We start from the raw sequence: 72,089 nt of genomic DNA on the forward strand, positions 1-72,089 counted from the left end.
TGTACTCCTACTAGATTTTTAACGAGTAGCTTTCCATACTTAACCAGGTATACTAGAAAAAGGCAATTAACAAGTAAGTTTCCATATTTGTTTTTTCTTCTTTTTTGCCCTTGCCAATTCAAGTCCCTAATGAATTAGAAGAGTAAATTTAATAAGCCAATAGGAAAATTAAAACTGGAAATTCCAATGCTAGTTATTCAAGGAAACCAAAAGAAACAGGAAAACAATTCCCAATTTCCAGTCACCTAAGGAAACCAAATTCTCATCCTATAAATTCTCTTGCAAAGCCTCAAGGTTGCTCACTTTTCATTCAACAATTAAACCAATCTCCATTACTCCGTAGATTCGTAATGGCCCCACGTAAAGCCAAACCAGCCACACTTAATTTCGAGAAACACCAATTCAGAATGGCGATGCTCTCACAGACAATAAAAGCATTAGCATTCAAGAAACAACAGACAAGAAAATTATTCCAAAAGGGTGATGAAGTTGAAGTGGCAAGTCAAGAATATGGCTTCATAGGTTCTTACTACACCGCAACTATTGTTTCTTTCGATTGCACTAATTCTCAGTACAGAGTCAAGTACAATACTCTGTTGACTGATGATAGGTCTGCGCCACTAGAGGAGACTGTCACTGCCGCCGAGGTCCGCCCTATGCCACCTTATCAAAATGAAACTACGCCAGAAAGCGACTTTCGCATGTACGATATGGTTGATGTATTTGACAACGATGGCTGGTGGATTGGATTTGTATATTGGAAAATTGGAACAAAGTGCTATGTCTACTTTCCTACAACTGGGGATAAAATTGCATATCCTTCTCATGTTTTGAGATTTCATCAAGAATGGTCTAATGGCAAGTGGAATTCTTCCAATAAAAGGGAGGATGTTGACTTATATTGATTTTGGTTTCAAGAAATTAACGTTTCTATTTTGAACAAATTTTTGATTTACTGTAGTATAATATGAATGTGGCTTAATCACTCTCCTTGTGCGATATTGAAAAAATTCCAGTTTAGTCGCATAGTTGTTATGTATGTGAGTTGGTAAAGATTTTGATATGCTGTGAGCCTGTGTCAAGCATATATTGAGGAAATAGTTAATGAAATATTTATGGTGAAAAACGAGAACATATAATTTGTTATTGTTTTAGCCTGATGAATTGTCGTGTTAAGCGTTTCCAAATTGTCCTTAATTCTGAATTTTAGGGTAACTACTGTTATGCTAAATAAGATGCAGTAATTTTTTTTCAAAACAAGGATCTAACATTCTTACCTGCACCTAATTAATTTATCATAATTAAGTGATTTAATAAGGTCAAATATGCATTAGTTAACCATGGATCGCAAAAGTCTATAGGTAAACATATGGCATGCATCTCGTGGTTTGGTGTAAATATCACATAAATAGTAATATCCACTCACTTTGCAAAACTAATCCCCCTCCCTTCATCCATGCAAAAAATACAAAACTAACAGAACTACCACCTCCTCAGAGATTATTATTATTATTATTATTATTATTATTATTATTATTATTATTATTATTATTATTATTATCTTACTCTTTAGAATTTAATCCTAACGATCCTCTAAATACGTTAAACCATAAAGGTTTGCATGAACTTTTCATCCTATTTTCCCTTGTTGCGCCGAGTCTCTCGCTCTCCCATTCCCACTCCCACTTTCACTTCCGCTTACTTCTATATATATTCATGATCCATGAAGATGTCAGGCAAATAAAATATATTGCGTAATTGAAATAGAAAACTTTAAAAAAAAAAATCAAAAAGAAAAAAAAACTAAAAGGATAGGGGCTGAGTAAAATAATCTGTGGTTCTTTATTAGATTTCCTCTGTTTGTCAATCTCATCACAGAGCCATGGCAAAGTTTTCCAAGAATTCCATGGTTCTGTGCTTTTGGTTAGTCATTGTTTTTGTAATCTCTTGTGCAAATGGTGTTAGGCTTAAGAAATTTGATCACCCCACTAAAGGTGATGGCACTCTTAACTTCTTGGTTCTTGGTGACTGGGGAAGAAGGGGTACCTTTAATCAATCTCACGTAGCTCACAAGGTACCATTTTTCTTATCTTTGTCTTTCATCAATTTAATTTGGATTTTCTCACGTTTAATTATGCGGCCAACTTATCTAAAAGTTTAATCTATTATAAAGAGCTCACTTTTATTTACTAGATTATATCTTCAATGTTTCCTCATGTGTCGGCTTGATCTTTTTATGGGCTTAAGTACATGGAAATTTAGAGGGTGGTGGTCAGCGGTAGAGCTAGAAGGTTAAGTATGAGTTATGCCAAATTCAATAGCTTTAGTCAAAATCCTATATTTGTATTGAGAGATCTATTAAATATATACGAAAATTAAATTTGGAACATAGTTGCTGACATTTGATATCACTACCCTAGAAGTTAGAATCCTTAAAGTTCAAAGCCTGACTCCACCTTTGGTGGGTGAAATTTGAATGCATGACTTTTATCTGCTATGGTACTATTTTCCATTAAATTGTTAGATAAGTTGGTCACACAATTTAACATTTCATTTGATTGATAATTTTTTTATATATAATGAGCTTGTTTCACTATAAAGGGATCTAGGCAAAACTGAATAAACTTCTTTTGGATGCAGATGGGAAGAATAGGAGAGGAGCTAAACATTGATTTTGTAGTATCAACTGGTGATAATTTCTATGATAACGGATTGACAGGGGTGCACGATCCAAATTTTGTAGAGTCATTTACTAATATATATACAGCAAAGAGCTTACAGAAACAATGGTATAGTGGTAAGTTCCCAAATATTATAGAGATAATACATAAATTACCCATCAAACTTGTCCGGAAAAATCATTTACACACCTTAACTTTACGGGCGACCTATGTCCCCCTATTCTTGTTTGGGGTGAATTTAAGACCACCCTAAATGGTGACGTGGCAAAGAGAGTAGCTTCACTCTCCCAATCTCGGATGTAAGAGGGAAAATTTTTTACTGTGTGGGTCCCTTTTTCGTTTACTTCTTTTTTTCTTATTTTTTTCTCTTTTTGTTTTCTCTCTCCACCTTTTCTTCTTCCTCTCACAATTGCAAAAATCATTTTTTTTAACAAAATATTTTTTTGTAAAAACTGATTTTTTTTTTGTAAAAACAGAATTTTTTTTCAGTTTTTAATAAATATTTTCGTTTTTTAAAACTGAAAAAATATTTTCAAACAAATTATTTTCGCTTTTGAAAAAAGTTTTTTTTCTTCATCTTTTCAGTTTTTAAAGATTTTTTTTTTTGCAAAAAATGGAAAAACAAAACTTGTAAAAACTAATTTTTTTTTTGTAAAAACAGAAAAAATCGTTTTTTTAACAAAATATCTTTGTTTTTTAAAAACTGAAAAAATTATTTTCAACAAAATTATTTTCGTTTTTTGAAAAATATTAATTTTTTTTCTAGTTTTTTAAAAAATTTTATTTTTTTGTAAAAACTGGAAAAACAAATTTGTAAAAACTATTTTTTTATTGAAAAAACTGAAAAAAAATCGTTTTTAACAAAATATCTTTGTTTTTTAAAAACTGAAAAAATTATTTTCAACAAAATATTTTCGTTTTTGAAAAATATTATTTTTATTTTTTCAGTTTTTTAAAAGAATTTTATTTTGTAAAAACTGGAAAAACAAATTTGTAAAAACTATTTTTTTTTTGTAAAAACAGAAAAAAATCGTTTTTGAGCAGATATTGACACGTGACGCGTGTGTACTACACACCCCACCACAAGACTGACTAAGTGTCACCAATTGGGTATTAAATTCACCCCAAACAAGAATAGGGGGGACATAGGTCGCCCGTAAAGTTAAGGTGTGTAAATGATTTTTCCGGACAAGTTTGGTGGGTAATTTATGTATTATCTCAATATTATACTACAAATTAAATAAACACACTGCGATTTTATGACATTTTAATATGTCTGAAATTTGTCTTAAAATTGTAATTTTCTGCAGTATTAGGCAATCATGATTACAGAGGAAATGTAGAAGCGCAACTCAGTCCTTACCTTAGGAAAATTGATAGAAGATGGCTTTGTTTAAGGTCTTTCATAGTTAATGCAGGTGCATATAATCTCTTCTTTTCTCAGTCTTAAAGTTTCTATTTTTAACAAAAATAAAAATGTTTTCTCCTTTTTGTTCTTTGAAGAAATTGCTGAAATATTCATGGTGGATACAACTCCATTCGTGCAAGATTATTTCACGAATCCTAAGGATCATACCTATGATTGGCGAGGTGTGATCCCTCCAAACAAATACACTGCAAACATATTAAAAGTAAGTTGAATTTAGGCTTTTCTTATCTTTTCTACTACGTAGTATTTTTCATTTTAAGACTTCTCAAAATAATATTATAAATATTAAATTATTTGTTTATAATTAGGATCTTGAAAAAGCGTTGAGTGAATCGACAGCAAGATGGAAAATAGTAGTAGGTCATCATGCCATTAGAAGTGTTGGGCATCATGGTGACACTCAAGTACTTGTGGATCGCCTTCTTCCTATGCTTAGGGTACGTAACTTTTCTTAATTATATCAATTACAAATTTAATTTCTTGCCGAGTTTTTAACTTTGATTTCTCTCGTTAAATTGTCAGGTATACAATGTTGATTTTTACATGAATGGACACGATCACTGCCTTGAACATATTAGCGACACCGAAAGGTAAGAGTAAAGTTCAAATCTTGCAAGTAAAGTTCAATACTTTGATATTCAACACGTTTCTTTTCTCTGATTATTTTGGTTGAAATTGCAGTCCTATTCAATTTTTAACAAGTGGGGCAGGGTCAAAGGCATGGAGAGGAGATGTAAAAGGATTTAATAGAGAAGACGTGAACTTTTTCCACGATGGACAAGGCTTTATGTCTGTACAGTTAACACCAACAGAGGCTGAGATCAAGTACTATGATGTTTTTGGTAGAGTGCTACATAGATGGAATAGGTCCAAGTTGCTTCACTCAGCTATTTAGTTTTTCTTTTAGTTTTAAAACAACAAAGCTATTATTGGCTGTAAATACTGAAGTTATTAGATGTAGAAGAGAACAGATTTCACAAAACCAATTTAGTTTTGTGACAGTAGTTTTCTCCGACGTTTAGGACTCCTTTGGTTTGATGTATTAGAGGAAATAATCATGATATAAAATTTGATATTGCTTTATCCTGCATTTAATTTGATATTACGATATTGTTTTGTACCTACTATAGTATAAGTATGAAATAAAATAGATTAAACACCAAAACAACACACCCTTATATATTTCCCTCAAATATACCGAAATTTTATTAAATTTAAAAATTAAACCCATGATTTGAATTATAGCTGATATATCCTACTTTTAGTATAAAAAACAACGTCCAATAAAAATAACTAATGCATTACAAGTTCTTGAACTACAATCCGTACGTAATGTATTCATTTTGCTATAACAAGACGTGCCAATTTTTCTTCCACGGTGTCAATATCAAGTGCATAAAATTATCACTATTTTAAGACAAACATAGGTAATAAGCAAAGCAACCAAAGTAAAAACAATAGTTTAGGAGGATAATATTGAACTTAACAGATCCACTGCATAGATGAAAAACCAAACAAGCTAAGTCAATCAAAAAAGAGTACAGCAAAATGACAGTCTCAAGAACAACCTAGGAATGTAATTCAGTTCAATTCTCAATCTGCTGGAACAGCAAAAGATATTTAATATTTTAAAATATCGGCCATGAAAACATCCGTCAAGACATTCTTTGACTGCAGAGAAGTCTTCAACAGCAATAGAGCCTGTCAAAAAACAAGGAAATAATCCATTTTCAGTAGTCTATCGGGAACAAGAAAGACGTTATTCAAGAATATGCCCGACTTTAACTCTTTTCCTTCATATTGAAGAAAAAGCTAGGATCCCAAATAATCAATATTTCATTTCAGTTTGCAACTCTCATTGATGAATCAATTTGTGGTATTCCAAATTCAACATCAGATCACTAATGGAATCCAATTAAGTTAAGATTGTTCAGAAGATAAATTCAGTGTGCATGTTTGTGTTTATAATATTTATATGGAATGAAAAAGATAAGGATCGGATTTACAGAGTGAGACATCATATTTAAGTATAAAGGCATAGAGTACGAATAAATATATATACCTCATCCATTCCAAGAGTGACAACTTTCTCTTTAAGAACCCCAACATCCTTAACGCTGAATTCATTCAGCAAGAGTGATGCTTGAAATAGTAGACATTGGCTTCACAACCAAGTTATCCAATACCATATAAGTCACAACCCCCTTTACCAAGCCTCCACCGAATGCTACCACATCTTCTGCAGTGGGTGTTACATATTCCAGTTTTGTGCTCATAGTTCGCCTACAAGAAAGACAATTCATTCGAGGATCATCAGTCATGTAACATGGCGATTAGAGCACGTATAAAACTGTTTATTAACAGGGGAGTCAGTGAGCAACAACAGAGGGCCTGAAGTAGCATAGGCTGCTGACTTAGGCTTCAAGAGTGTGTCCTTTTCCTGATTTGGTTGAATGTACATATTATCCAGATTGTCAAGGCTTTCATACAAGTTACCCAAGCAGCCAACCATCCCTTTGGTTATCAGTAGCCTAATGACACTACTTATTGGCAATGCCAGAATGTGAAATAGGAAATCAATACACTCTTTCCCGGCCTCTGCGAACATTACTCTTTTGGTTTTAGAGTCGATCAATAGCTTCATTGTCACTTTGGACTCTGCCATATTTGTGAATCAATTTGAGGATAATTAAGAGGTGAAACTCAAAATAAGGAACGATAAGTTTGCCATCTATATACACTATGTAGAGCAGTTGCTGCATTTATAGTGGCACCGGGAATTAGAGAAAGAGTGCAATATATTTATGGCGGATTTACTTCCAAGATGGTAAATGGAAAGGCATGCTAGCTAGCGATTGACTGGTTGGTTTTCTCAGTCTTTGTTCTTTAACCGAGAAGTGCGTGGCTATACAATTTATTGCACCCTTCACTATTCTAATCATACGGCAGCCATCTTGAGTTGAAATGGCCTATTTGTCATAATTAATCTCCTATTTATTAGTAGCTACTTAGATAGGACTTTAACATAGTGGGAGTTGAGATGATTTTATGTTACAAACCTTAACTTGAAAGAGCATTAGTAAAATTTACCCGGAAAACAATATTTGGCAAAGAACTTATACAATATATCAATAATTGGCAACAGAATATGTAACGAAAAATAATATCAACAATCCCGTTATAACATGTGATAACAATTCAACGTAGGAAACTCCATTTTTGACAACAAATCCTCGAGTGATAGCATATCAAATACAACTGAAAACTCATTAAAGAACATGACGAAGTTCAAAGAAAGATTATTTTTGATAAAAAAATAATTGAGCATCATCAAGAGAATAACATGGCAAAGACCTCGTGCAAACATGTGCATATCGTCACCCTTATTTAGCCACATGAGAAACCCGAGATAATACCACCTTTATTTGGCCCCATGCGCATAATAATAATTACAATCGTACGTCAAAGACCTCGTGCAAACACCCAATCAATCCGTCGGATATGTCCACATATGCCATAATTATCATAAGTAATATGCCAAATTTTCATCAAAGTAAGCCTGTAATTTCTCAACAAGACGCACAAGGACATGACAATAATAAATTGCATATCGGGGTTCAACATATAAAGCATGACTACGACTAAATCAATTTAGCAATCAAGTTCATGTAGTCACAAAGTGATTAAACATGTTTCATATAAATCATATCATCAAATTAAGGCATATTAATAGTCTAAGGTCTGATCCGGTCATAACCACAAATAGCACCCCTATACACGCTCGTCACCTCGCGTGCACGTCACTATCACATAACAAAAATAGGCAAATAAGGCCAAATCCTAGGGGATGTTTGTCACGACACAAAATTCAACTAGTCGTGATGGCACCTAACCCAACCGGCTAGGTAAGCCAATTAACAACTAACCAAATTCCAATGAAATTAATAAGACAATTAAATAAAAGAAAATATTTGAATCTGATACGTTCCCCAAGGACTGGTAGTACAAATCATGAGCTTCTAAGATTAGAATTTACAAAGCTGGCACGAAATAAATACATCATATGTTCGAAATATACATAAACAGATTTTTTTCGAATCTAAGGCTACCATGAACAAGAGGCACTACAACCGGAATGTAGGTACGTCTTCAATTCCAGCTCCCATCGAACACAACAACATCGACATCCAACAGCTGCACGCAAGTTGCAGAAGTGTAGTATGAGTACAACCGACCCCATATTCTCAGTAAGTAACAAACCTAACCTTAGATTGAATGTAGTGACGAGCTGGAGCAAAGGTCGGATCCGACACCAATAGCCAACAACAGTTCATAACAACACAATGCAAGTAATAAAAGAAGTATCTCAGAATTAGAATGCTCAGCTCATTCACAGTTCCAGAAAAATAGGCATGCTTTTCAAGTATCTCGGTGAAAATCCAAATCTTTTACCGAAATTGCAAAAACAATATGAGTAAGCTTGAAACTGTGATTTTTCCAAAAATCCTTTCAACAATAAATAAGATGTTTCATTTTCAGATAGCGTGAGGAAAGTATATCTCTATGCCTGTATGTCAAGATACAGGTAAAATCATGAATGTTACCAAAATCATGGATCGCAAAAGTCTAATCAAGTAATTTAATAAGGTCTAACATTCTTACAACCGCATATCCAATAAAAATAACTAATGCATTACAAATTCTTGAATTACAGTCCGCACGTAATGTATTTTACAACCGCTTAACCAAACAACTCACGTGTGATTTCATTCTGCTGTAACAACTACCAATATTGCTTTCACAGTGTCAATATCTAGTGCATAAAATCATCACTATTTAATGTTAAAACTGTCGCAGTTCAATGAAACGAACTTCTCTGTATATCTCTGAACTAAGATAGCTGAGCCTATAATAATAATGATAATAATTATTACTATTATTATTATTATTAATGATTAATTAATATATTAAGAACATGAAACCTCCGACTTAAAAGTTAAATTACTAAAATATCCTAGTTATCATTGTTATTTACTTAAATACCCTATTGGCTTGACTTATTAAAACCTAATTACCTAATTAACAAAAACCAAACGCCTACAAACCAACACAACGCTTCATACACAATGCTAAAGGTCACAAACCTTCAGACTACAAATAGACGCAAACCTTTACACTCTGTTTGAAGAGCCCCTACTTCTAACGTTGCTTTGGCCTCTTATGTTGTGAAATTAGGAGCAATGTATGAACCGTAATTGCTAGAAAAGAATTGGGGAAGAGAGTTTAGAGAGAGAAATATCAGATGAAGAAAGAATACTTCATTTTCTGTTAAGAGGTCGTTTGTACATTGTATGTGCAAATATATAAAAACACTAATGACTATTTTTCACTAACTATCTAACTAACTCACTTAACTAACTTCAATAATCTAGAACATTCTAGAACATTCCTACACATTCATAGACCTACTATGTTACTGCATTCTCATTACTCCCTTTCAAGCTAGGTGGTGCAAAAATGTTTAGCACTCCTAGCTTGCCTACAAGATGTTCATGCTGTGGCCTTGCTAACCTTTTTGTTAAGATGTCTGCTTCCTGATCTCTGGTGCCCACATGCTTTGTCTTGATCAATCCTTCCTGAATCTTCTGTCTGATGAAATGGGAGTCTATTTCTATATATTTTGTTCTTTCATGGAATACATGGCTGGCTGCAATCTGCAGTGCTGCTTTACTATCACTGTATATATCGATTGGTAGTTCCACATTAGTCCCAAGCTCCTTCAGAAGCTGCTAACCAAACTACCTCTAAGGTTGCACTAGCCATACTTCTGTATTCAGCTTCAGCTGAACTTTTGGAAACTGTATTCTGCTTCATCGATTTCCAAGAAAGTAATGACTCTCCATACTTCACTATAAAATCTGATACTGATTTCCTTGTGTTGGGGCAAGATGCCCAATCTGCATCACAGTACACACTCAATGTGTTGCTGCTGTTGCTGCTCAATAGAATACTCATGCCTGGTTCTCTTTTAACATACCTTACTACTCTCAAGGCTGCTTCCCAATGAGACCTCTTGGGACTCGGCAGAAATTGGCTAAGTGTTTGCACTGAAAAGGCTATATCAGGTCTGGTGAGTTTCAAGTATAGTAGCTTACCAATAAGCCTTTGGTATTGCCCTATGTCATCCATCAACATATCATCTTCCACCCCTGTCAATTTGTCATGTTCTAGTATTGTCAGCTTTACATTTGCCTCCAAGGAAGTCCAAGTTGGTTTAGCTCCTGTTAGCCCCAAGTAAGATATTATTTCCAAGGCATATTTCCTTTGATTGATTAATATACCTCTCCTTGACCTACTGAATTCCATTCCAAGGAAATATTTCAGTTCTCCTAAATCTTTAATTTTGAAAGTCTGATGCAACGAATTTTTGGTGGCTTCAATTAGCTGTAGATTACTTCCTGTCACTAGCATGTCATCCACATAGACTAGGATCACTACAACATCCGAATCCTACTTTTTAATAAATAATGAGTGATCTAAACTGCTCTGATGAAAACCAGAAGATAGGACGGCTTCTGTTAGTTTCAAATTCCATTGCCTGCTAGCTTGTTTAAGTCCATAGAGGGATTTTACAAGTCTCCATACCATACCAGACTCCCCCTGACTTGTAAAACCTTGTGGCAACTTCATATAGACTTCATCGTGAAGATCCCCTTGTAAGAATGCATTGTATACATCTAATTGGTGAACAAACCAATTATGCACGGCAACAAGTGAAAGAACAGTCCTGACAGTGGCAATTTTAACCACTAGTGAGAAGGTCTCATTATAATCTAAGCCTCCTGTCTGATTATATCCTTTAGCTACTAATCTAGCTTTAAATCTCTCCACTTCACCATTGGCCTTGAGCTTCACCTTGTATACCTATTTGCACCCTATAGCCCTCTTACCTGCTGGTAACTTTACCAATTCCGAAATATTATTTTCATGTAATGCTTGAATTTCTGCTTGCATTGCTTCTACCCACCTTTGATCTTGAGAAGCCTGCTAAATGTTCTTAGGCTCTATGATTGCTGAAAAAACTCCAAGATACAGCTGATGAGATGATGAAAATTTGTCATATGTGATAGACTCTTCAATAGGATATAGAACTAAGCTAGTAGAGGATTTGTTCCTGTTGGTAACATAGTCAATCATCCATACAGGTTCCTTGGATCCTATTTGAGATCTTCTTAAAGGAACATTGGTGTCAGCACAACTTGGCAGTGGAGGTGTCTCTTCTGTGGGTGCTTCTGAATCAGGTGACTCAATCTCAGGTGCATCTTCAGGCATGTGAGCAGTCTGAAAATCATGACCAGCTGTAGTATCAACTGTGGTATTGGTGTTTGAGTTCAATGCAGGTGGACATGATGTAGCAGTGGTTGTGGGCACATTGACATCATGGTCTGGTGTTGTTGTAGGCATTTGCATGCTGTGATCAACATTGGTGAGAAAAAGGATCCATTGTCTGACTTGCCTCTACTGACTGCAATTGAAATGAGAATACATCCTGCCTAAAAGTAACATCCATGTTTATAAAAAACACATTTTTTGACATATCATACAGAATGTATCCTTTAGTTGCATTGGAATATCCCATAAACACTGACTTTATTACCCGGTTGCAAGTTTATCTGCTTTTGGCATTGTAGCAGCATAACATAGACATCCTATAGTTCTCAAGTGAGTGATATAAGGTCTCTTGTTAAAGAAAACCTCATAGGGTGATTTCCCTTGAAGGACTATGTTAGCCCAAGTAAAGGTTAGTTTTGAAAACTGACAAAGGAACTCAGACATGAACCAGGTCCATCCAGTGGTCCATCCCTCAGGTTCACAAAAACGGGCAGATTCAAGCATGTGGGATGCACGTGAAGGAGATAACCTTAACTTGGTGTATTTAATATCTCCTGATCGAAAAGGTTGCATAATTGATAAGGAGAAGGAGTCCTTAATCAAAGAGAACACAAATCAAGATAGGGAAGGAGTTAGAAGTTGAAATCAACTAGAACTCTTCCACCAAGGAAGAGTTGCATCAGAACTCTAGTTATTTCTTCATCTACTAACTCTATAAATTGCAGGAGGTTCTCACATTAAAGTGTTGCACAAAATGCAGAAGTTAAACGTGAATTTGGGAGCAAAATAGCAAGGCTTTTTGCAAGCAGTTCGTGTGTGATTCAAGTGTGCAAACCAGAAGCTACATGAACCAGATTGAAGAACCAGCTCCATAAAGAGTTTTATGTGTCTTTCTTTATTTCTAGTTCAATTGTAGTAGGTATTTCATATTGTACCTTTCAGCTTTATCTAGAAGCAATTGTAATAGGTATTTTGAGTATTCAAGTTAGAGTTAACTTGAAGTTGTCGCAGCAGTTAGAGGCTGGTTGCTACAACGGGATTAGAGTTAATCCTTAGGTTTACAAAGAGATTTGTAAATGCAGTTTTGGCTCAATGATTTTAGTGGAAGTTTGGGAAAATCCTACTGAGTAGTAGGTCGTGGTTTTTTTCACCTTTTAAGCCAGATGTTTTCCACGTAAAAATCTTTGTGTTCTTTATTTTATGTACTTTTAATTCCGCAAACAGCAGTCGTTAGTACACCTAGAAGAACCAGGTCCTTCCAGAAGCAGTTTAAGCAAAAATTGGGTACCACAGAAATCACCCCCCTCTTGTGTGGCATTGACGTTTAGAACATCAAAAATTTCAACAAATCATGATAATCGCATTTTAAGGACTCACGGTCATGCTAGACACCAATGTATAGATACTCGTCACCATGCCTATACACCGTACTCGACAATTAGCAAGTAGCAAACAAGACTCAACTCCTATTCCCTCAAGCTAAGGTTAGGCCAAACACTTACCTCAACTTCCACGGCCAAATCAATCCTCGACAACCGCTTTCCCTATTGAATTCGGCTCCAACTCAATCAAATCTATACAATAAGGACTTTATAATATCAATATATGCTAAACAAATCAAACCCAATGCCTAATTATAGATTTCCAAGCTTTCTTCCCAAAAATTCCAAAATCGCCCCCGGGCCCGCTTGGTCAAAACATGAGGTTCGGACCAAAATCAAATCCCCCATTTACCCACGAGCCCGACTATATAATTTGTTTTCAAATTCGACCCCAAAACAAGGTCTAAATCAAGAAAATATAGAAAACCTTAACTCTACCCATTTCCCCCAATTTCTACCCTAAATCACATGATTTGAGCTTAGGAATTTGATAAATAGTGATGGAAAATGAAGAAAACAAGTTAAACAATACTTACTCAAGAAGCTTTGGTGAAGAGATGCTCTAAAAATCGCCTAGAAGCTTTGGAGAAGAAAGGGTTCGTGTATTTGGTGAAAATTTCCCGTCACTGTTCTGTTTTGGGCATTTTAAATAACTGGGCGAATTTGCCCTTCGCGTTCGCGGAATCAAGGTCGCGTTCGCGAAGGGTTGGCTTAACAGACTATCGCATTTGCGATGAGAAGGACGCAAACGCGAAGAGAAGGACTGGGGGGGGGGGGGGGTCCAGGGGATTGGTCTACGCGAACGCGTTGACCTATACGCGAACGCGATGAGGTAAGGCTGGGACCCTACGCGAACGCGGTCCGGCCATCGCGAACGCGGAGAAAGAAAGAGGGCTGGGCCCTCAGAGTTCAAAGACTCTATGCGAATGCGAAGGGAGAATTTGAACGCGAAGAAGGACTCGCTCGAGGCTTCGCGAACGCGAACAAGGCGTCGCGAAAGCGAAGAAGGAAAGACCTGAGCACCTGATGCAGATTTTCTGCAACTTTTCTAAGTTCAAAATCATCCCGGAACACCTCCGAAACACTCCCGAGCGCTCGGGGCTTCCTAACCAAACACATACATTAACTCAACAACATCCTACGAACTCAACTGTGCGATCAAATCGCCAAAATAACATCAGAAACGAGGAATCAAACCTCAAAATCACAAATTTTTCTTCAAACTTCATAATTTTTCAATTTTTGAGATTTAAGTCCGAAACACGTCACATGACGTCCGATTTCAACCAAATTTCACAGAAACATCTTATAACACATATAAAACCTGTACCGGGCGCCGGAACCAAAATACGGGCCCGATACCAACACGTTCTAGTCAATTTTCATTTCAAATTTCCTTAACAATTTCAGAAAAACAATTTCTTTTAAAAATCAATTTCTCGGGCTCGGTACCTCGGATTTCGATTCCGGGCATACGCCCGAGTCCCATATTTTCCTACGGACCCACCGGGACCGCCAAATCACGGGTCCGGGTCCGTTTACCCAAAATGTTGACCGAAGTCAAATTTATTCATTTTAGCACCAAAATTTAACATTTTTCACATACACATATAAGCTTTCCGGCTGCGCGCCCGGACTGCGCACGTAAATCGAGGCAACTAAAAATGAGGTTTTCAAGGCCTCGGAAGCACGAAAGGAGAGAGAAAACTGGTAATGACCCTTTGGGTCGTCACAATAAGATACAACCACATTTCATATTTTAATAATATAGGTACATATATTGTCTGACTTAACTAAACTGATTATTTTCACATATTTAATTCAAGTTTATGTTATGTAATAACATCGTTCTCAGCATTTAATTAATTGAATGCTATAGTTTTACAATCAATTGCTATATAACAATTTTCATCTAAATAATTGAGAAAACATCTACGTGCAAAGCACGTATGTAGAGACTAGTTATTATAAATGCACGAATACCATGTCAAATGACTAAAATAACCCTAAAATATTAACTTAATATAGGTTATTTTGATAAAAGAAAACACTATTAATAGAGTTATAATTATATTGTCTCTGGAGTTTTGTGCCTAAACAAATACAATCCTCTTGAGAATAGAAAAGCACATCTATTCGTAAGAGAATTTCAGCAATTGGCCGAAAAGAAGAAAAACCTACTATAAATAACACTAATGCTCCCGGTGCTCATCAGTTTTGTAACACTGATACGAATTTGCATGGATTAATCTAATCCCAATCAAGTTCTAATTTTATGACAAAAATAACCTTATAATATTAAGGATAATAACTCATAATAAAAGAATATAATCGGAATTCTAGATTTTAGCCTTATAATCCTATTAGTTTTAGGACATAATACTACACATTAGGAATCCTACATGATTACTTTCGGGATATATACTTCTTAAAAATTACTTTCGGGCCATCTAATTCATATAAGATTGAACAAGTAAATATCTTTAGTCATGCAATCCTATTACTTTCAGGATATATACTTCTTAAAAAATCCTATTACTAATTTAATTTGAAAACGTATTATAATGTCCTATTACTAATTTAATTTGAGAATGTATTATATGTCCAAGTTCATTTAGAAAAAGGAGAGCTTGTATTATTATAAAAACATAAATACAATATTAATATACCAAAATATCCCTAAATTATTAAAAGAAAGAACTCATAGGAAGATGACATAAATGCAATAACCTATTTTTTGGACTAAAATACCTTCTATGCTAATTTTTAATATTTAAGATTTTAAAATTAATAAAATGTTGTCTGTTAGATTTTTGTTAAAAATATGTAGGAAGGTTTAATAAAATCAATTTCATAATAATTCTTCGTATTGGCAATACATTACCGCTCCATGATGTTCAATACCAAGAAAAATAAAAGTAATATTAAATGGATTGCATAAACAGTTAAAATTGAAAAGAAAAAAAATACCCCCACGATAATATATTTTTATATTATATTTGAATTATTTTCCTACTCAAATAATATTTTTTTAATCAATTATTCGTGTAATAATAAAAATAACCCAATTATTAAATAACAACTAAGAAAATATTTAAGAATATAAATGTGTGAGAAAAAAAATAGTTGTTAAGAGTCAATACCACTAATGATTCTACAAACATAAAGATCTAAAAGTGAAATGTCATATCAATCTTTTACTCTTTGAAAATAAAATTTATGGTGGATAAAATTATAATTAAGATAAAATATTTAAAACAAGAGATGAACTAATATTAAGATCTGAATCAACATAAATAAATTATTTTTTATGTTAAAACTAAAAAATTAAATCTTTTAATTAATTATTTAGCAAGAGAATCCAATTCAATTATTTTTGAAATTCATCATATGAGTAAAATTCTTATTCATGTTTAAAAAAGAATCTTAGGAGTGCATAAATTTATTCTATAAAAAGAGCGTTAGAACACAAAGTAAAAAGATTAGTATATTATTAAGAACCAAAATGCTATACAAGTGTACGAGGAAGCACAATCAAAGCTAAATCCTAAACAAGAACAAGCTTTCAAGACTATATTATAAAGAGTCGACTCTGCTATAACGGGATTATTCTTTGTAGATGCCTCCGGCAGAACCGAAATAATATTTCTATGTCATGCATTAGTTGCAAATATCATATCAAGAGGCATGACAATATTAGTAATTGCCGCGCCCCCTTTTTCCTCGCGGAGTCCGGGTTTCGACATTCATTGGGAACAACTCATTTCCTTTTGGGAATTGGGTATTTAAATTTCAAGAGTCGCCACCTAACGGATTAAGGTGCGTTAGGGCACCTAGAGCAAATAACTCATAAAACTGGTTTGCATTACCGGAGACTTGGTAAGGGCTCGAAATAACCTTGAGGGGAAGGTGTTAGGCACCCCTCGCGGTCCACAACGGTGGATCCCGGCTGAACTCGAATTATGTGAATTAGTCATTAAAGAAACAAAGCACATAAACACATAAAGTTTATTTAAACGGGGTAAAGGGGGTCCTAGGTTTGTTGGCCTATAGGATCACATCTGTACAATACCCGGTAAGTCTTCCTCAAATAGAGGGGTTACGCGTGGCATTAGCGCACATGTCATCATATCCTTTACTACCCAATTACCCTCCCCTTGGTCATAGCCTAAAGCATTCTAGCAACCTTAAGATGTATCCTATGCGTGCATTACCCGTCCCTTTACTTATATAGTCCCGGAGGTATTTGGACTTCTAGTTAAGGTGGATCTAGGCTCTCCTACAGTAATTAAAAGGAGAAAATTCTAGGCGACAAACAAAATACGTAGGATTGGACCAAAGATAGAACAGTTAAAAGGCTCACATTTTACCTCCACAAATAGAGCAAGCAAGTGCACGTCTCAAACAACAAATTTCAGATGTTTCAGAGAGGTCCTAGAACATGATATCTAGGTGAGCATGACAAGCAGAGAATATGCAGCCTTGAGTTAAGGCAAAGCGTTAATGACCTAATCAGTTTGCCTACTGATTTTAGAATCTGTTGAATCTGGGCAGTTCACAAATAAGCACAGCATAGTTTCCATTTTTATAAGATTTTAATTACCTACAGGCTTGCCTAGGCGAAGATAGCCTATAAACATGCTGTCTAAAATGTAATCAGGATCAATTTAAAACAAACAGTTTTGAACTTATTAAGTCCTATAGGCATGCTGCTCTAGGTGCTGAACATTACAGAGCTGGTTTTCATACATTTAATCCTAGAACATGATATCTAGGTGTTAGGATTGCTTTTAAACAGGATAATTACTGATTTATGCGATGTAGATATGGTTTGGAAGCGAATGCAATAACATTCCTAAAGCAGGATCTCTAATGCACATAACGAATGGACGTCTTTGTTAAGCAGGATTATAGCAGTAATTTAATAACAGAATTTCTAGGTGATCATGATTATGCAGAAGCAGAATTTCATAACAAATGAGGTGATGAGCCTATAATATATTTTCTAGTATGCCAAACAATCCTAAAGCATGGTTCCTAAAGCAAGTAAACATAATAAACCTAAGGCATGATTTCTAATGCAAGTAAACATAAGAAATCTAAAGCATGATTTCTACCCGATTTCCCTCACAAAAATCATATAAGAATCCCCTTCCTTTTTACTAATTCCCCAATATCTGTTTACAAGGATTATTATTACAGACCATAAATGAATTACATAATGAACAAAGCTATACTATAGGGAGCCTGAAATAGGCCAAAGTGAACCTGGAAATACCAGGCCTTCAAACAGTCCCAGATGCCATAGTCTCATGATGTCCAATAAGGGTATCCTGGTGCGTCAAAGTTCCCAAGGGCCTCAGGGACCCCGGGCAATGCTCACACCAAGATTCTTTTAAATAGAAGAGTAGTTATGTGCAGTGTGGAAGGACCAGCCCCAGTGTGCCAGAGTTCAGAGGAATCTCGTGGATTCCTAGGCAGTACACACACTGGAGGGGCAGAACTTAAGTAATCTAAGAGTAGAAGTGAGAGTGCTTGACATAGTTGATCTTTTTTTGAAAACAGTATAGAGGTAAAGTCTTTAGGAGTGAAAATACTTTAGGAGTAATAGTTTGGGGAAACATATTAGGAGTGAAAAACATGTTGAAAACCTTTTGAGGGAAAGGAAGGTTCAGCAAACAACAGCATAGTCACAAAAGCATCACATCGCCCAGTTTCAACTTCACTTTGTCAATCAGTTCTAGATGTACAAATAGTTACACAAAAGGGAGCAGGGGTTGGGAACACAAGACACTTGAAACAGGAGCACATAAGAAGAAGGGTGAAGGCAGTTATGTTAGTTAATAGAGACACAGAGCAGGCAGAAATACTGATTTAAGGTCTAAATTACAATCATACTTAGTGATAAGCATGCTATTTAAGAACACACAAGACTTAAGCATTGCAATAGACATGCTGGCTAAACACAGTGAGACATAATTTTGGATTCAGAGGCAATCATGCTGAAGAATACAGGAAGAACCACAAAGATTCAATCACACAAAGTAGCCATACTAGCTGGGGTCCATAAGTAGTCATGCTAATTGAAATGCAGAAAAGTCATGGATTCAACAGAAGTAAAGCAACAGACAAGAAAGCACATAGGTTTAAGCTTCATGACCTGATGAATGGCATTAGGAATGGAAAAATACCAGTTAAAGATAGCAAAACAGAAGGTGAAAGTGTGCAGAACTCAATGATCTAGCCTTGGCTTTCAGCCGGCTAGACAATGTAGTGAACACAAGTAGCAGAAAGGTTTTTGGTGAGAGCAAAGTTTGTGTTTGTGTGTGTTTCTGAACTGTTGTTCGTTGTTTGAAGAAGTCAGAATGAGAGTTTATATAGCACTTAGTAAGGTAGGACAAATAAGGTAAAGAATAAATCAGAGTTCATAAAATAGGGTAATCAAATCAATCAATCAATTAATTGGGGACTTAACTCGATCAATTCCCACAAAAGAATCCGGAAAGGGGCCCCCTTAAATTGGGGAGAATCCCTTAACGATTCAGATTGGGATTCAAATAAGGTAAACAAATCAATCATATATGCATAAGGTGTGAAAATCACTTAATCAATCAATTAGAGTTGAACACAAATAAATTAGGACAGGATCACGGAAGTATCACTTGAATTAAGGAGAATCTCATACAGAATCAATTAACAGACAGGACTGAAGTTTGATAAGGTAAGCAATTCGGTCATATTGATCAAGGCCTAGAAATCAGGCCAGTAACATGATTAAGGAAAGTATTACTATATATATATATATATATATATATATATATATATATATATATATATATATATATATAAGGAAAGAACAGGAAAAAATCTTTCAGAGAGATACTAGTTTAAAAGAATATGATTCCCAACCCTAATTAGGCAAATAACTCAATTAACTACTTCAGTTGACAGAACTAAAGCAAATGGTCAAGAACAGTGAGATAAATAGTCGAGTATTTGAGAACCCTAAGCATATCGAAACACAGAGATGACACTCAAGCACAAAAATCAGTCTTACAGTAAAGAAGAAAACCAAAATTGCTTCAAAACTTTTTTTTTCAAAAAAAAAAACCCTTATTAGGAATCAAAACCCTAGCTTTAGGGAAAAGTAAAATCGGTAGATAATAATAGTAAAAATGGAAGAAACTTAAAGAGAAAGTATTAAACAAACTCAAAACACTTCAGATCTAAAAAGATCTGAACTGATTTAGCCAAAATAGCTAGGTTTGTACAAAAATAAACAGAGGTGAGAAAAGGTCCGATTTTAAACCGGAGATTTGAAGCCATGAAAACACAAAAAACGATAATACTCACAGACATGGGGTGAATACAGATGGATTAATCGAGAACATAAGGGGTTTGGACCAAATCTGGCTCAAGCTTCTTGAGATTATTCCCAAGCAATACAAGAAACGGAACACCAGTAGAGATAGGAGGCCAAATAAGGCCGGGAATCGACGAAGAAACCCATGGATCGAAGGGGTTTCGATGACGGCGGGGCTAGGGTTTGAGAGGCTTCAGAGAGAACGGAGAAGAAGAGGAATTTAGGGGCGGCGGGTTGTAACAAAATGACTAGGGTTTGGGATAATTAAAAAAGGAAGTATCATCCTGGACCGTTGATCTCTGAGATCAACGGCCAGGATTTGATCTGGGTCGGGTGGACTTTAAAAAAACGGGTATGGGCTAGTTAATTGGGCTGGGGGGTTTTGAATTGAATTGGGATTGAAATTGGGCTGTTTTAATTAGGCTAGGTCCGAAAATAAAAAGTGCCATTTATTAAATACCCAAACATTGATAAAAATATTTTATAAAATAATTAACAGATTTAAAAAATAATTTTCATGCATAGAAATGCTTTAAAATAATTACTCGATATTTTAAAAATACAGTGAGCTATTTTCTGGTAAAATAATGTAATAATGCATGCATGGGCTATAATTGCAAAGTTATTGCAATTGTAACCCAAAAAATATGAATGTAATTATAAAAAATACAATTAAAATATTTGAACACACATATGACCAGAAATGATGAATTTAGATGATTAAATCAACGTATAATAATATGAGGGATAATTTTGAACGTCTATGTAATTAAAAAATACAGAAATAAATGGACTCAGGGCCTTGAAAATTGTAGAAAAATTATAAAAATACTTGTGCATGTTTGCAAATGCATGTACAATATTTTGAAAGTGTTTATGCAAAATTTAAAATATATGAGGGAAAAATTGGGTATCAACAGCTGCCCCTCTTTACCCGGGAAGGATGAAAGAGTTTTCGGGTAAAGAAATGATGATCAATTTTGACCGAATGGGTGTTTGAAAAAATAGAGGCCGAACCCTGGTCTTTAAGCTGCCTACATATCCCTGGTTTTACAGGAATCATGCCATGTGTAGTTCTGGATCCAACGGTGAATGAAGCCGATGGAAAAAGTTCTTTTGTGAAGGGAAATATCTGATGGAGTTATGATTTGTGAGTTTGGAGTGTGACGGATGTATTATAGGGCAGATATCTGAATGGTTACAGAGTAAGGTGGGTAATCGATGGGAATCAGTTATATTGGCAATGTAAAAAATGGTACGAGCGGAAACCAGAGCGAAGGCTGCTCCTGTTTGAAGAACGGTTACCTCTTGGATTACCTGCAAAATTTAAAACACAATGCATGCGAGTATATAGATAATGCAAATTCCCTTTAGACCATGAAAGATTGTCTTTGGATGGTTGAGGATGACGTCCTTAGACCATGATGTCCTGGGCTATGAATTGTTCGATAGGGGATTCGCAGGCCATGAAATGATGTTCTCGGGCCATGAAAATGGTGCCTCCGAACCATGACTCCTTTGAATAATGATATGCAAATTTGAGAGAACCTCAGGCCATAGCATGGTGTCTTCCGGCTATGAGGATGATGCCTTTAAACAATGACGCCTTTGGACAAGTCGGCGATATTTCAGCCTATGAGATGCAATAATATGATGCTAAAAACAACAAGACAAGGCTTAGTCTTGTGAGGTTGAGGGCAGAGCTTAGCCCGAAAGAGGAGCAAATAGATAGTGCCGGAGAGACAGTGCTTAGTCTCGGCAAATAAAGGCGATGATTGGCCTTATGCAAATAGGAGGCAGAGCTTAGCCTCATGCAAATGGAGACAGAGCTTAGTCTCATGCAAGATTCGGAATAGGGCTTAGTCCCATGCAAATGGAAGGCATAGCTTAGCCTTATGCAAAATGGAGGTAGGGCTTAGCCTCATGCAGGATTCGGGACAGGTCTTAGTCCCATGCAAATGGAAGGCAGGGCTTAGCCTTATGCAAAATGGAGGCAGGGCTTATCCTTATGCAAAATGGAGGCAGGGCTTAGCCTCATGCAGGATTCGGGACAGGGCTTAGTCCCATGCAAATGGAAGGCAGAGCTTAGCCTTATGCAGATATGGAGGCAGGGCTTAGCCTCATGCAGGATGGAGGCAGGGCTTAGCCTCATGCAGGATTCGGGACAGGGCTTAGTACCATGCAAATGGAAGGCAGAGCTTAGCCTTATGCAGATATGGAGGCAGGGCTTAACCTCATGCAGGATTCGGGATAGGGCTTAGTCCCATGCAAATGGAAGGCGGAGCTTAGCCTTATGCAGATATGGAGGCAGGGCTTAGCCTCATGCAGATATGGAGGCAAGGCTAAGCCTCATGCAGATGGAGACAGAGCTTAGTCTCATGCAAGATTCGGGACAGGGCTTAGTCCCATACAAATGGAAGGCAGTGCTTAGCCTTATGCAAAATGGAGGCAGGACTTAGCCTCATGCAAATGGAGACAGAGCTTCGTCTCATGCAAGATTCGGGACAGGGCTTAGTCCCATGCAAATGGAAGGCAGAGCTTAGCCTTATGCAGATATGGAGGCAGGGCTTAGGCTCGTGCAGATGGAGACAGATCTTAGTCTCATGCAAAATTCGGGAGAGGGCTTAGTCCCATGCAAATGGAAGGCAGTGCTTAGCCTTATGCAAAATGGAAGGCAGAGTTTAGCCTTATGCAAAATGGAGACAGAGCTTAGTCTCATGCAAGATTCGGGACAGGGCTTAGTCCCATGCAAATGGAAGGCAAAGNGCTCAATTTCAGGCAAATTCAAAGGAGTCCCGCTTGACTAATGTAAAGAGAATATTGAGATACTTGAAAGGCACCACTTACCTTTGCCTTCGGTATCCAAAAGGTAGTAATTTTAATCTAGTGGGATATGCTGACGCTGATTATGCAGGTTTCTTTGTGGATAGGAAGAGCACCTCAAGTATGGCACACTTCCTTGGTTCATGTCTTGTGTCATGGGCTATCAAAAAGCAAAATTCAATGGCCTTATCTACTGCTGAAGCTAAGTATGTTGTTGCTGCTTCATGATTGTGCTAAATTGTTGTGGATCAAACAACCAATATTGAACTTTGGAATTGATGTTGGTTGCATCCCTATTTTCTGTGATAACACTAGTGCTATTAGTATGACTAAGAATCCGGTTCATCATAAGAGAACTAAGCACATAGATGTTAGACACCATTTTTTGAGGGACAACTATGAGAAAGGCTTGATCACTATGGAATTTTGTGCTACTGACAAGCAAATTGCTGACATCTTCACAAAAGCCTTAAGTAGAGATCACTTTGAGAGGAACAAGATGGAATTAGGGATGATTAAGATCACCTAAAAGGACCAGTTCAAGGTTAAACGGAAAAAAAGGATTGAAAAACAAAAATTGGTTAGAAAGTCTGTAAATTGTGTATAATTAGATTAAATCTTGTTCAGTCTCATACTTTCCATAGTATACTCTTGTGCCATGTGTTAAAATGACTCATTAATCTCTAATGATATTTTCTCTATTTTGGCAAATTTAGACTCACACAAGAGAATTATCAGTGAAGAACCTGGTTCATCAAGGTAACACGGTATGTTTTCTACACTCTGCATAATTTAAAATAACTTTATTTGGATCATGAGCTTTAGTGTCCCAACCGAATGGAAGTCCTACCAAATACCAAACTCCTTTTGGACTTATCCGTTACAAGTGAACCAGTCCTATTCAAAAGAGTCCCAACCGAATGGAAGTACCTAGATTCTAGGGATACACTCCAATGTCTCTTCAAAGCTGAATTTCAGTTTGATTAAAACTTCTAAGAGTCTGAAAAGCTGAAGTTACCCCATCAATTATTCCTTTGTATATTGATCAGCTTTAGTGTATTCCTTACTTCATCTCTCTCAAGCGGTTAAAAACTCTCATTCTTCTTTCATCTTCCAAACACAATCTAATTCTCTTCTCTTCCATACCCTAGCCCAGATATGTCGAACACCTCTGAAAATCCTTCATCACCACCACAGGAAACCAATTCTACACCTTCTACCACTCCTTCAATCACACTAATCTCTAAGAAAAGTAGAGTAAAGATGAGGACTTGTAAGATTGTCGCTGAAGGAGAGCATATCAAGAAAATAAACAAGCAATTGAAAGCAGGTTGGGAAGAAGAATTCCAGAAATTTGAAGATTCATTTAAGTGTGCTACTAAGGGGGAAGAAAGTAGGTCTTCTGAAACTGAACAGGTATCTTCTGATTCTAAAATTACTCTTGAGACAATTTCTGAAGTTTCTGCAAATTTGGAGAATAGATTTGTACTGGTAGGATCTATAGAAGGTGTTGAGACTACAGAATCTGGAGAAGTTGATGGTAAAAATAAAAAGGGAAAAGAAAAAAGAGAGCAAGGGTGCTAGGAGTACTGTGAGGGGAAAGAGTACAAGAGTGGTTGATTCTTCACCCACTCATATTGGTCTAACAAAAGAAACTGGTGCAATGGTTGTTTGGGGAGAGAAATTTACTGAAATAGAAGAGAGTGTGAGCAAAACAAGGGGAAGTGGGAAGCTGCTGAGGGGTAGGTTCAACTTGAGAAATATAGATGAACCTGTTCCATCTGAATAGGAAACCCTCTTGGACCTACTGATAGGGTTATCAATGGCACCAAAACTCATGCCATTCCCTATGGTTTCATTCTCACAACTGTGCTTGCACATTTCAAGGTACCTATGAAGAAGTGGGGTTAATACTCTGCTTGCTTGCGGTTATGAAGTCAATGTCATTCTTAATGAACCTGGTTCATCTAAAAAGACACCTATCAATAGCAAAGTCAGAGCTCTAGTACAGGAGAGTGAGGCAAAGGATATTGAAATAGCAAGGCTGAAGACACGATTGGTTGAGACACAATCTGAGAGAGACGTTCTCAGAACTGAACTTGCAAGGGAAAAGGAGAAGAATGATGGAATTCTTCAAGACATGCTGAAATTTCTCCAAGCAAATAACCCAGCCCCTACCTCTTCCAAGCCTTAAATCCTAGCCTAGTGTAGATCAACCAGTGACCCAATTCGGGACGTTGTATCTTTTGCTCATGTTTTCAGTATTTTTATTTCTTCTTATGCTTTGTGGTAGAATCTTATCAATCATCAATGAAATTCACTGCCTTTTGCTCTAACTGTTTGTTTATATTTCTTTGATGATTAAAATTCTTAGCTTGATCTATGATGATTAATCCATGTTTGCATTTGAAGTAGCCCCAGTGGCCATGAGTAAGTTTTAAAATCTGGTTATCTCACATTTTTTATGCAACTTTCAATGATGCCAAAAGGGGAAAAAAGGTTGTGCTTTACACTTTGAACAGTAATGTTTATAACATAATGTACCTGGTCCTTGATGATAAGTGATATAAAGGAAAAATGTTTCTAACATTGTGTTGATGTTTGAGCTGAGTTCTGGCAGGGCCTAAGTGTATGAAAAGCACAGTGTTTGTCATTATCAAAAAGGGGGAATTTGTTGGCCCAAGTAAAGGTTAGTTTTGAAGACTGACAAAGGAACTCAGACATGAACCAGGTCCATCCAGTGGTCCATCCCTCAGGTTCACAAAAACGGGCAGATTCAAGCTTGTGGGATGCACGTGAAGGAGATAAGCTTAACTTGGTGTATTTAATATCTCCTGATCGAAAAGGTTGCATAATCGATAAGGAGAAGGAGTCCTTAATCAAAGAGAACACAAGTCAAGATAGGGAAGGAGTTAGAAGTTGAAATCAACTAGAACTCTTCCACCATGGAAGAGTTGCATCAGAACTCTAGTTATTTCTTCATCTACTAACTCTATAAATTGCAGGATGTTCTCACATTAAAGTGTTGCACAAAAACGCAGAAGTTAAACGTGAATTGGGAGCAAAATAGCAAGGCTTTTTGCAAGCAGTTCGTGTGTGATTCAAGTGTGCAAACCTGAAGTTACATGAACCAGATTGAAGAACCAGCTCCATAAAGAGTTTTATGTGTCTTTCTTTATTTCTAGTTCAATTGTAGTAGGTGTTTCATATTGTACCTTTCAGCTTTATCTAGAAGCAATTGTAATAGGTATATTGAGTATTCAAGTTAGAGTTAACTTGAAGTTGTCGTAGCAGTTAGAGGCTGGTTGCCACAACGAGATTAGAGTTAATCCTTAGGTTTACAAAGAGTTTTGTAAATGCTGTTTTGGCTTAGTGATTTTAGTGGAAGTTTGAGAAAATCCTACTGAGTAGTAGGTCGTGGTTTTTTCACCTTTTGAGCCAGGTGTTTTCCACGTAAAAATCTCTGTGTTCTTTATTTTATGTACTTTTAATTCCGCAAACAGCAGTCGTTAGTACACCTAGAAGAACCAGGTCCTTCCAGAAGCAGTTTAAGCGAAAAATTGAGTACCACACAAATCACCCCCCCTCTTGTGTGGTATTGACGTTTAGAACATCAGACTACATATGGTAGTCTGTTTATCACATAAGCAGCAACTAAAATACAATGACCCCAAAACTTGAGAGGAATGTACCCTTGAAACTTCATTGCCCTGGCAACTTCAAGTATATGTCTGTGCTTCCTTTCTGCCACCCCATTCTGTTGGGGTGTGTATACACATGTCCTTTGTTGTATAATTCCTATTGTTCCACATAGGTCTTGCATTCCTGAGTCACAAACTCCCCTCCATTATCTGATCTAATTGTTTTAATCACAACATTAAATTGAATTCCAACCATTCTAACAAAGTTCCTTAAAACTATGATGACATCTGACTTAGGCTTTAACAAAAAAATCCATGTCACACGAGAGTAGTCATCCAAAATAGTGAGAAAGTATTTATTTCCATCAAAAATTGGTGTAGTATAGGGTCCCCATACATCCAAATATAACAGTTCAAATACCTTTTGGATCTACTAGTACTCAAAGAGAAAGGTGATCTGTGATGCTTAGCTAGTGGTCATACTTCACATTTACTTACTACATATTGACAAGTGTCTAAATTGTATCCTAAGAGCTGCTTCATAGGTCCTCCTGAAGCATGTCCCGGTCTCTTGTGCCAGATGATTGCCTCCACTCTATTCCTCTTGTGCTGTTAATCCTCTTGCATTCTCCTTTTCTTTCAGTTCTGCTGCATTATTTGTTTGTGAAACCAGCAAATAGAGTCCATTCCTTTCTTTGCCAATCCCCTTCACCTCCCCAATGAAGAGGTCCTGGAACAAACAAAAATTAGGGTAGAATACAACCAAGCATCTAAGATCTCTTGTGACTTTGGAAACAGACATGAGGTTATACTGAAAATCTGGTATAAACAGGACATTTTTTACCTCCCTTGTTCTTGTTATTCTGCAGTTACCGATATGTGTAACATGTGCTATTTGGTAAATTAACCTTCTTAGTTTCCTTAACATCAACTGCTTTAATATCTCTTAATAATCTCAGATCTGCAACCATATGATTGGTTGCACCTGTATCTATTATCCAATGAGCCTTTGCTACATCAACAAGAAATGAGAATGCAGTATTACCTGCCATGTTAGTCACATTCTCATGTGCTTGTTCACGATTGGTATTGAGGTTCAGCATCTTCATTATTTGGTCATATTGCTCTACAGTCAACTGTGGTGCTCTGGCCATTTCTCCTTTGTTACATCCATCAAGTTGCCAAGTTGTAAGGCCTCGTGAAAATTTGTACTCAAAACCTAGTAGCTCGTAGTGCGCAGTTCCGAGTATTCGGACCCTTTGTACTGATCTAAGCATTTAAAAATCAAGAATCAAAGTTTTCCAGAAAAGTGCTATTATGTGGTCCAGAATACGGTCGCAAATCAAGTATGTGGACCGCATTTCTGTCGCAAAGTGAGTCAGGATGTTAGTCAAAATTGAAGTCAAAATGCAGTCCATTATGCGATCGGATAACTGGTATGCGGACCGCATTTCTGCCGCAAACCCAAACAGAATGATCAGATTTTGGGAGCACTTTTGCGGTCCATTCTGCGGGCCACATTTCCGCTTTACGATCGCAAATGAGATCGCATACCTGACTCGGGGCTCCTATTTTTCTAAATTTTAAACCTGACCCCTTCTTCAATAAAACACCCCAACCCCTCATTTTAACATATTTTCTGAACAAAACTAGAGAGAGGGAAGAGAGGGTTCTTGAGAGAGAAAGTTTTATCTTCATCAATTTGATTCTTCAAAGTCACCCGGGCCAGGAAATTTCAAGCAATTGTCTTCATCTCCGTTCTTGCATGTAAGATACCCAGCCCTTTTTCATTGGTTTTCAGATTTAAACAAAAAGGGGATTCTCATGCATTGATTCTTGAAAATAAAAGTTGAAAATAAACATGCATCCTCTTTAATACCTAAAATCTAGTAAAAAGAATTGGGTAGGAGTATAGATTTGCAAAAGGAGCGGTTGATAACCTAAATAAGTTCGGGTAGTAATTGTGAACTTCAATTCTAAGATATATTTGCTAACTTGTGAACTAGATTGTCGGTACTAGGCTGTTGGTGAGCCGAAGTAGAAGTAAAAAAGGGAAATTCGATTCCAGGTATGTATGGCTAACTTTAACCTTTGTAAAGTCACCCTGTTTGGTGTACGAGTAATTGTTATGTGTTTCTTATGTGGACTATTTGTGAATTCTGTTTGCTTCACGGGTGTTAGGGCAAAATGGCCTCTTTAATGAATTCTTGTGACTAAATTGCCTTGAACATTGTTGGTTAACGTTCCGATGTGACGGTATTAATAAATGGCAACAAACCAAGTGTGGGTGAATGTGTTTTTGTGGTAAGGGCTGTGAAATAAATGATGGAAAGAAGTCGTGTTTGATGCAATTGAAACAACTGTGGTAACATCATGTGTGGCTTGTCGTGGGCAATTATCATTGTGACTTAAATTGTATGCGGGTTGTTGTATATGATGGAAATGGTATTGATGGTTACGAAGATTCTTTGTGATTTGTTGTTGTTGTCGTGTGAAATGTGATTTGTTGTTGTTGTTGTTGTGTGAAATGTGATTGTTCGGTGGGATCGGGTTGCGCGCCGCAACACGAAGTAATAAGGTGTGAGTTGTGGTGATAAGGGCGGCCGAGGTAATAAGGGTGGCCGAGGTAATAAGGGTGGAAAAGTGATCAAAATCACTATTGAAATGAAAATATGAGAAAGTTGTGAAATCATTGATATGATGAAATAATGTCTAAAGGGGAAAAGGAGAGATTGTGAAACTTGTTTGGCTTTGGTTATTCCTTTCATGTGCATTTGATTGTTGATTCTATTACTATTTGTTATCTTTGTATTGTTTGATTCTACTTGGGGGTAAAGTTTGTATTGTTTGATTCTACTTGGGGTAAAGTTTGTATTGTTTGATTTTACTTGGGGTAAAGTTTGTTCATACATACCAGTACAATTCAAATGTACTGACGTCCCTTTTACCGGGGGCGCTACATTTGTGTTATGATTATAGGTGGATCTATAGCAGGTACTCCAGTCCACCGACAGTAGCACTCCTTCACTTCCCGTCAGCTGAATTGGTGAGCCCCTTTCCTCTCGGGGCCCTGCGTGGCTCATGCCGCTTTTCTTTCCGGAGTCTTATTTTTGGTATTTGTGTAAGGTATAGCCGGAGCCTTGTTACCGGCAAGTATTATAAAACTCCTTTGTATCCTTAGAGGCTCCGTAGACAGGAAACGTGGGTTATGTACTTATGTATTTTGTATATGGGCAGTATAACTTGTAAACCACGCTAAGTAACCATGTATGTTATGTGTAATTCGTAAAAAAGGTGTTTTAATTATAAATGGCTATTCCCTTTGATTAATGAGTAATGAAAACACGGGGTAGCACGTGGGATAGGAAAGGCACCCAGGTCCGCTTGACTGGGGCTACCCGGTCGAGTGCCGGTCGCGTCCCTCAGTTTTGGGGCGTGACACAAGTGCCTATTTTTGGATTAGCATTCTCATCACACACATTGTATGCAGTGTCATGTCTATCTTCCTTTTTCCTTTGAAACCTTCCGGGTACCCAATCAACTTGTAGCATCCTTCCTTTGTGTGTCCCTTCATCTTGCAATAGTCACATTGAACATTCTAATTCCTCTTTGGCTTTTGATAGTTCTGATATGCATCATTTTTACCAGCTAGAAGAGCTGCAGGTTCATCTCCATCCACTGCTGTTGTAACGTTAGCTACTGTCCTCTGACTCTCTCTTTCAACTTGCATTGAGTATGCTTTGTTGATGCTTGGAGTCGGACTAGTCATCAGAATCTGGCTCCTATGTTTCGTTTAATCCCATTAGGAATTGTAGAACTTTCTGCTTTTGAATGAACTCGATAAAGTTTTTAGATCTTGGACAACCACATGGAGGTGGTACCATATTGTCAAATTCATCCCAGAGATTGCACAATTTAGAGAAGTACACTGATACACTGTCAGTACCTTGTGTAATTATTGCTATTCCTTTGTGTAGCTGATAGACTCATGAAGTATTCACTTTATCAAATCGCTCCCTCAGATCTTCCCAAACAGCCCTAGCATTTTTGGCATAGACTATTCCTGTTATCTATTCCTTCGATACTGAACTTATTATCTATCTCAGAACTATTGCATTACAATGATCCCATTGGTGACCTAGTTCGTCTTCAAAATCACCTTTTCTTAGAGTCCCGTCGACCAGTCCTAGATTGTTCTTCCCAAGCAGTTGGATCTCCATCGCTCGACTCCAAGTAGTGTAATTATCTGAACCAGTCAGCTGGATCGATCTAATCGGCGCACCTGTTGTATCAGAAGGATGAAGGAAAATTGGATGGTTATGATCCAATTCTGTCCTTGCCGCCATTGTTGAGATCTCAACTTCTGTAATTTGCTTGTATATAGAACAAGATCTTCCAAAAAATAGTAATTCACACTTGCAATTGCGATGAGTGCTCTGATACCATGTGAAATTAGGAGCAATGTATGAACCCTAATTGCTAGAAGAGAATTGGGGAAGAGAGTCTAGAGAGAGAAATATCAGATGAAGAAAGAATACTTCATTTTCTGTTAAGAGGCCGTTTGTACAGTGTATGTGCCAATATATATATAAGAACACTAATGACTATTTTCCACTAACTATCTAACTAACTCACTTAACTAACTTCAATAATCTAGAATATTCCAGAACATTCCTACACATCCGTAGACCTATTATGTTATTGCATTCTCATTATATGTGTCACCAAACTTATTGGTTGGACAATTCTATGATGGATAGGATGATATATATGTTTTCTGGTATTGTTTACATAGAATTGATTTTTTGTATCTAAACTTCTTAAGATAGTTCCTTAGAAATCGTGTATTGAATATTTGAATACAGTGTTAGCCATTACTTCATTTAGTGGTTGAAGAGATTTAAGTTATTGAATGGATTCATATTCTGATACATGGCAATAATACTGTGTTTGGTATCTCGAGACTTGAACACTGCGAGCTACTATTCCATCCATCTATCTATTCTAGATCTCCCGGCTAATTCCTTGGTTTATTTAATTTGCCTCTCGAAATTGAATGTAAGTTCACTTACTGCTACATCTACTTATATAATTTGTTATTGAACTGAAATACACTTTGCGAAATTGTTATACTTTGGATATAATTAGAATTTAATTGATTTATGTGCTTTATTTTTTCTTGTCTTATATTTTCTTTTATACTTGGAAATAATATAGTAATACGATAATTTTTTATGATAGTATTACAACTTAATTAGGATGCTAATATGATAGAAATAACAGCATCAGAATATATATGACCCAAAGATGAAAGATGTACCAACTGTTTGTTAAGAGTGTTCTAAATTTTAAAAAAGAAAGCCATCCGACCTTCGAATTATCTCATATAAACAAATAAAACTATAGATTTTCTCCAAAAAGAAAATTATAGTTGAGATTAATTGCAGTATAGCCAAGAAAATTTTATATTATAGCTAATCAAATTTTAAACTACTTTAGAACCATATTTATTTTCATATATAAACTGTGATCAAATCTAGAGCAAGTTCTCATGGATCGAATGAAGAATACGAAGGAGAACCGAGAGAGTAATGAGCAGAAGAAAATGAGCTGCTTTTTTATTGAATTGATCTTACTACAAATACACCACATAGCTCATATATATACAACTACCACTTACTGCTACCGCTACTATAACTTACAACTGTGTACAGTTGTCACTACTAACTAACTAACTGACTACTAACTTTCTAACTGACAACTTTACTCTTCAATACCCTCCCTCAAGCTGATGGTTGAAATATGTTTTCAACCCCAGCTTGGATACAAGATAGTCATGTTGTAGCTTCCTTAAGCTTTTAGTCAGAAGATCAGCCTGATGCTCTTTGGCAGGCACATGATGTGTTTTAATCATTCCTTGAACTATTTTCTCCCGGACAAAATGATGGTCAATGTCGATATGTTTTGTCCTTTCATGGAATATAGGATTTTCTGCAATTTGAATGGCTGCTTTGCTATCATAGTAGAGATCTATAGGCCACTGCATAGTTACTCCTAATTCCTTATACAAACTAGCTAGTCAGGTTAGTTCTGCAACAGTTGAAGCCATGCTTCTAAATTCTGCTTCAGCTGAACTTCTAGCAATAGTGTCTTGCTTCTTGGATTTTCAGGACACTAGAGCATTGCCAAACTTCACTAGATAGCCAGTAACAGACCTCCTAGTTTGTAGACATCCTCCCTAATCTGAGTCACATAAGGCTTGTAGTGTGTCTGATCCTTGAGCAGGCATTAGCAGGCCAAGTCCAGGTGCAACTTTAATATATCTTACTGTGACGATCCAAGGGGTCATCACCTGTTTTCTTACCCATTTTGTGCTTCCGAGGCCTTGAAAACCTCATTTAGGGTTGCCTCGATTTGCGTGCACAGTTCGGGCGCGTAGTCGGAAAGCTTAAATATGAATTCTATGAGAAAAATGCTAAATTTTGATATTAAAATAAATAAATATGACTTCGGTCAATATTTTGGGTAAACGGACCCGGACCCGTGATTCGATGGTCCCGGAGGGTCCGTAGGAAAATATGGGACTTGGGCGTATGCCGGGAATCGACTTCCGAGGTCTCAAGTCCGAGAAATAAATTTTTGTGTGAAATTGTTTTCTGGAAATAATTAAGGAAGTTGGAAATAAAATTTGATTAAAAGACTATGGTATCGGGCCCGTATTTTGGTTCCGGCGCCCGGTACAAGTCTTATATATGGTTAAAGCGCTTTCTGTAAAGTTTGGTTGAAAACGGACGTCGTTTGACGCATTTCGGACATAAAATGGAAATTTAATGTTTGATGAACATTTGAACGAATCATGAAATTTGAGGCTTAATTCGATGTATATGATGTTATTTTGGCGATTTGATCGCACGGATAAGTCCGTAGGATGTTTTTGAGGTTGTGTGCATATTTGGTTTGGAGCCCCGAGGGCTCGGGTGAGTTTTGGATAGGTGTCGGATTGCATTTTTGGAAAATCTGGTATCACTGATCTGCAGGCTTCGCATTTGCGAAGCCAGCATCGCAAATGCGAACTTGCAAATGCGAGCTGCTCATCGCAAATGCGAAGATGGCCCTGGGCAGCTTGATCGCAAATGCGACCACTACCCTCGCAAATGCGAAGGTCCAGTCCTCGCAAATGCGAGACATATCTCGCAAATGCGAAACCCTCCCAAATGGCCTGAGTTCGCAAATGCGAACAAAAATCTCGCATTTCCCATACCTGCAGGGTTCGCAATTGCAAACCCAATTTCGCATTTCCCGTATCCGCAACCCAGCATATTTTATACTTAACCGATTTTGAATTTTATTTTTCACATTTTCTCAAACTCAAACACCCATAGGCGATTTTCCAAGAAATCTTTCTTCTCCAAATCAATTGTAAGTTCATTTCTACTAATTTCTTTCAATCATTAACATCATTTAACATGTTTTCCACTTAAAATCAATGATTTTCATGGGTGAAATTGGGGGTTTTGGGTAGAACCTATGTTTTTCTAAAAAAATTGGGGATTTGGACCTCAATTTGAGGTCCGATTTTAAAACAAATTACATATTTGAGTTCGTGGGTTTTGACCGGGTTTTGGTTCGAACCTCGGGTTTTGACCACGTGGGCCCGGGGGCAATTTTGAAATTTTTGGGAAAAACTTTGGAAAATTCATTTTTATGCATTCAAATTGATTCATTTAGTGTTTATTAATGTAATTAAACAATTTGTGATTAGATACGAGCGAATTGGTGGCGGAATCGAGGGGTAAAGCCATAATTGAGACTTGAGTTGAATTCAAAGCATTGAGGTAAGTGTTTGGTCTAACCTTAGCTTGAGGGATTAGGAGTTGAGTCCTATTTGCTATGTGATAAATGTTGAGTACGACGTATAGGCATGGTGACGAGTATCTATACGTTGGTGTCAAGTATGACCGTGAGTCTTATATTGTGATTTTCATGGTTTTTGTTTCTGCATGCTTTGGTGATGATTTCTAGTTGTTGTGAAAAGTTTGTGGAAGGAATTGAGACCTTTGAACATTTTGGGGCATTGGCTCGAGTTATATTATGAATTGTGAAAGTATATGAGATGATTGAACCCTTTGGAGCATTGGCTCAAGTGTAGAGTGAGTTATGAAATAAAAATGAAAGGAAGAGAAAGAGTATTTAAATTGCTCCCTTGCCGGGACGTTTAGATTATTGATGTCGTACCTTTGCCGTGATTTAATTGTTTAATTGTGTTCCCTTGCCGGGATTTCTATTATTATTTTGTTTATTCCCTTGCCCCTTGTTTGTGATTGTTGTTTGGGTGAGGAACAGTGTAAAGCACGAAGGGTGATGCCGTGCATTGTTTGTTTATTGTGAAGAAAGAGTGTAAAGCACGAAGGGTGATGCCGTGCATTGTTTGCTATTGTGAGAAAAGAGTGTAAAGCACGAAGGGTGATGTCGTGCCGCACGATGTACCATTCCGTGCCAATTCTATTGATTATATGTGAGGAAAGAGAGTAAAATCACGAAGGGTGATGCCTTGCACATTTTACATTCTAATTGCTTTGGTGAGGAAAGAGAGTAAAAGCACGAAGGGTGATGCCGTGCACGTTTTCATTATATTATTGCTTGGTGAGGACGAGAGTAAAAGCACGAAGGGTGATGTCGTGCACTTGTCTTTGATTTTCCTGATTTTTGCTGATAATTGAGTTATGTTGCCCTTTACTTCTATTTACTGATTTTCTTGTTGTTATCGGTTTCAAGTGCATTAATTGTCTTATTCCACTATTACTGTGATTCTTTATATTGGTATTTTCCTTTATTGTGTTACTTGTCATTATTGGCTCGAGGTATCCTTGCGCAACATTATGCCTTGAATTTATGCTATAATTACTACATGTTTATGTGACTTAATTGCTACTTGACATTTAGCATACTAAATATTAAATTGCCTATTTGCTCCTTAAAGTCCATAATTAATTGCTACTTGTCATTACTTGTTATCCTCAGTGAGTCATAATTATTGTGTACTTGTTGTCTTATGAATTCGTATTAATTGTTGCATTTGTTGGAGTAAATTTCATTTGGAAGAACTGTTGACTTAATGAAATGGGAGCGGGTGGTACGTCTACCACGAGATTTAATGAAATGGGAGCGGGTGGTACGCCTACCACGAGATTTAATGAAATGGGAGTGGATGGTACGCCTACCACGAGATTTAATGAAATGGGATCGGGTGGTACGCCTACCACGAGGTTGATAAAATGGGAGCGGGTGGTACGCCTACCACGAGATTTAATGAATTGGGAGCGGGTGGTACGCCTACCAAGAGATTAATGAAATGGGAGCGGGTGGTATGCCTACCACGAGATTTAATGAAATGGGAGCGGGTGGTACGCCTACCACGTGATTTAATTATTGAGAAATGGGATCGGGTTGCACGCCTGCAACGAGATATGTACTGACAGTGAAATCTGCTTTTATTTTCCATATCCGTGTTAGAGTTAAATTATTAATGTTCTTTATTATTTTCTTGAAATTCTGTATTATCTGCTATCCCCGAAGCATGTTCCCCTCCCATTTAAAAATATTTGTTCTTGTTATTTTTCCGTTGTAGATATATATATAACTGTACAGGTTTATGTGGTAGTCCTGTCTAGCCTCTTCACTACTTCGCCGGGGTTAGGCTAGGCACTTACCAGCACATGGGGTCGGTTATGCTGATACTACACTCTGTGCTCTTTTGCACAGACCCAGGTCCCGGACAGCAGCATTAGCTCGGGAGCCAGCCTTCAATCCACCGAGACTCCGAGGTAGCCTCGCACGCGTCCGCAGGCCCGACGTCTCCTCTATCATATATTTCTTTCTGTTATCTCATGTTTTCGAGATGAACAATGTTATATTTCTTTCAAACGATTGTATTTAGTACTCTTAGTAGTCCGTGGATGATGTGACACCAGTTCTTGGGTAGAGGCACATGTTGAATTCCGCATTATTGTTCAACTTATTTAATTTAAGTCTTCCGCTTTAATTTCATATTCCGCTGTCATTTAAATATTTAACGCTTGTTGTTATGATAGATAAAAGGATTTAAAATGAAATAGGTAGGAGTTTATGATTTGTTGCTTTCCTAGCTTCTACGAGTAGGCGCCATCACGATCCCCCAAGGGTGGGGAATCCGGGTCGTGACAAGTTGGTATCAGAGATCTAGGTTACACAGGTCTCACAATTCACGGACAAGCTCAGTAGAGTCTGAGGGATCGGTACAGAGACATCTGTATTTATCCCTAGAGGCTACGGAGTTAGGAAAACTTTACACTTGTTCTTTCCTGTCGTGCGGTTTTGTTTCTCAAATGCTAAATTGAAACCTCTACTCTTGTCCCTTCGCGAATGGCGAGGTCATGTAATGCTTCTTCAGCTGAGCAGTAGCACAGGCCAGTGATAGATCAGCTACGTCTTCGGAGGCTTTGTGGAGGTTGGATAAGTTTCACCAAGCTCTTCACTACTACATTCAGCGGTGCATCTACTGAGGATCCCCAGGATTATCTAGACAGCTGTCATGAGGTTCTCAGGAACATGGGGATCGTGGAGACCAATGGGGTCGCTTTTGCTACCTTTCGCTTGTTTGGATCCGCCAAGACCTGTTGGAGAGATAATTGATTGGCTATACCAGTTAGGCCACCAGTTTTGACGTGAGAACAGTTCATGCAGCTATTTCTGGAGAAGTTTCTCCCCATCACTCAGAGAGAGGTCTATCGGAGGCAGTTTGAGCGTTCCCAACAGGGTTCTATGGCTGTTACTCAGTACGAGATCAGATTCATCGGCTTGGCTCGTCATGCTCTTGTCATACTTCCCACTGTGAGAGAGAGCGAGGAGGTTTATTGAGGGACTCGACCAGCCCGCTCAGTTAACTGGAGGTAAAGGTAGAGGTATTAGAGGTGGAGGTAGAGATGCTAGAGATGGAGGTAAAGGTATTAGAGGTGGAGGTGCAGGTATGGTTCTGGTTTGTGATAGAGATGCTTCAGTGTTATTTGATCCTATTCTGCACTGTGTCTGGTCATGCCTAGTGATTCATTGAGTATTCCTGTTTATGTGTCTACATCGGTGGGTGATTCTATTGTGGGTGATCAAGTTCATCGTTCTTGTGTTGTGGTGATTGGGGGTCTCGAGACTCGTGTAGATTTGTTGCTCTTAGACATGGTCGACTTTGATGTTTTATTGGGGGTGGATTGGTTATCACCTTACCAAGCTATCTTGGATTGCCATGCCAAGGCTGTGACCTTAGCCTTACCGGATTTGCCCTGTTTATAGCGGAGAGGGACTCCTGATCATTCTACCCGCAGTGTTATTTCGTATGTAAAGGCTCGGCGTATGGTCGAGAAGGGGTGTTTGGCCTATTTAGCTTATGTTCGCGATTTCGGTGCTGAGGTTCCCTCTATTGATTTTGTGCCTGTTGTTCGTGAGTTTCCTAAGGTTTTGCCTTCAGGCCTGCCGGGTATGCCACCCGACAGGGATATTGACTTCTACATTGATCTGGTTCCGGGCACTCAGCCCATTTCTATTCCCCCATATCGTATGGCCCCGCCGGAGTTGAAAGAGTTAAAGGAACAGTTGCAGGATTTGCTTGAGAAGGGTTTCATTAGACCCAGTGTCTCACCTTGGGATGCGCCGTGTTATTTGTCAAGAAGAAGGATGGGTCAATGAGAATGTGTATTGATTACCGGCAATTGAACGAGGTAACGATCAAGAATAAGTATCCACTACCGAGGATTTGATGATTTGTGTGACCAGCTTCAGGGTGCCAAGGTATTTTCAAAGATTGACTTGAGATCTGGCTACCATCAGTCGAAGATTAGGGCATCTGATGTCCCTAAGACAGCTTTTCACACTCGGTGCGGGCATTATGAGTTCTTGGTGATGCTATTCGGGTTGGCAAATGCCCAGTAGCTCTTATGGACTTGACGAACCGAGTGTTCAGGCCTTATTTGGATTTGTTCGTGATAGTCTTCATGATGATATTTTAATATATTCCCGCAGCCGAGAGGAGCACGAGCAGCATCTTAGAGTGGTTCTTCAGACTTTGAGGGATAGTCAGTTGTATGCCAAGTTTTCGAAGTGTGAGTTCTGGTTGAGTTCAGTTGCATTCCTGGGTCATGTTGTGTCGGCAGAGGGTATCCAGGTTGACCCAGAAGGGTGCCCAGTTCAGATGGTCGGACGAGTGTGAGGAGAGCTTTCAGAAGCTCAAGATAGCTCTGACTACGGCACCGGTGTTGGTTTTGCCCACAGGTTTCGGGCCTTATACAGTTTATTGTGATGCATCGCGTATTGGACTTGATGCAGTGTTGATGCAGGATGGCAAGGCTATTGCCTATGCTTCGTAGCAGTTGAAGATTCATGAGAAGAACTATCCGGTTCATGATTTGGAGTTGGCAGCCATAGTTCACGCATTGAAGATTTGAAGGCACTATCTGTATGGCGTGGCATGTGAGGTGTTCACTGATCACGAGAGTCTTCAGTATTTGTGCAAGCAAAAGGAGTTGAATTTGAGTCAGAGCAGGTGGTTGGAGTTGTTGAAGGATTATGATATCACCATTTCTAAATCATCCGAGAAAGGCCAATGTGGTGGCCGATGCTTTGAGTAGGAAGTCAGTGCATTTTCATTCTTGTAGCAGTCTCCTATTCATCCGAGAGGTTAGCTGAGATCATCATTCGGGATATTGTTCGTCTTCATGGTGGGCCCATATCTATCATTTCGGACTGGGGTACACAGTTTACCTCGCGCTTCTAGAGAGCAGTTCAGCGAGAGTTGGGCACGCGAGTTGGGTTGAGCACAACATTTCATCCCCAGACGGACGGACAGTCCGAGCGGACTATTCAGATTTTGGAGGACATGCTCTGAGCCTGTGTCATTGACTTTGGAGATTCTTGGGATCAGTTCTTGCCTTTAGCAGAGTTTGCCTACAACAACAACTACCAGTCGAGTATCCAGATTGCTCCTTATGAGGCTTTATATGGTAGGCGGTGTCGATCGCCGGTTGAATGGTTTGAGCCGTGAGAGGCTCGGTTGTTGGGTACGGATCTGGTTCAGGAGGCCTTGGACAAGGTCAGGATCACTCAGGATAGGCTTCGTTCAGCTCAGTCCAAGCAAAAGAGTTATGCGGATCGCAAGGTCCGAGATGTGGCTTTTATGGTAGGTGAGCGAGTATTTCTCCGGGTGTCGCCTATGAGAGGCGTGATGAGATTTGGGAAGGAGGGCAAGGTTAGCCCTAGGTTCATTGGTCCGCTTGAGATTCTTGATCGAGTGGGAGAGGTGGCTTATAGACTTGCTTTGCCGCCGAGCTTATCAGCCGTACATCCAGTTTTTCATGTATCCATACTTCAGAGGTATCACGGCGATCCAGCCCACGTGTTAGACTTCAGCACTGTCCGGTTGGACAAGGACTTGTCTTATGAGGAGGAGCCGGTAGCCATTCTAGACCGGAAGGTTCGTCAGTTGAGGTCCAAGAGTTTTCCTTCTATTTACGTTCAGTGGAGAGGTCAGCCTCCTGAGGCATCGACCTGGGATTCCGAGTCTGATATGCGGAGTTGTTATCCCCATCTTTTCCCCGACTCAGGTACTTCTTTCTTTTGTCCGTTCGAGGACGAACGGTTATTTTAGAGGTGGAGAATGTGAAGACCCAAGGGGTCATCACCTGTTTTCTTACCCATTTTGTGCTTCTGAGGCCTTGAAAACCTCGTTTAGGGTTGCCTCGATTTGGGTCGCAGTCCGGGCGCGTAGCCGGAAAGCTTAAATATGAATTCTATGAGAAAAATGCTAAATTTTGATATTAAAATGAATAAATTTGACTTCGGTCAACATTTTGGGTAAACGAATTCGGACCCGTGATTCGACGGTCCCGGAGGGTCCGTAGGAAAATATGGCACTTGGGCGTATGCCCGGAATCGAATTCCGAGGTCCTAAGCCCGAGAAATGAATTTTTGTGTGAAATTGTTTTCTGGAAATAATTAAGGAAGTTGGAAATGAAATTTGATTAAAAGACTATTGTATCGGGACCATATTTTGGTTCCGATGCCCGGTACAAGTCTTATATATGGTTGAAGCGCTTTCTGTAAAGTTTGGTTGAAAACGGACGTCGTTTGACGTGTTTCGGACTTAAAATGGAAATTTAATGTTTGATGAACATTTGGAAGGAATCATGAAATTTGAGGCTTAATTCGATGTATATGATGTTATTTTGGCGATTTGATCGCACGGATAAGTCCGTAGGATGTTTTTGAGGTTGTGTGCATATTTGGTTTGGAGCCCTTAGGGCTCGGGTGAGTTTTGGATAGGTGTCGGATTGAATTTTTGCATTTTTGGAAAATATGGTATCACCGATCTGCAGGCTTCGCATTTGCGAAGTTAGCATCGTAAATGCGAACTCGCAAATGCGAGCTGCTCATCGCAAATGCGAAGATGGCTGTGGGCAGCTTGATCGCAAATGCGACCACTACCCTCGCAAATGCGAAGGTCCAGTCCTCGCAAATGCGAGACATCTCTCGCAAATGCGAAACCCTCCCAAATGGCTTGAGTTCGCAAATGCGAACAAAAATCTCGCATTTCCCATACCTGCAGGGTTCGCAATTGCGAACCCAATTTCGCATTTCCCATCCGCAGCCCAGCATATTTTATACTTAACCGATTTTGAACTTCATTTTTCACATTTTCTCAAACTCAAACACCCATAGGCGATTTTCCAAGAAATCTTTCTTCTCCAAATCAATTGTAAGTTAATTTCTACTCATTTCTTTCATTCATTAACATCATTTAACATGTTTTACACTTGAAATCAATGATTTTCATGGGTGAAATTGGGGGTTTTGGGTAGAACCTAGGTTTTTCTAAAAAAAATTGAGGATTTGGACCTCAATTAGAGGTCCGATTTCAAAACAAATTACATATTTGAGTTCGCGGGGGAATGGGTAATCGGGTTTTGGTTTGAACCTCGGGTTTTGACCACGTGGGCCCGGGGGCGATTTTGGAATTTTTGGGAAAAACTTTGGGAAATTCATATTTATGCATTCAAATTGATTCATTTAGTGTTTGTTAATGTAATTAAACATTTTATGATTAGATACGAGCGAATTGGTGGCGGAATCGAGGGGTAAAGCCATAATTGAGACTTGTGTTGAATTCAAAGCATTGAGGTAAGTGTTTGGTCTAACCTTAGCTTGAGGGATTAGGAGTTGAGTCGTATTTGCTATGTGATAAATGTTGAGTACGACGTATAGGCATGGTGGCGAGTATCTATATGTTGGTGTCAAGTATGACCGTGAGTCTTATATTGTGATTTTCATGGTTTCGTTGTATTCTTCATGCTTTGGTGATGATTTCTAGTTGTTGTGAAAAGTTTGTGGAAGGAATTGAGACCTTTGAACATTTTGGGGCATTGGCTCGAGTTATATTACGAATTGTGAAAGTATATGAGATGATTGAACCCTTTGGAGCATTAGCTCAAGTGGTAAAGTGAGTTATGAAGTACAAGTGAAAGATAGAGAAAGAGTTATTGAAATGTTCCCTTGTCGGGATTTAATTATTTACTTGTTGCTCCCTTGCCGGGATTTAATTGTTAAATCGTTGTTCCCTTGCCGGGATTCCTATATGTTCTTGTTTATTTCCCTTGCCCTTGTTTGTGATTTTTGTTTGGGTAAGGAAGAGTGCTAAAGCACGAAGGGTGATGCCATGCATTGTTTGCTATTGTGAGGAAAGAGTGTAAAGCATGAAGGGTGATGCCGTGCCGCACGATGTACCATTCCGTGCCAATTCTATTGATTATATGTGAGGAAAGAGAGTAAAAGCACGAAGGGTGATGCCGTGCATATTTTATATTCTAATTGCTTTGGTGAGGAAAGAGAGTAAAAGCACGAAGGGTGATGCCGTGCACGTTTTTATTATATTATTGCTTGGTGAGGACGAGAGTAAAATAGGGGTGTGCATTCGAATCGGTTTATCTATAAATCGAATCGATTATCTGTTATCGGTTTATCGATTTATCGATTTCAGTTTTGATTTCGAAATTTTCCTTATCGAGTTATCAATTTCGATTTCGATTTCGATTTTGTCCTCTTCGGTTATCGGTTTATCGATAAACCGATAAGAAATACTAAAAAAAATTAATTTTTTTTACCCTTATTCTATAATACCCTTTCTTTACCCTAAGTCCCTAACCCTACTATTTCATCTACCACATTTAAGGAATGATCATATTTAAAGCTCAAGGGAATGAAGTTCAAATTAATGGAAAAGAGAATTAGCCGTGATGATGTATTTTTTTTAATACCGTTGGAGTGTTGGTGGCATACATTTGATCCCTTACTTTAGTTTCGTTGCATGTTCTTGTTGACACAATTTTTATGTTATAAACGGTGTTCGTCTTATTTTAGCTTCTTTTGGTCCATATTAGTTAGGCGTGTTTATAGCGATATACTTTTCGTGGAATCCCGCAAATTTTCTTATTGGTGTAATCGATAACCGAATCGATAAGCCCAAAAAATCGATAAATCGAAATCGAAAAAATTGAAACCTTATTGGAACGATAACGATAAGCATATGTACAAATCGATAATCGATAAGTAATTATCGATAAGGGTCAAAATCGAATCGATAAATCGAATGCACACCCCTAGAGTAAAAGCACGAAGGGTGATGCCGTGCACTTGTCTTTGATTTTCTTGATTTTTGCTGATAATTGAGTTATGTTGCCCTTTACTTCTATTTACTGATTTTCTTGTTGTTATCGGTTCAAGTGCATTAATTGTCTTATTCCACTATTACTGTGATTCTTTATGTTGGCATTTTCCTTTATTGTGTTACTTGTCATTATTGGCTCGAGGTATCCTTGCGCAACATTATGCCTTGAATTTATGCTATAATTGCTACATGTTTATGTGACTTAATTGCTAGTTGACATTTAGCAAACTAAATATTAAATTGCCTATTTGCTCCTTAAAGTTCATAATTAATTGCTACTTGTCATTACTTGTTTTCCTCAGTGAGTCATAATTATTGTGTACTTGTTGTCTTACGAATTCGTATTAATTGTTGCGTTTGTTGGTGTAAATTTCATTTGGAAGAACTGTTGACTTAATGAAATGGGAGCGGATGGTACGCCTACCACGAGATTTAATGAAATGGGAGCGGGTGGTATGCCTACCACGAGATTTAATGAAATGCGAGCGGGTGGTACAGATTTAATGAAATGGGAGCGGGTGGTACGCCTACCTCGAGATTTAATTATTGAGAAATGGGATCGGGTTGCACGCCTGCAACGAGATATGTACTGATAGTGAAATCTGCTTTTATTTTCCTTATCCGTGTTAGAGTTAATTTATTAATGTTCTTTATTATTTTCTTGAAATTTTGTATTATCTGCTATCCCCTAAGCATGTTCCCCTCTCATTTAAAAATGTTTGTTCTTGTTATTTTCCCGTTGTAAATATATATATAACTGTACAGGTTTATGTGGTAGTCCTGTCTAGCCTCGTCACTACTTCGCCGGGGTTAGGCTAGGCACTTACTAGCACATGGGGTCGGTTGTGCTGATAGTACACTCTGTGCTCTTTTGCACAGACCCAGGTCCCGGACAGCAGCAGTAGCTCGGGAGCCAGCCTTCAATCCATCGAGACTCCGAGGTAGCCTTGCACGCGTCCGCAGGCCCGACGTCTCCTCTATCATATATTTCATTCTGTTGTCTCATTTTTTCGTGACGAACAATGTTATATTTCTTTCAAACGATTGTATTTAGTACTCTTAGTAGTCCGTGGATGATGTGACACCAGTTCTTGGTAGAGGCACATGTTGAATTCCGCATTATTGTTCAGCTTATTTAATTTAAGTCTTCCGCTTTAATTTCATATTCCGCTGTCATTTAAATATTTAACGCTTGTTGTTATGATAGATAAAAGGATTTAAAATGAAATAGGTAGGAGTTTATGATTTGTGGCTTGCCTAGCTTCTACGAGTAGGCGCCATCACGACCCCCCGAGGGTGGGGAAATCCGGGTCGTGACACTTACTACCCGTAGAGCAGATTCCATTCGTGACTGCTTGGGCTTGTGCATAAACTGACTAAGCACTTGCACTACAAAGGCAATATCAACTCTAGTCATTTTAAAATATAGTAATCTACCAATAAGCCTTTGGTATGAACTTGCATCAGTGAGTAGCTTGTCCTCGGTAGCTTCATTATTTTTGACAAATGAATCATACTCAGTAGAGTTCAACTTCACATTAGTTTCCAGTGGTGCACCAACAGGCCTAGCACCTCCAAGTCCCATTTCTCAAATTAGTTCTAGGGCATACTTTCTTTGGCTCATGACAATCCCTTTGTCTGATCTGGCAAATTCTATGCCAAGGAAGAACTTAAGCTTTCCCAAGTCCTTCATTTTGAACTTCAGCTTTAGGTCATTCCTTGTCTTCAGAATCAAATTATTACAGCTTCCAGTTACAAGGAGATCATCTACATACACTAGCACCACAAACCAACTCCTTATGTATGTGCTTTGTGAACAAGGAATAGTCAAAATGACTTTAAGTAAAGCCTAGTTGTAGTAGTGCATCAGTCAACTTCTTATTCCATTGTCTTGGAACCTGCTTAAGTCCATATAGAGACTTATGTAGTTTGCAGACTCTATGATACTCTCCCTGGCTAGGAACCCCTGAGGGATATCCATATAGACCTCTTCTAGAAGATCTCCTTGTAGGAATGCACCATGTACATCCATTTGGAATGTAGGCTAGTGTTTAGCAGCAACAACAATAACTACAGACCTAACAATTACCATTTATTCCACAGGTGAAAACGTTTCAGTGTAATTTAGGCCCGACGGTACCCCTTAGCCACAAGCCTGGCTTTGTATCTCACTACTGCTCCTGAGGCTGTGTACTTGACTTTGAACACCCATTTACAGCCAATTGGAAACTTGCCAGCAGGTAGATCAACAATACTCCATGTCTTGTTTTCTTCTAAGGCTGCAATCTCAGATTTCATGGCTGCAATCCAGTTGGGGTTTTTGACTGCTTCAAGATTGGTTTTAGGTTCCTCAATAGAGGAGTAATCTGCTAGAGCAATACTGAATGAAGCAGAGAGATGGTCATAGCTCACATAGTTGGACATAAGATAACAAAAATTGACACTCCCTCTGCCTTGAGTAACATAATCTTTCAGCCAAATAGGTGGCATGCTTACTCTGACTGACTTTCCTGTGTCAGGTGCAGGCTGTGCGGGAGCATTGTGCTCAGTTCCATTGGGCATTACATCCATAGAGGGAACTGGTGAACATCCATCAAGAAATATGCATATCTGAAGGAGCTATAGTCGCTTCATCAGTTGCGATGGTAGGATATGCAGGAGATGTAGCTGGAGTAGGGATATCTGGCATGTACTCTGGACTAGGAAGAGTAGATAGATCCAGTACAAGAAAAAAGGATGTAACTGGGGTATCTAAGTATTGAAAAGGAAAAACATCTTCCTTGAATACCACATCTCTACTGACTAAGAAGCTTCTAGAGTGAATAGTATACATCTTATACCCCTTATGTGTTATAGAATAGCCAAGAAACACATCAGGGACTGCTCTAGGAGAGAATTTATCTGCCTTCCTCAGATCAATAACATAGCCTAAGCACCCAAACCCTCGTAGACGATATAAGCTGGCAGGTTTACCATGCAACATTTCAAAAGGAGTCTTAGATTTGTCCTTGAGAGCTGATGTAGGCAACCTGTTGATAAGATATACTGTAGTGAGTACACACTCTCCCTAAAATCTAAGTGGAATAGCTGTTTGAAACCTCATTTTGTTGTGGAGTGTAGGTGCATGAACTCTGAGGAACTATGCCTAGATTCTGTAAGAGGTCTGTCATCTGAGAGTTAAAAAACTCACACCCATTGTCAGTTCTAAGAACTTTTATTGTGGAGGAATATACATTCTTAACCATAAGAATGAAATTTCTGAGTGCAACAATAACTTCAGCTTTGGAAGGTAAGAGAAAAATCCAGGTATTCCTAGAGTGAGCATCTACTATAGAGTTAGAAAGTACCTTTTTCCATCATGAGTAGGCACTCTGTATGGCCCCCAAACATCACCATGAACTGTATGAAAACAACTAGTAGAAATAGTAGTACTCAAAGGAAATGCCTACCACGAGATTTAATAAAATGGGAGCGGGTGGTACGCCTACCACGAGATTTAATGAAATGGGAGCGGGTGGTACGCCTACCACGAGGTTAATGAAATGGGAGCGGGTGGTACGCCTACCACGAATTTAATGAAATGGGAGCGGGTGGTACGCCTACCACGAGATTAATGAATATGGGAGCGGGTGGTACGCCTACCACGAGATTTAATGAAATGGGAGCGGGTGGTACNATTTTTCACATTTTCTCAAACTCAAACACCCATAGGCGATTTTCCAAGAAATCTTTCTTCTCCAAATCAATTGTAAGTTCATTTCTACTAATTTCTTTCAATCATTAACATCATTTAACATGTTTTCCACTTAAAATCAATGATTTTCATGGGTGAAATTGGGGGTTTTGGGTAGAACCTATGTTTTTCAAAAATTGGGGATTTGGACCTCAATTTGAGGTCCGATTTTAAAACAAATTACATATTTGAGTTCGTGGGTTTTGACCGGGTTTTGGTTCGAACCTCGGGTTTTGACCACGTGGGCCCGGGGCAATTTTTGAATTTTTGGGAAAAACTTTGGAAAATTCATTTTTATGCATTCAAATTGATTCATTTAGTGTTTATTAATGTAATTAAACAATTTGTGATTAGATACGAGCGAATTGGTGGCGGAATCGAGGGGTAAAGCCATAATTGAGACTTGAGTTGAATTCAAAGCATTGAGGTAAGTGTTTGGTCTAACCTTAGCTTGAGGGATTAGGAGTTGAGTCCTATTTGCTATGTGATAAATGTTGAGTACGACGTATAGGCATGGTGACGAGTATCTATACGTTGGTGTCAAGTATGACCGTGAGTCTTATATTGTGATTTTCATGGTTTCGTTGTATTCTGCATGCTTTGGTGATGATTTCTAGTTGTTGTGAAAAGTTTGTGGAAGGAATTGAGACCTTTGAACATTTTGGGGCATTGGCTCGAGTTATATTATGAATTGTGAAAGTATATGAGATGATTGAACCCTTTGGAGCATTGGCTCAAGTGGTAAAGTGAGTTATAAAGTACAAGTGAAAGATAGAGAAAGAGTTATTGAAATGTTCCCTTGCTGGGATTTAATTATTTACTTGTTGCTCCCTTGCCGGGATTTAATTGTTAAATCGTCGTTCCCTTGCCGGGATTCCTATATGTTCTTGTTTATTTCCTTTGCCCTTGTTTGTGATTGTTGTTTGGGTGAGGAAGAGTGTTAAAGCACGAAGGGTGATGCCGTGCATTTTTTGCTATTGTGAGGAAAGAGTGTAAATCACGAAGGGTGATGCCGTGCCGCACGATGTACCATTCTGTGCCAATTCTATTGATTATATGTGAGGAAAGAGAGTAAAAGCACGAAGGGTGATGCCGTGCACATTTTATATTCTAATTGCTTTGGTGAGGAAAGAGAGTAAAAGCACGAAGGGTGATGCCGTGCACGTTTTCATTATATTATTGCTTGGTGAGGACGAGAGTAAAATAGGGGTGTGCATTCGAATCGGTTTATCGATAAATCTAATCGATTATTTGTTATCGGTTTATCGATTTATCGATTTCAATTTCGATTTCGAAATTTTCCTTATCGAGTTATCGATTTCGATTTCTATTTTGTCCTCCTCTTATCGATAAACCGATAAGAAATACTAAAAAAGAGAAATTAATTTTTTTTTTACCCTTATTCTATAATACCCTTTCTTTACCCTAAGTCCCTAACCCTATTATTTCATCTACCACATTTAAGGAATGATCATATTTAAAGCTCAAGGGAATGAAGTTCAAATTAATGGAAAAGAGAATTAGCCGTGATGATGTATTTTTTTTTTAATACCGTTGGAGTGTTGGTGGCATACATTTGATCCCTTACTTTAGTTTCGTTGCATGTTCTTGTTGACACAATTTTTATGTTATAAACGGTGTTCGTTTTATTTTAGCTTCTTTTGGTCCATATTGGTTAGGCGTGTTTATACCGATATACTTTTCGTGGAATCCCGCAAATTTTCTTATTGGTGTAATCGATAACCGAATCGATAAGCCCAAAAAATCGATAAATCGAAATCGAAAAAATCGAAACCTTATTGAAACGATAACGATAACATATGTCAAATCGATAATCGATAAGTAATTATCGATAAGGGTCAAAATCGAATCGGTAAATCAAACGCACACCCCTAGAGTAAAAGCACGAAGGGTGATGCCGTGCACTTGTCTTTGATTTTCCTGATTTTTGCTGATAATTGAGTTATGTTGCCCTTTACTTCTATTTACTGATTTTCTTGTTGTTATCGGTTCAAGTGCATTAATTGTCTTATTCCACTATTACTGTGAATCTTTATGTTGGCATTTTCCTTTATTGTGTTACTTGTCATTATTGGCTCGAGGTATCCTTGGGCAACATTATGCCTTGAATTTATGCTATAATTGCTACATGTTTATGTGACTTAATTGCTACTTGACATTTAGCATACTAAATATTAAATTGCCTATTTGCTCCTTAAAGTCCATAATTAATTGCTACTTGTCATTACTTGTTATCCTCAGTGAGTCATAATTATTGTGTACTTGTTGTCTTATGAATTCGTATTAATTGTTGCATTTGTTGGAGTAAATTTCATTTGGAAGAACTGTTGACTTAATGAAATGGGAGCGGGTGGTACGTCTACCACGAGATTTAATGAAATGGGAGCGGGTGGTACGCCTACCACGAGATTTAATGAAATGGGAGTGGATGGTACGCTACCACGAGATTTAATGAAANCCTCGACCTCCAGATGAGGCCCCACTGAATCCACCGGAGTGACGAGGCCTCTTGTCAGACCCCTGACCACACCCCTGAGCTAAAACCATCTCAACTCGTCTGGCCACATTAGCTGCATCCTGGAAAGAAATCTCACTCCTTGTCTCCTTAGCCATATGCAATCTGATAGGCTGAGCAAGTCCCTCAATAAACCTCCTCACCCTCTCTCTCGGTGGGAAGTATAAGAAGAGCATGATGGGCCAAATCAACAAATATGGTCTCGTACTGAGTGACGGTCATAGATCCCTGTTGAAGGCACTCGAACTGCCTCCGATAGTCCTCCCTCTGAGTAATAGGAAGATACTTCTCCAAGAATAGCTGAGAGAACTAGTCCCAAATAAGAGCTGGTAACCCAGCTGGTCTGGCCAAACAATAATCCCTCCACCATTTCTTGGTGGAACCTGATAGACAAAAAGCGGCAAAGTCGACCCCATTGGTCTCCACTATCCCCATATTCCGTAAAACCTCGTGACAACTATCCAAATAGTCTTGGGGATCCTCTAAGGATGTACCGCCATAAGTAGTGGTTAAAATCTTGGTAAACCTGTCCAACCTCCACAAAGCATCAGAAGACATAGCTGATCCGACACCGGTCTGTGCTACAATACCCGGCGGAACTACCCCAACAGGCTGAGCTGCTGGGGTCTGAAATTGAGGATCCATCTGCTCCGTAGTGTGAGTAGCGGGAGTCTGTGCTCCTCCCCCAGCCCGAGAGACGACTGATGCTACAGGAAGCATAACGGCCTGGGTAACACTCTCCACAAGGCCCGCTAGACGGACCAAAGCATCTTAAAGTACTGGGGTAGCTATGAACCCCTCTGGAACCTGAGTTAGACCTGCTGGAACGGTCTGGGCTGGAGCCTCCTATTCAAACTCTACCTTAGGCTCTGCCGCTGGTGTTGCTGCTCGAGCTCTAGGCTCTGCCCTGCCCCTGCCTCGGCCTCTACCACGGCCTCGACCTCATCCTCTGCCCCGCATAGGAGCTACCACTGGGGGCTCGGGCTGCTGATCAGCTAATGAAGCAGTACGTGTTCTCGCCATCTGCGAAAGAACATAGTAGAGAGTTCAATTAGCATTGGGAGATCAAACCGCACGACAGAGATGAATAGAAGTGAAATTGTTCCTATATCTGTAGCCTCTGGGGGATAATCACAGACGATTCGTACCGATCCCTCAGACTCTACTAAGCTTGTCCGTGAATTGTGAGACCTAGGAACCTAGGGCTCTGATACCAACTTATCACCACCCGAATATCCCACCGTTGGGACCGTGATGGCGCGTAATATCGCACTCGCTAGGCAAACCAATGCTAGAGTTATTTTCACCTTTTGCTTTATATTTCATAATTAAGATTAACAAAACCTGATCCAACAGAAATAGAAGTGGAAGAACATATTTAACTAATTAACCTTATACTATCAACCAATCCAAAATAGTTACCACCTAGAAACTGGTGTCACAACTCACGAATATTTTATGAATAACTACAAATATGGGTTTGAAAGAAAATACTTCTGTCTCGAAGAAAACCAAAACTGAAATGAAGTAAACACAGGAGGGGACGCCAGGGCCTGCAGACGCCTATAGGACTACCTTGGGTCTCCTGAGTGAAGTATCAGCAACCGACCTCTCGATCAGCCACTACCAGCTCCGAAATCTGCACAAAAAGTGTAGAGTGTAGTATCAGTATAACCGACCCCATGTACTAGTAAGTGCCGAGCCTATCCTCGATTAAGTAGTGACGAGGCTATGGCGGAGCATAGACAATATATATTGCAACAGTTTATAATAAGGCAAAAAGAAAATACGGAATGAAATAGGACAATAACATGCATTAAATAGATACGGAACCCAGTCGTTCTACTAACACTCAGCTATAACCAATCCTTAAGAGAGTTTCAACACCACAATAATGAATCTCAGTAGAAGAAGAATACATAAGCAACAAATGATGCGGCGTGTATCCCGATCCCACCATATAATCAATAACAATATGAACATTCACCCTAATTACTCCTTGTTGCAGCTTGCAACCCGGTCCCACCAGTCCACCCTTATTACTCCTCAATGTATCACCCTTATTCCTCCTCTTATTACTCCTTGTGGTGGCGTGCAACCAGATCCCACCAGACAATCACATTTCACCCTTATTCCTCTTGTTGCGGCATGCAACCCGATCCCACCATATCAGTACCAATCACCGAATAAGAACAGGTATTTCACAAGTTAACTCAAATCCTCCACAACATTTATGCCTCAAACCAAAACAACGGAAGATCACTACAATTATGAAACTTCATCAGTTAATACTACACAGCGAGACCAACCAAAGTGTACCATGAAACACCAATAAACCAACGTAAACCAACAATATAATATAATGAAACTACGAAACAATTAAGACCTTCAATAGAGAAAACAACATTTAACAAGAAGCAATTAGACATGGAAGCATCAATAAGCAGGTAGCAGTTAAGACAGGAAAGCAATATATTAGGAAACGGGGAAGGGAACGGGCTAAACAGATAATTTGGCGGTGCATAGGTACTCGTCACCACACCTATATGCCCCACACATGGAATTTCACACAGCAATTAAGTCGGGGATCCCTAATCCCGCGAGTCAAGGTTAGACCACACACTTACCTCAAGCCAACGAGTATTTCAAAGCTCAATTACTGCTTTACCTCTCGATTCCACCTCCAATCCGCTCGTATCTAGTCATAATTAAATTAATAACATCACTTAGTGCTAAAGAAATCAATTCCAATGCATAATTATAGATTCCCCAAAATTTTCCCCAAAAAGTCAAAAATTAACCTCGGGCCTGCTTGGTCAAAACGCGAAATTCGGATCAAAACCCGATTACCCATTCAACCCTAAGCCCGGATATACAGTTGGTTTTGGAATCCGACCTCAATTTGAGGTCTAAATCCCTAAATTTCTAAATTCCTAAGTTCTACCCAAAAACACCCAATTCCACCACGAAAAACCCTAGATTCTAGGATGAAATTTTGTAAAAAGATGAAATAGATTGAAAGAAGTGAGTTAACAATCATTTACCTATGATTTGGGGATGAACTTGCCCTAGGAAAATTGCCTCTTGAAGTTTTGGTTTTAAAAAATGGGAGAATGAATGAAAAATCCCGTCTAAGACCCCTTTTACTCAGTTGTAGATGTCGCAATTGTGACCTGAGCTTCACAAATGCGAAGCTCGCAAATGCGAAGGAGCCATCGCAAATGCGAAGCCCTTCAAAGTCCTGCTGCCTTTGCAAATGCGAAGAAAGTATCGTATTTGCGAACACTGTTCCTCGCAAATGCGAGTAGAAGATCGCATTTGCGATCATACCCCTTCCTAGACTCCCTTCGCAATTGCGAATATTTGTTCGCATTTGCGAACTCTGCTGGCCCAGGCTTTCTTCGCAATTGCGATAAATACCTCGCGATTTCCATGCCTGCTTGTTTCGTATTTGCGAAGCCTGCAATTACGAGATCAGAGGCCTACTACAGACACCAGTTACACCAACAAATTTCTAAGTTCCAAAATCACTCCGTAGCCTATCCAAAACTCACCCGATCCCTCGAAGCTCCAAACCAAACATGCAAACAAGTCTTAAAACATTATACGAACTTGCTCATGCGATCAAATTACCAAAATAACACCTAGAACTATGAATATAGCACCAAATTGCATGGAATTTTCAAGATATTTTTAAAACTTCTATTTTCTCAACCAAAGGTCCGAATCACGTCAAATCAATTTCGTTTTTCACCAAATTTCACAGATAAGGTTTAAATATCATAATGAACCTATACCGGGCTCCGAAACAAAAATATGGGCCCAATACCAACAAGATCAAATCCTTTAAATTATTACATTTTCAGTCTTATCAATTTCCTTCAAAAATTCATTTCTCGGGCTAGGGACCTCGAAATTCGATTAAGGGCATACGCCCATGTCCCATATTTTACTACAGACCCTCCAGGATTGTCGGAACACGGGTCCGGGTCCGTTTACCCAAAACGTTGACTGAAGTCAACAAAAATCAACTTTTTATGCCAAAAATCATCATTTCTTAAATTTTTCTCCTAAGGGCTTTCCGGATACATTCCCGGACTGCGCACGCAATCGAGGAGAGATAAAATGAGGTTTTCAAGGCCTCAGAACACGGAGTCGGATTCTAAAACTGAAGATGACCTTTTGAGTCATCACATTCTCCACCTCTAAAACAATCGTTCGTCCTCGAACAAACATAGAAAAGTACCTGAGTCGGTGAAAAGATGGGGATATCTGCTCCGCATATCGGACTCGGACTCCCAGGTAGCCGCCTCAACAGGCTGACCTCTCCACTGCACACAAACCGAAGGGTAACTCTTCGATCTCAACTGTCGAACCTGCCGAGCTAGAATAGCTACCAGCTCCTCCTCGTAGGTCAAATCCTTGTCCAACTGGACAATGCTGAAGTCTAACACGTGGGATGGGTTGCCGTGATACTTCCGAAGCATGGACACATGAAACATTGGACGAACTGCTGATAAGCCTGGCGGCAACGCAAGTCTATAAGCCACCTCTCCCACTCGATCAAGGATCTCAAAAGGCCCGATGAACCTAGGGCTTAGTTTGCCCTTCTTCCCAAATCTCATCACGCCCTTCATGGGCGACACCGAAGCAACACTCTCTCTCCGACCATGAATGCCACATCACGAACCTTACGGTCGATATAACTCTTTTTCCTGGACTGAGCTGTATGAAGTCTATCCTGAGTGATCTTAACCTTATCCAAGGCATCCTGTACTAAGTCTGTACCCAACAATCGAGCCTCCCCCGGCTCAAACCACCGAACTGGCGATTAATACTATCTACCATATAATGCCTCATAGGGAGCCACCTAGATGCTCGACTAATAACTGTTGTTATAGGAAAACTCCGCTAACGGCAAAATTTGATCCCAAGAACCTCTAAAGTCAATAACACAGACGCGGAGCATATCCTCCAAAATCTGAATAGTACACTCGGATTGTCCGTCCGTCTGAGGATGAAATGTTGTGCTCAACTCGACCCGTGTACCCAGCTCACGCTGCACTGCCCTCTAGAAATGTGAGGTAAACTGAGTACCTCGGTCAGAAATGATAGACACGGGCACACCATGAAGACGAACGATCTCACGGATATAGATCTCTGCCAACCGCTCCGAAGAATAGAAAACCGCCACAGGAATGAAATAAGCTGACTTAGTTAGCCTATCCATAATAACCCATACTGCATCGAACTTCCTCTGTGTCCGTGGGAGTCCAACAACGAAATCCATAGTGATACGCTACCACTTCAACTCAGGAATCTCAATCTTCTAAAGCAAACCACTAGGTCTCTTATGTTCATACTTTACCTGCTGACAATTCAAACACCGGGCTACATATGCAACAATATCCTTCTTCATCCTCCTCCACCAATAATGTTGTCGCAAGTCCTGATACATCTTGGCGGCGCCCGAATGAATAGAATACCGAGAACTATAGGCCTCCTCTAGAATCAACTAACGAAGTCCATCCACAATAGGCACACAAACTGGACCCTGCATCCTCAAAACTCCAGCATCTCCAACTGTATCTGCTTGGCATCTCCGTGCCGCACTGTGTCCCTAAGGACAAGCAAATGAGGGTCATCATACTGTCGATCTCTGATACACTCAAATAATGAAGACCGAACGACTGTACAAGCTAGAACACGACTTGGCTCAAAAACATCCAGCCTCACGAGCTGATTGGCCAAAGACTGAACATCCAAAGCAAGCAATCTCTCACGGACTGGAATATATGCAAGGCTACCCATACTAGCCGACTTCCTACTCAAAGCATCGGCCACCACATTAGTGTTCCCGGGATGATACAAGATGGTGATATCATAGTCTTTCAATAGCTCCAACCACCTTCTCTGCCACAAATTGAGCTTCTTCTGCTTGAACAAATACTGCAAACTCTTATGATCCGTGAACACCTCAAACGAAATGCCCTATAAATAATGCTCCAAATTTTCAGTGCGTGAACAATGGCTGCTATCTCCAAGTCATGAACTGGATAATTCTTCTCGTGAATCTTCAATTGTCGCAAGGCATATGTAATAACCTTGCCATTCTTCATCAACACCGCACCAAGTCCAATACGAGATGCATCACAATGTACCGTATATGGCCTTGAACCTGTGGGTAACACCAACACCGGCGCCGTAGTCAAAGCTGTCTTGAGCTTCTGAAAGCTCGCCTCACACTCGTCCGACCACCTGAACAGGGCACCTTTCTGGGTCAACATGGTCATCAGGCTGCTATGGATGAAAACCCCTCCATAAATCGAAGGTAATAGCCCGCCAAACCCAAGAAACTCTGGATCTCTGTAGCTGATGTGGGTCTAGGCCAGTCCTTGACTGCCTCAATCTTCTTAGGATCCACCTGGATACCCTCTGCTGATACAACGTGACCCAAAAAAGCAACTGAACTCAACCAAAACTCACATTTCGAAAACTTAGCATATAACTAGCTGTCTCTCAGAGTCTGAAGAACGATCCAAGATGCTGCTCATGCTCCTCTCGGCTGTAGGAGTAGATTAAGATATAATCAACGAAAACAATCACAAAGGAATCCAGACATGGCTTGAGCACCCGGTTTATCAAATCCATAAATGCTGCTGGGGAATTTGTCAAGCCAAATGACATCACTAGAAACTCATAACGCCTATATCGAGTCCGAAAAGCTATATTAGGGACATCGGATGCCCTAATCCTCAACTGATGGTAGCCAAACCTCAAGTGAATCTTTGAAAACACCTTAACACCCTGAGGATGATCAAATAAATCATCAATCCTCGGCAATTGATACTTGTTCTTGATGGTGACTTTGTTCAACTATCGATAATCTATGCACATCCTCATCGATCCATCTTTTTTCTTTACAAACAACACTGGCACACCCCAAGGCGAGACACTGAGCCTAATGAAGCCCTTATCAAGCAAGTCTTGCAACTGCTCCTTCAATTCCTTCAACTCTGGCGGGGCCATGCGGTATGGCAGAATAGAAATGGGCTGAGTGCCCGGAGCCAAATCAAAGCAAAAGTCAATATCCCTATCGGATGGCATCCATGGAAGGTCTGCAGGAAATACCTGTGGAAACTCTCGAAAATCTAGCATAGAATCTATAGAAGGAACCTCGACACTAGAATCACAAACATAAGCCAAATAAGCCGAACACCCCTTCTCGACCATACACTGAGCCTTCATATAAGAGATAACCCTGCTGGTAGAATGACCAGGAGTACCTCTCCACTCTAATCGAGGCAACCTTGGCAATGCTAAAGTCACGCTCTTGGCGTGATAGTCATTTATAGCATGATAAGGTGACAGCCAATCCATCCCCAAAATGACATTGAAATCAACCATATCGAGAATTAGGAGATCTACACTAGTCTCAAGACCCCCAAATAATAATCACACACGAGCGATAGACACGATCTACAATAATAGAATCCCCTACTGGTATGGACACTTACACAGGGGCACTCAACGAATCACGATGCACAACCAAATATGAAGCAAAATAAGATGACACATAGGAGTACGTAGATCCTAGATCAGATAGAATTGAAGCATCTCTACTACAAACAAAACAGTACCTGTGATAACTGAATCGGAGGACTCAGCCTCAGGCTTGGCTGGGAAAGCATAACATCGGGGCTGGGCCCCACCACCCTAGACCATATCCCTGGGACGATCTCCTGCTAGCTGGCCTCCACCATTAGCGGCCTGGCCTCCACCTCTAACGGCCTGACCTCCACCTCTATCGACATGACCTCTACCTATGGCGCCTTGACCCCTACCTCAAGCTGGCTGGACAGGCGGTGCTGGAATCATGGCATGGGAACTCTGCTGCTGTGAATGAACACCCACTAATCTCGGACAGGTCCTCCGGACATGCCCATACTCACCACACTCAAAGTTTCCATCTAAATACTGCGGCTGAGGAAACTGAGACTGACCTGACGGGCCGGATGAATGCGATAATAACTCTGAAGAGGAGGTGCTCTGATGGGAGCTGGCGGTGCACCATAAGCCGGCTTCCCTGAAGAAGGCACATAAGGACCACGACCCCCTGAAGCTCCATGGGATGTCTGAAGTGCTGAATGAAATGACCAGAGATGATAGCCTTTACCAAAAGTACCTCGACCTCCAGATGAGGCCCCACTGAATCCACCGGAGTGACGAGGCCTCTTGTCAGACCCCTGACCACACCCCTGAGCTAAAACCATCTCAACTCGTCTGGCCACATTAGCTGCATCCTGGAAAGAAATCTCACTCCTTGTCTCCTTAGCCATATGCAATCTGATAGGCTGAGCAAGTCCCTCAATAAACCTCCTCACCCTCTCTCTCGGTGGGAAGTATAAGAAGAGCATGATGGGCCAAATCAACAAATATGGTCTCGTACTGAGTGACGGTCATAGATCCCTGTTGAAGGCACTCGAACTGCCTCCGATAGTCCTCCCTCTGAGTAATAGGAAGATACTTCTCCAAGAATAGCTGAGAGAACTAGTCCCAAATAAGAGCTGGTAACCCAGCTGGTCTGGCCAAACAATAATCCCTCCACCATTTCTTGGTGGAACCTGATAGACAAAAAGCGGCAAAGTCGACCCCATTGGTCTCCACTATCCCCATATTCCGTAAAACCTCGTGACAACTATCCAAATAGTCTTGGGGATCCTCTAAGGATGTACCGCCATAAGTAGTGGTTAAAATCTTGGTAAACCTGTCCAACCTCCACAAAGCATCAGAAGACATAGCTGATCCGACACCGGTCTGTGCTACAATACCCGGCGGAACTACCCCAACAGGCTGAGCTGCTGGGGTCTGAAATTGAGGATCCATCTGCTCCGTAGTGTGAGTAGCGGGAGTCTGTGCTCCTCCCCCAGCCCGAGAGACGACTGATGCTACAGGAAGCATAACGGCCTGGGTAACACTCTCCACAAGGCCCGCTAGACGGACCAAAGCATCTTAAAGTACTGGGGTAGCTATGAACCCCTCTGGAACCTGAGTTAGACCTGCTGGAACGGTCTGGGCTGGAGCCTCCTATTCAAACTCTACCTTAGGCTCTGCCGCTGGTGTTGCTGCTCGAGCTCTAGGCTCTGCCCTGCCCCTGCCTCGGCCTCTACCACGGCCTCGACCTCATCCTCTGCCCCGCATAGGAGCTACCACTGGGGGCTCGGGCTGCTGATCAGCTAATGAAGCAGTACGTGTTCTCGCCATCTGCGAAAGAACATAGTAGAGAGTTCAATTAGCATTGGGAGATCAAACCGCACGACAGAGATGAATAGAAGTGAAATTGTTCCTATATCTGTAGCCTCTGGGGGATAATCACAGACGTATTCGTACCGATCCCTCAGACTCTACTAAGCTTGTCCGTGAATTGTGAGACCTAGGAAACCTAGGGCTCTGATACCAACTTATCACCACCCGAATATCCCACCGTTGGGACCGTGATGGCGCGTAATATCGCACTCGCTAGGCAAACCAATGCTAGAGTTATTTTCACCTTTTGCTTTATATTTCATAATTAAGATTAACAAAACCTGATCCAACAGAAATAGAAGTGGAAGAACATATTTAACTAATTAACCTTATACTATCAACCAATCCAAAATAGTTACCACCTAGAAACTGGTGTCACAACTCACGAATATTTTATGAATAACTACAAATATAGGGTTTGAAAAGAAAACGAATTTCCTGTCTACGAACGAAAACAAAAACTGAAATGAAGTAACGACACGGAGGGGACGCCAGGGCCTGCAGACGCCTATAGGACTACCTTCGGGTCTCCTGAGTGAAGATCAGCAACCGACCTCTCGATCAGCCACTACCAGCTCCGAAATACTGCACAAAAAGTAGTAGAGTGTAGTATCAGTATAACCGACCCCATGTACTAGTAAGTGCCGAGCCTATCCTCGATTAAGTAGTGACGAGGCTGTGGCGGAGCATAGACAATATATATTGCAACAGTTTATAATAAGGCAAAAAGAAAATACGGAATGAAATAGGACAGTAACATGCATTAAATAGATACGGAACCCAGTCGTTCTACCAACACTCAGCTATAACCAATCCTTAAGAGAGTTTCAACACCACAATAATGAATCTTAACAGAAGAAGAATACATAAGCAACAAATGATGCGGCGCGCATCCTGATCCTACCATATAATCAATAACAATATGAACATTCACCCTTATTACTCCTTGTTGCGGCGTGCAACCCGATCCCACCAGTCCACCCTTATTACTCCTCAATATATCACCCTTATTGCTCCTGTTGTGGCGTGCAAACCGATCCCACATGTCCACCCTTATTACTCCTTGTTGCAGCGCCCAACCCGATCCCACCAGACAATCACATTTCACCCTTATTCCTCCTGTTGCGGTGTGCAATCCGATCCCACCATATAAGTACCAATCACCAAATAAGAACAAGTATTTCACAAGTTAACTCAAATCCTCCACAATATTTATGCCTCAAACCAAAACAATGGAAGATCACTACAATTATGAAACTTCATCAGTTAATAATACACAGCGAGACCAACCAAAGTGTACCATGAAGCACCAATAAACCAATGTAAACCCACAATATAGTATAATGAAACTACAGAATAATTAATACCTTCAATAGAGAAAATAACATTTAACAAGAAGCAATTAGACATGAAGCATCAATAAGCAGGTAGCAGTTAAGACAAGAAAGCATTATATTAGGAAACGGGGAAGGGAACAGGCTAAACAGATAATTTGGCGGCGCATAGGTACTCGTCAGCACACCTATACGCCATACACATGGAATTTCACATAGCAATTAAGTCGGGGATACCTAATCCCTCGAGTCAAGGTTAGACTAAACACTTACCTCAAGCCAACGGTATTTCAAAGCTCAATTACCGCTTTACTTCTCCAATCCACTCGTATCTAGTCATAATTAACTTAATAACATCAATTAACGCAAACGAAATCAATTCCAATGCATAATTATAGATTCCCCAATATTTTTCTCAGAAAGTCAAAAATCGACCTCAAGCCCACTTGGTCATAACCCGAAATTCGGACCAAAACACGATTACCCATTCACCCCTGATCCCATATATACAGTTGGTTTTGGAATCCGACCTCAATTTGAGGTCTAAATCTCTAAATTTTGAAATTCCTAAGTTCTACCCAAAAACATCCAATTCCAACATGAAAAACCCTAGATTCTAGGATGAAATTTTGTAAAAAGATGAAATAGATTGAAAGAAGTGAGCTAAGAATCATTTACCTATGATTTGGGGATGAACTTGCCCTAGGAAAATCGCCTCTTGAAGTTTGGCTTTTGAAAAATGGGAGAATGAATGAAAAATCCCGTCTAAGATCCCTTTTACTCAGCTGCAGATGTTGCAATTGCGACCTGAGCTTCGCAAATGCGAAGCTCGCAAATGAGAAGCTCGCAAATGCAAAGGAGCCATCACAAACTTGAAGCCCTTCACAGTCTTGCCGCCTTCGCAAATGCAAAGAAAGTGACGCATTTGCGAACGCTGTTCCTTGCAAATGCGAGTAGAAGATCACATTTGTGATCATACCCCTTCCAGACTCCCTTCACAATTGCGAAGATTAGTTCGCATTTGCAAACTCTGCTGGCCCAGACTTTCTTCGCAATTTCGATAAATACCTCGCAATTGCCATGCCTGCTTGGTTCACATCTGCGAAGCCTGATCTCGCAATTGCGAGACTAGAGGCCTGCTACAGACACCAGTTACACCAGCAAATTTCTAAGTTGCAAAATCACTCCGTAGCCTATCCAAAACTTACCTGAACCCTAGGGGCTCCAAACCAAACATGCACACAAGTCTTAAAATATTATACGAACTTGCTCATGCGATTAAATCGCCAAAATAACACCTAGAACCATGAATTTAGCACCAAACTGCATGAAATTTTTCAAGATAGTTTCAAACTTCTATTTTCTCAACCAAAGGTTCGAATCACGTCAAATAAATCCGTTTTTCACCAAATTTCACAGATAAGGTTTAAATATCATAACGGACCTGTACCGGGCTCCGGAACTAAAATATTGGCCCGATACCAAGATGATCAAATCCTCTATATTATTACATTTTTAGTCTTATCAATTTCCTTCAAAAATTCATTTCTCGGGCTAGGGACCTCGGAATTCGATTCCGGACATACGCCCAGGTCCCATATTTTACTACGGAACCTCCGGGACAGTCGGAATACTGTTTCAGGTCCGTTTACCCAAAACATTGACCGAAGTCAACAAAAATCAACTTTTTAGGCCAAAAATCATCATTTCTTAAATTTTTCACATAAGGAATTTTCGGATACACGCCCGGACTGCGCACGCAAATTGAAGAGAGATAAAATAAGGTTTTCAAGGCCTCGGAACACGGAGTCGGATTCTAAAACAGAAGATGACCTTTTGGGTCATCACACTTTTCCTTCTCTGAACTTATCACAAGGTTTGGAATCAATCAATTGAATTCAAACTTCTAACCTTATGATTAGAGGATCATGAGTCTACTATCCATTTAGTTAATCTAACAGCCTCATCAGTGACATCAGTAACATTATTGTCCATACCTGCTACCATAGCTGCTCCATTGCTCTCACTTCCCTTTCCTAAGAGCTGCAGAATCTGTGAGTATTGTTTTGGAGTGAAGTGAGGTACTCCCATTGAGCTACTATGATTCTGACTATAAGCTGCTTCTCCATTAGCTGAGGTGCTTCCTGCAAAATTAGCGGTGGTACCCCCAAAGTTTCCTCCTGTTGGCCTAGGGTTTGAAGCTTTAATTGTGCTCCCTGTATGCACACCTTGACTGTCTTTTGCAATGTTCCCTGCAGGATTGTACTTCTTCTTTGGCTTGAAGACCGATGGATAACCATTTAGCTTGTAGCAAGTCTCTCTAGTGTGACCTTTGTAATTACAATAGTCACAGTACAAAGTATTCTTTCTTGTCCTAAAGTTGTTCATTGAATTAGGACCTCCTTTACTGGTAAGCAAGGCTATGTTGCTAAGATTGTAAGCTCCATTGTTGCCACTACTGAACAAGGCTGTGTTCTCTTGGTTGTCAACAGTATGTGAAGAGGTTGTTAATGATCGTCTACTTTCCTCAGAGATAATCATAGCATAGGCTTTGTTTATGGTAGGAGTGGGAGACATCATCATAATCTGATTACTGGACTGGGCATATGACTCGTTTAGTCCCATAAGAAACTGCAAAAGTCTATGAGATTCAAAGTGTTCAGCATATTTTTTCGACTCCTCACAGCCACACTCAAGGCAGGGCATTAAGGCATCAAAAAACTGATTCTTTTATTCTTAAGTCTTTAAGCTTTATTATTTCTCTTTTACAACGGCGTACATAAACTCTTTTTTATTTCATTAAACAGCATTCGTGTCATTTGCCATGTATGACTTATTCTATTGATTTTTTTTTTTTTTTTTTTTTTGGTTTACTTCTTCAGATGAACTTCTTTTCGTATATATATGCGTATTGCTGAATATGTTTTTGCAATTCATCTATTAACCTTCACATATATTAATCTCTCTAGGTTTTCTAGAAATTATCTTATTACTTTTTTTTATTACCGGTTTAATAAGTAGTTGCTCTGGTAATTTTGAATCAAGAAAACTAATTTTTTTTTTTTTTTTTTTGTGTTCATGGGGAAAGAGGACTTGAGGTTAAAAATTTAGTTTAATGCGGTAGAAAGATGATTCTTGCATGACAAATTGCACATTATTGAAAGAAATTTTTCACATTGGAGAAGAGGAAAAAGAAATCAACCATAGTTTAATGATTTTCTCCTATTTCACTTAAAAACAAGAGAAAGACAATTTTTTTTTAAAGAATCCTTAAATTTGTGAATACGTTGAGGATTATTACTACTAGCTACTTGCTGCCAAGGGGTTAAAGAACCTATTTATCTAAAACGGAGAAGAAGAGAACTAATTAATAAAGGATGGGAAGAAAAAACATTGAAGAGAAGGCGATGGTAATTGAAGATGTGAAAAGAAATTAGAGCGCATAGTCATGAATATGTTACTGTTGTTGATGTCTTGAGGAAATATTTTTCCTAGAGTTTATGTTCTAGATCCCCTTTATGTCATATCCAAGCAAATGATGATATGATCCAATTAATATGAGGTGTAGACGTAGCTTAATTAAGTACATAATATTTATTACTATAGTCTTATAAGTTCAATTAGAAACTTCATCTTTTGGGAAATATTTCTTACAGCATTTACACTAATCATCATATCATCATACTATATTATAAGTGTGAAGACCGTTTACCTCGAAAATACGAGTAACAATTAAATTTGATTTGTAGTTTAAAAGATATGTGATTAAATTCAATACCAATTATTATTCAAGAAATATGAAGTAGAAATGAAAGAAATAAGTGAAGCAAACCAATGTTACTCAGCAGTGGTGACCTCGAGCTCAGTGGCCTCGAGATGAACTAAAAGCAATAAAGTAAGAACAATAAATATAAAGGACAATTCTGATGAGCAGTAAGAGAGAAAAGTAGGATAGTATATTCTTGCCAATGATGAGATGATGCTACAAATGATTGGGGTCCGTTTTATATAATAGGAGAACCCTAAATAAGGTATATTTCTATTTACAGTAAGGAATATTCTTGGTACAACTGTCTAACCACCTAGTACGGAATCATATAATTCTATTTCGGGATTTGCACTATGATCTTGGAGACATGACATGAATCCCGCTCATTCTGTTACAAATCCATAATGGAACTATTTTGGGGTCGAGCATACTCGGCTTCGGTGTACATCATGCATCAATCTTCGGGCATTGCACTCTGTCTTCGAGCTCGGATCTGGTCCCTCGAGCTCGAACACGACCTTGTCTGAACTCGGGCTCAAGACGACCCCTCGAGCCTATAAATCGGAGGCATACGATTCCGACCATATACAGATAGTCCCCGTGTTTCTTAGAGCAAGGCGAGAAGAAACAATTTGAACCACAATTCTCCGGAGTCTCTAATGATGATGTCATTCCCGTGACGTGGGCGCTCGAAGTGACTGAAATGTCCCGTCGGTTCACTTTCCCAAAACATTAAATTCATGCCAGTAATGGTTGGCCACTAGCGTCGCCGAACCGTCGTCGCTCATCTATAAATGCGAGGCTACTTCTTTGAATTGAAAACTTTACTCCTTCGTTCACATTCACTCTGATGACCTCCCTTCTTCATCTTTTCCTCTCATCATCTGTTTCCACCGCCCCTTTAAGCACCGAAAAATACCAAGTTCTTCTAAACCACCACGCTCTACTACCGTCCGTATTCTTTAGATTAGAATTATGGCTAAAACTTCCAAAACGGTTCCCAAAAAAAGAAAGCATCATCTTCTTCTACCTCCCGGCCATCCAAACCAGTGGTGCCGCCGACTCTTCAGGAGATCACCTCCGGCCTTTGTGTGATAAAAATGGACTTCAGCATTGAAAATCCCCCCGATATCCCAGGCCAATGCAAACATGTATCTCGATATATTTGTTCGATATCGAAGAAGTACCTCAATGCCATGAAGAGGGACTGCGGCTGGGGAGACGAGGTCTTGGTTCAGATCCTGAGACCCGAGGAAAGCACCACTACCCTTGTGAAGGGTTTTTTAAGTGTTTACACTTACCCCTTCACAGTGGGTCCCCTTAATCCGGTAGTAATCAACTTCTGCAAAACATATGAGGTCACCCTCGGCCAGATTCACCCTTCCTTTTGGCGCAACGTGATCATGCTGCGCTACTTTTCCGAAAAGGCCGAGGGGTTGGAATTCACCCTTAACCATCTTATACGGTTGTATTGGCCCCAACTGTTTCGAGGGCTCATCAGGCTGCAACGTCGAACAAAGAAAGCCTTCTTTACTAGTGACGATGAGGACAAAGATCGAGGCTGGATGAGCCGGTTCAGCAGAGTAAGGACTTCGGATGTCATCCCCAGGGATAAAATGTCGTTCCCGGATAAATGGAACTTTAAACGTAAGAAGAGTTTTTCTTCCTAATATCTATTCATATTCAGCTTCCGCATCTCATAATGCCTTTACCCTTTCTGAAACCACTGCTTGGACGCCTCACGCGGTCCCCAACCTCGAGGACTGGGTCCGAAAGTTAGCTTCCACCTCCTCCTACGATGAGCGCAAATGGCGTGAATTATCAAGGGGCAAATGGGAGGCCAAACATCATGGTAAATTCTTTCCCTAAGTTTTGGATATTTTTCATTTGTTGGTGGCATCAACTCATTCAAGTTTATTTGTGCAGGCATCGGAGATGTATCCGAAATGAGGCCAGCTCCGCCAGGGGAGATGACTGCATCAGCGATCCCAAAATTGGGGAAGGACAATAAAAGAAAGAGGGCTTCAAAGCTTGAAGATTCACAGGACGAAGGGACTCCTACTCGAAAGCCGAGGAGGAAACTTGTACATGTGGATTTGGACTCCGCCACTCAACGTCTAGAAGATGAAGATAACGAGGGTGAAGAAACGGCGTTGGTTCCCCAAACTAGGAAACCAGTCGAGGTCGCCAAGTCCTCCGAACCCGAAACCTCTTCTTATGGTGGAAGAGCTCCGAAAAAAGACTTGGTCAAAGCCCTCGAGTCCCCGGAGATTGAGATCATTACCTTCAATAAGTACGCCTGAGGGGATAAATGCTAAGAAGGCCGCATCTAATCAGAGTGCCCCGAGTGAGGAGCTCGGGGCCGTGACAATGGGTCACTCACTTTCTCTACCATCCTACTCTGACGAGACAATAAAGGATGCTCGGGCTCTACAAACACCCGACCCGAGCAAAGTCCTTGAAGAAAACCCTTTCCGGGACTATTTCACCGGGGTTGACGATGCTGTTGACCTTAACGATGCATCCACCCTCTTCGAAGAGGCTCAACGTCTCATCTCTCGTGTAAATACTAACTTTCATTGCTGTAATTTTCTCTCCCTTTTTTTTAGCTGACATATCTCCATTTCATGTATAGGCCATCGTCAAGTTTAGAGCCGAGCTGAGCCAGTGTGAGGCCGAGCTCAGGAAGGTTTCGGGCGAAGAGAAGGCCCTGAGGCTTCTCTGTAGCCAAAAAGGAGGAGGAGCTTAAGGACCTTCAGACTGAATTGGCCAAAGCTCGGGAAAACGAGACCGAGCTAGATGAGCAGGTAACTGTGATTTTAACAGAGTATGGTCTTCTTGGCCTTACTTCGGAGGCTAATACTTTGAAATCTCAGCTGCAGCAGAAGTTGGAGATGATTGGTCAACTCCGGGCGAGGTAGACTAAGTTAAGGTTTACTGCCATCGATGGAAAGAGAACATGGATCGGCTCGCTGCTGATAAGGAAGCTGTTACAGCCCAATTGACCTCGGCTAAAACTCAACTCCGAGGCATTAAAGTGAAGAGTCTGGCCCATGCCAAGAAAATTGAGGAGTTAGAGGCAGAGCTTGCTAGAGCCCGGGACGAAGCTGTATAGGCCAAAGCCGAAGTTAAGAAGACGATGACAACGGCTGACAAGACTATCGCCGTATATTTGAAGGATGCCGTGGCAGTTCAAGCTGAATTGAGGGAGGCCTCTGATTGGGAAAAACGGAGTAATGATTTGGCCAAGTGCCAAGCCCGGAGGGAGACTCTCGAAAAGATCCACGCCCGAGGATTTGACCTCACTGAAGTGATATCCCAAGCTAAGGCGATGGAAACCGATGCCCGATTTCTCGTTTCTTCTGATGATGAAGAAGTTGCGAGTGTCTCCGAGGGCAGGGAATGTGAAGAAGGAGACCTCAGGAGGAGGAGGTTCCCGGAGATAAAGCTCCCGAGGGTGTTGTTCTTGAGGATGTTGCTTCCAGGTACATAGCCCCGAAATAGATTAGGTTCTTTTTCGTTTCTTTTGTTTTTGGGTAAGGGCTCCTTGTGGGCGTCATAAATACACTTTGTAAATCATCTTTTGTGAATATAAAGAACCTTTTTGCTTTATCTCCAATTTGTTGAATTCCGTTTCGTCTTCACTTGTAAAGAATTTTATTGTGTAACTCTAATGACCAGTCCGAGTACTGGACTCAGCACATAATAAACCCTTAGGTTTTTTATTGATCAACATAATACCTCTTAAGGTCTTGGGTAATCCTTGAGCTAAGCTTAAATCAATTCGATGCGATCTCGGAACAATGGGACTCTTGAGTCCGAATTGAGTGAGAACGAGGTCTCGAACTCTACATATTTTGGCCCTTAAGCTCTTTTAAGTTGGCCCTTAGGCTCTTTAAGTTTGCCCTTAGGCTCTTTAAGTTGGCCCTTAGGCTCTTATAAGTTGGGCCAATTCGGCCTCTAGAGTGGCTACATAATTTTTCTTTCTTTCCGGCTAAAAGAGTTAGTGAAAAATTAATTATGTCTTAGCATGTGTTTGTTGTACCCATTTGGTTTTTCGAAGGTCCGACGGATCGGAACCTTATTAATTTGTGTAAACATGATGGAATGCCTCTTGAGGTATTTTCGAAGGCTGATGTTATCGAAGCTTTTAAATTATTCGAGGGCTGATTTTATCGAAGCCCTTTATATTTTGCTTTTGCCGAGGGTAGCCCGATTTAACCGGTTTTTTCAAAGTGTTTGAAGGCCTTTAATTTATGGCGGAATTCGGACGTCTTCGAGCCACATTATTTCGGCCGTAGCCTTTTATATGACCTTAGTCTTTAATATGGCCGTTGCCTTTTATTTGACCGTAGTCTTCAATATGGCCGTAGCCTTTAATGTGGTCGTAGACTTCGAGTATGAATCTTGGACTTGTTTCCCGATGACCTTTCGAACTTGTTCGAAAAGTTAGTCCCCGAGTATGTTGGCCTTGGCCTTTATTTCGAGGGGATTCCTCTTTGAGGTCTTGTGAGTCCTAGTTTTTGATGACTTGGCTGTGTTGACTGTCGATGATAGTCCCGGAGTATCTCGAGGTTACATTCATGCTTTGGCCCTTGAGCCGTTTCCCGTAGGATTATAAGTGTAGAGCTCGTACAATAGTAGACTTCTTTGAGACACAAAGTGTTTTTGGTATTAACATAAAGCTTCTTCAAATAATTGATACATGCATACATGTTTTGCCGTCGGGGCTCGACTATTCTATATGGACACGGTTCATCTGACCGTTTGGCCCATTACAAAGTTTTCCTATCGAGGCCCTCTTAGGCGTGAAGTGTTTTCTTCGAAAATATAACCTCCGAGGGTGATTTCCCTTATTCGAGGTTTATTGAAAAGAAGCCTTGGATACTGTTGAGTTCTCCTTAGGTAGCATATAGTTGTTGCCTCGTTAATAACCTTGCCGCTAAAACCCATTTGGGACGAAATCCGGTCTATGGGAAAAAGAGTGCAACACATGATTTTAAAACCTAAGGCCTTCGTGTAAAAAGGGTGCCTTCGATAGCTTCGATCGAAAATCTGTGATGAGTTAGCTTTAAACTCAAATGGACAAAAGGATAAAATCATACCTTAGCAGTAGTACCATTTGAGTAATGATACGTTCCAATTCTTTGGCAATTGTTCACCTTCCATCGTGCTAAGTTTGTAAGATCCTTTATCGACAACTCCGAGGACTCGGTACGTTCCTTCCCAATTTGGGCCCAGTTTCCCTTCACTCGGGTCTCGACTATTGAGAGTGACTTTCCATATAACTAAGTCCCCGATTCTGAAATGTCGAAGATTGGTCCTTCTATTGTAGTACCTTTCGATCCTTTGCTTCTGTGCGGCCATCTGAACAAGTGCTACTTCTCGTTTTTCATCTAATAGCTCGAGGCTAGTATTCATAGCCTCGTGATTTGATTCCTCCGATGCATGTCAAAACCTGGCGCTGGGTTCTCCGACCTCTATAGAGATAAGGGCCTTAGAGACATATACTAAAGAAAATGGGGTAGCCCCCGTGCTAGACTTCGATGTTGTTCGATATGCCGAAAGGACCTTAGGTAGAACTTCTCTCCATTTTTCCTTTGCGTCGTCCAACCTTTTCTTTAGGTTTTGAATGATAGTTTTGTTTGTTGACTCGGCCTGTCCATTTCCAGTTGGATGGTATGGTGTCGATAAGATCCTCTTTATTTTGTGTGCTTCGAGGAACTCCGTCACCTTGTGGCCGATAATTTGTTTTCCACTGTCACATACAATCTCGGCAGGTATCCCGAACCGGCATATGATGTGGTCCCAGATGAAATCAATAACTTCTTTTTCTCTGACCTTCTCGAAGGCCTGTGCTTCCACCCATTTAGAAAAATAATCAGTCATAACAAAATAAACTTAGCTTTACTTGGGGCCGTTGGTAGAGGACCGACTATGTCCATTCCCCACTTCATGAAAGAACACGAAGATAGGACGAACTGGAGTTGTTCTCCGAGTTGATGGATCATCGGTGCAAATTGTTGGCACTTATCACATTTTTTGACAAATTCCTTAGTATTTTTTTCCATGCCATCCCAATAATACCCTGCTCTGATAATTTCTTGAATCAAAGACTCGGAGCCGGAGTGATTCCCACAAGTTCCTTCGTGGATTTCTCGTAGAACATAATCGGTGTCCCCTGGCCCCAAACATACCGCCAATGGCCCATCGCATGTTCTGCGGTACAATATTCCATCTTTACCTAATACAAACCTAGCAGCCTTGGTTTGTAGGGCCCTCGATTCTTTGTGATCCGATGGGAGTTTCCCACTCTTCAAATAGTCGATATACTTATTCCTCCAGTCCCACATCAAACTTGTTGAATTTATTTTGGCATGAACCTCTTCAACCACAGACCTCGACAACTGGACGACCGTCCCCGAGACGATGTCATCTTCTTCGACCGAGGATCCCAGATTAGCAAGTGCATCGGCCTCGCATTTCATTCTCGAGGCACATGGTCCAGAGTCCATTCCTTGAAGCAGTGTAAAGTTACCTGTAGCTTATCCAAGTACCGTTGCATTCTATCCTCTCGAACACATATGCGATGACATTGAAAATATGACTTTAGCTTTCTAGATGCGCTTATCAATGCAAGTGCTAGTTTTTCTAAGTGAGGATATCTAGTTTCGGCATCTCCTAGAGTTCGGATTACATAATAAATACGGAATTGTTACCTTGCTCTTCTCGAACTAGTACCCCACTTACCGATGTCTCGAACAATGCCAAATATAGGTAAAGTTTTTCATCTACCTTCGGGGTGTGAAGTAAAGGCAAGCTCGATAAGTATCGCTTTAGTTCTTCCCAGGCACGTTGGCATTCCGGGGTCCATGCAAAATCCTTTTTCTTTTTGAGCAAGGAGAATGAACGGTGACTTCTGATGACCTCGAAATGAATCGACCCAAAGCAGCTTTTCACCCTGTTAGCCTTTGAACGGCCTTTATGCTATCCACGATCGTGATATCCTCAATGGCCTTATTCTTATCGGGGTTAATCTCAATACCCTGATTCGACACCATGAAGCCAATGAACTTACCCAAGCCGACTCCGAAGGCACATTTCTTCGGGTTAAGCTTCATGTTGTATTTCCTCAAGATTTTGAATGTTTCCTGCAAATGAGCTAAATGGTCCTCTGCGCGTAGGGACTTAATCAACATATCATCAATGTAAACTTTCATTGTTTTACCTATTTGTTCTTCGAACATTGTTAACTAGGCGTTGGTATGTAGCTCCTGCATTTTGTAGCCCGAAGGGCATTACGTTGTAACAATAAGTTCCAAACTTAGTAATAATGAAGTCTTTTCATGGTCCTCCTGGTTCATATGAATCTGATTGTACTCGGAGTAGGCATCGAGAAAAGTTAGGATCTCGTGGCCGTCCGTAGCATCGATAATACGATCGATGTTGGGCAGTGGGAAAGAATCTTTTGGACATGCTTTGTTCAAGTCCTTATAGTCTGCACACATTCTAAGTTTGTTTCCTTTTTTAGGAATTACAACTACATTAGCTAACCACTCGGGGTGTTTACCTCCCGAATAGACCCTATTTTAAGAAGTTTGGTTACCTCGTCCTTTATGAACGTATGTTTCACCTCAGACTGGGGCCTCCTTTTTTGCTTCACCGGTTTGAACCTGGGGTCGATGATTAGCCGATGTGTGGTGATTTTAGGTGGAATCCCTGTCATATCTAAATGGGACCAAGCAAAGCAATCCATATTATCAATAAGAAATTGAATGAGTTTTTTTTTTCCTGAGTTCGGGGGTTAATCCCGTTCCCAGGTATACCTTTCTCTCAGGCATTTATTCGATCAGTATGACCTGCTCCAGTTCCTCGATAGTCGACTTGGTTGCATCGGACTCTTCGGAAATGACGAAGGTTCGAGGAGTAAGGAAATCCTCTTTTTCGTCCTCGATTACC

The 72,089-nt window shown here is 39.7% G+C and overlaps 3 protein-coding genes across 3 annotated transcripts; 2 read left to right on the forward strand and 1 right to left on the reverse strand.

Annotated features, from left to right (window-relative positions):
* On the forward strand, positions 351 to 905 carry LOC109227735 (DUF724 domain-containing protein 3-like). The gene has a single exon (XM_019392931.1). It carries the CDS (start codon positions 351 to 353, stop codon positions 903 to 905), a length of 555 nt encoding a protein of 184 aa, XP_019248476.1.
* LOC109226770 (purple acid phosphatase 17-like) lies at positions 1,745 to 5,200 on the forward strand. The gene is made up of 7 exons (XM_019391619.1): positions 1,745 to 2,074; positions 2,641 to 2,797; positions 3,992 to 4,099; positions 4,185 to 4,312; positions 4,419 to 4,547; positions 4,633 to 4,700; positions 4,792 to 5,200. The coding sequence occupies exons 1-7, from the start codon at positions 1,883 to 1,885 to the stop codon at positions 5,003 to 5,005; spliced, it is 996 nt and encodes a 331-aa protein (XP_019247164.1). The 5' UTR covers positions 1,745 to 1,882; the 3' UTR covers positions 5,006 to 5,200.
* Positions 9,874 to 11,574, reverse strand: LOC109227736 (uncharacterized mitochondrial protein AtMg00810-like). Its single transcript, XM_019392932.1, has 3 exons — positions 11,204 to 11,574; positions 10,756 to 10,897; positions 9,874 to 10,620 (listed from the first exon to the last, which is right to left on the reverse strand). Exons 1-3 carry the CDS (start codon positions 11,572 to 11,574, stop codon positions 9,874 to 9,876), a joined length of 1,260 nt encoding a protein of 419 aa, XP_019248477.1.

Source organism: Nicotiana attenuata, chromosome 6 (genome assembly GCF_001879085.1).
Source record: "Nicotiana attenuata strain UT chromosome 6, NIATTr2, whole genome shotgun sequence".
In the NCBI taxonomy this organism is placed as follows: Eukaryota; Viridiplantae; Streptophyta; class Magnoliopsida; order Solanales; family Solanaceae; genus Nicotiana; species Nicotiana attenuata.

Bases quoted from the DNA above. Each gene is read 5' to 3' on its own strand.
- LOC109227736 (XM_019392932.1), bottom strand. From the start codon at position 11,574: ATGCCTACAACAACACCAGACCATGATGTCAATGTGCCCACAACCACT. The intron at 10,898-11,203 runs GTATCTTGGAGT...TGCCACTGTCAG, and splicing joins TTTTCATCATCTCATCAGCT to GACTGTTCTTTCACTTGTTG. The intron at 10,621-10,755 runs GTATGGAGACTT...ATTAAAAAGTAG, and splicing joins GTCAGGGGGAGTCTGGTATG to GATTCGGATGTTGTAGTGAT.
- LOC109227735 (XM_019392931.1), top strand. From the start codon at position 351: ATGGCCCCACGTAAAGCCAAACCAGCCACACTTAATTTCGAGAAACAC.
- LOC109226770 (XM_019391619.1), top strand. From the start codon at position 1,883: ATGGCAAAGTTTTCCAAGAATTCCATGGTTCTGTGCTTTTGGTTAGTC. The intron at 2,075-2,640 runs GTACCATTTTTC...TTTTGGATGCAG, and splicing joins AATCTCACGTAGCTCACAAG to ATGGGAAGAATAGGAGAGGA. The intron at 4,701-4,791 runs GTAAGAGTAAAG...TTGAAATTGCAG, and splicing joins CATATTAGCGACACCGAAAG to TCCTATTCAATTTTTAACAA.